Source organism: Seriola aureovittata, chromosome 16 (genome assembly GCF_021018895.1).
Source record: "Seriola aureovittata isolate HTS-2021-v1 ecotype China chromosome 16, ASM2101889v1, whole genome shotgun sequence".
In the NCBI taxonomy this organism is placed as follows: domain Eukaryota; kingdom Metazoa; phylum Chordata; class Actinopteri; order Carangiformes; family Carangidae; genus Seriola; species Seriola aureovittata.
The window spans coordinates 23,027,636-23,099,724 of NC_079379.1; the positions used below are offsets into that span (position 1 = coordinate 23,027,636).

The 72,089-nt window shown below is 38.9% G+C and overlaps 1 protein-coding gene across 6 annotated transcripts; it reads right to left on the bottom strand.

The window, feature by feature from the left end:
• Positions 1-27,015: 27,015 nt before the first annotated feature.
• phactr4a (phosphatase and actin regulator 4a) lies at positions 27,016-59,213 on the bottom strand. Of its 6 annotated transcripts, XM_056399438.1 has the most exons (17): positions 58,892-59,213; positions 57,914-58,007; positions 54,800-54,920; positions 52,582-52,626; positions 43,210-43,374; positions 43,041-43,121; positions 41,828-42,952; positions 39,268-39,639; positions 36,533-36,664; positions 35,414-35,990; positions 33,150-33,385; positions 31,394-31,556; positions 31,094-31,149; positions 29,268-29,329; positions 29,021-29,158; positions 28,446-28,522; positions 27,016-28,257 (listed from the first exon to the last, which is right to left on the bottom strand). In XM_056399438.1, exons 4-17 carry the CDS (start codon positions 52,592-52,594, stop codon positions 28,242-28,244), a joined length of 3,213 nt encoding a protein of 1,070 aa, XP_056255413.1. In that variant the 5' UTR covers positions 52,595-52,626; positions 54,800-54,920; positions 57,914-58,007; positions 58,892-59,213; the 3' UTR covers positions 27,016-28,241. The 6 variants fall into 6 exon arrangements, with proteins under 6 accessions (XP_056255413.1, XP_056255412.1, XP_056255414.1 ...); XM_056399437.1 differs by lacking the exon at positions 54,800-54,920; XM_056399439.1 differs by lacking the exons at positions 54,800-54,920; positions 57,914-58,007.
• Between the last annotated feature and the right edge of the window lie 12,876 nt (positions 59,214-72,089).

A 72,089-nucleotide genomic window follows, 5' to 3' on the forward strand; every position in this document is an offset into this window, starting at 1 on the left:
TAACCTCTTAATTTAAAGTCGTTTAAATTGCTATAATAATGAAGGATTATGAGAAAAAGATGAAACTGACTCTGAACCTTTCTGGATCTTTTCCATGTGCAGTTTTCAAACACGTCCCAAACAGGACTGCACAGTATGAATTCTCTGATATCGTAGTGTAACTGTTCATCACCGTAAGTCCAGTTGTACCTGGACCATTCGATCAAGGGGCCGAAGAAAAACCACAAGGATATGTTCTAGAAAACGGCAGAAACTGAAACCTTGAGTTCGGAACATTCGGTCAGAGAAAAATAACTTTTATTCTGCAACGAAACCTCGGGACAAACCTGCAGAGGAACTGAAACCTTGGTGTTTGAAGGTACACCAAGGCTGTTTGACGCAGCGGGGAAAGCATCTGGCTGCTAAAGCATCCACCCATCCCAGTTTGACAAAGGTCAAAGGTCAGTGTGGCCTCACAAATGACATATTTCTGGCCATAAGTCGAGAATGAATCCACTAATTATGACACATTTTAACACGAAAGTCTAATCGGATAAAATGATGAGGTGATGACATTTCATACTGAAAAGGTCAAAGGTCATAATGTTCTGCAAAAACACTTCATTCAACTTGACCAGGTTGGACATACAGTACAAGCACAAGGTGGTAATTCAGTAGATTCTTATGCATTCGATGTTGTTTGTTCATTTTAAGACATATTTTGTTCATTCTTTTGTTGGCTCTGCACGACTGTGTGGATTTGTGTTTGGTGAGTTTTGAGGAAATGGTGGTTAATTCCCAGCAGGTTATTGATATTGGTACCATTTTGACAGTAAAGCATTTATTAATAATCATTTTAATTAGCTAATTCAACCCTTGCAACTCCTGCCTAAGGTGTTGTCGTCTGTGCCAGTGCGTTTGTGTGTTTGCATTTCAGTTCCTGATTAAGGATGTCGTTCCTCTGTGGGTGTGCATGAGGTTGTTAGTTCTTTTTAATGATCACATTTGGATTTCTTTAACTCTTCTTTTCTTTTCCTTTCTTTTCTTTACACAAGCCTCAGTCAAATCCCCTCATTCTTGTTCACAGCGCAGTGGTGAGGATTTTGCAGGATGAGCAAATCAATTCTTCACCCTAACTGCCGATGTTGAGAATTAATTCTGACACTTTACCTTTCACTTCTGAGTCTGTTCACCTCATGTTTATTCATGCAGCATTAAGAGAGGAAGGAAAATACAGGTGGCCTAACACAAAGATGTTAATAAGCTTTTTACAAAAACAAGGGGAAATTTATTAAGACCACTTCATTCTGCAGAAAGCGGAGTGAAGTGGTCTTAATTAGGAGTAGTGGATTAAAATGAACAAAGTGGTGGCTGTGCACATTCATATCATCAGTGCCAGTGAATACCCTACAGATTTTTTAAAGTGGACTTATTATGCTCATTTCAAGCTCTATGTTTTTTTTATCCCAGGACTCCACCAGAGCAACTTTGTATGATTCACAGCTCTATAAAAGAAATTCTATATTTATGTCAAACTGCCTGTTAGACAGCCCCTCGGTTCAGCCTCTGACTGAAATGAGCAGTTGTAGCTCAAGCCTCCTTAAAGGCCCTCTTTCTTCTGATTGGCAGAACATAATTGACTGGAAATACCGACTTCTCAAATCCATCTGATCGTGTTTGAGTCTGAATCTGATCTGGAACGTGAGAGTGAGCGGCGCAAACATCCACAGCAGGACGTCTCTGTTGAGTAAATATTCCACCTCTTACCTGCTCATCGTGTGACAGTGGATTTAATCTTTCAATCACAATCTGAATATAATATTTTTTCTTTATATGTCCCTGTTAATAGGTGAACATGTGGGAAATGAGCTTAAATGGCAACTGCAGTGGAAAACATCTGCTGTCAGGAAATAGCAAAGCTAACGTTGCCAGTAAAATGTTATTCTGCTGTCACCAAATGACTGTGGAATAAACCTGCACCGACAGTTATTTATATGCTGGAGGACACTAAATACTTATGATACTAGTCAAGTAAACTGTTTTGGGAGAACGAGCTGCTCGTGGAGCAAATGACCGTATAAAGAAATCTGCTCAGAGCAGCCTGATTCCTGAGCTTTCGTCTCACACTGATTACTTTCACACACATTTACCTCTTTATTTGAAACTTTGGCCACGTTTAATATGGACATTCAACATTATAACATTATGTCATTGTTGTCTTGTTTGTCTCTGCAGTAACTTTATTAAAAACTAATGTCATCACTCGCTCGGTGACTCATCCCCTATTATCTGCATAATAAACACTCAGTAGTTGACTAGTGAGCAGCTAATTGAGATTTCCGACACTTATGAATCCTCATCATTTTGTGTCGGCACCAAAGTTTCGCTGCGTGGGAGTTTGTTTGCGGTAGTTTAATTAATTGTAGCTTTGTTTGGGAACATGGGAATAATATGCTCCACTAGATCATAATATCAATCGGCATGATAAGAGCCATGAAGTAGATCTGGCAGCAGATATTCTGAATTTAATTATATAAACTAATTTAAAAACAAACAAAACAAAAAAAACAATAATTAATATTTGATTGTGGAAAATCAAATATTAAACGTTACAACTTCTCATGTGAACTCGGGTCACTGCACCGGACACACTGCATGACGGACCGCAGTCACACACAACGTCTTAATTCAACAACTGTGTGTTAATACTGGCAGAGTGTTTACAACCCGGCTCGGCTGCAGAGACTGTGACTTGCACGCAGAGCAAGCTAAGTGAGCTGCAGTTAGCTTAGCATACCAGCATACCTGATCCTCAGGTTATTGTAAATATTTTTAAATTTTCACTTGCTCCACTGAAAAGATCAAAACTAACTGTTCACTAACATTCAATACTTTCAGACTCTCTTCTCCAGCGCCACCGCTTCCTGCTGAAGACACAAACATTTAAAAACGGATCATAAACATTTACTTTTATTTCATCTTTTTACTTCAAATTCTACGGCAGCAAGACGACGTGTGTGGGACTGAGTCAAAATAAACAGACGGTGTGTGTGTGTTCATGGTAATGAAGCAACATGTCACCAGGTAAAACAGAACGACTCGCCCGTGTGTTTCTGGACAACAATGGAGCTCTATGGCACAAGGGAATAAGATACGACGGCCTGTGGTGCTTGTTTGTAAGAGCAGGGGTTAAGGCGCCAGAATGACCTTTGATTAATATGTAAATAAATCTGAGAGTCTAAACACAGAGCGACACACACACACACACACAGACGTGCAGGCAGGAAAGAGGCCCATTACATTTTGGGCCAGATGCGGATCATTTACCAGGAATTAGATTCTCTTCTGTGTGTGTGTTTGAGATTCATGTCAGACGAAGTCTAGACACTCAGACTGCTCTTCTGGTTTGTAATGAAAACAAAGACTATCACAAACATTTTCACACACAAACACTCAAAGAAGAGTTTGTGCGTTTGTCACAAGGATTATGCAAAAAGTACTGAACCGATCTGCATCAAACTTTATTGAGAAATGGGGCATGAGAAGAGGAAAAACCTGTTACATTTTGTTGCTGAGATCAGGTGAGATAGAACGAATTATACTCTTACGGTAAGTGTTTAGAATATTCTGCACACTGCCATTTGAATACATTTGTAAGTAAAATATTTGGAACCTCTTTGCATATGATACAAGCTTATCGGGACAGAGAGCTGACACCTGCCCTGCTGGGTATTTTAATACAGTACACAGATAGATACAGTTGCAAATAGATTATGTTTAAGGAAGTTGAGGAAGTTACTTTGAAAGCCTTGATTTGCAAGTTACCAACGACTGGAGGACTGACGACAGCAAAGCTGCATCAGGGAGAACTCTAGTTTGTTTAAAACGACAAAAAAAGATCAAAATTTTAACAAAATATGTAAAAAGTGCCGACTTGTTCACAGGTCATAACATAAACCAAAAATATAAAATACCACACTATTAATGGGAGAGTGCAAAGAAAATCAGCTTTGGTTTGTAAACAATAACTGTTTAAGTATGGCCAATCAGAAGAGAGACTCAGAGCCTTCTCTCTCCTGATTGGCTCACCGACCTCTTGTTACTAGAGAAGCCTGAGAGAAGAGATATAAAACTACATCAGATGGTTTTTGTTACTTAAAACCACAGATACGTCTTCTTATGGATCGACACTTCAAATAAAACCCTAGAAAAGTGTCAGATATGGATCTTTAAACTCCAGGCCGTTGACCAATAAACTGTATTTTGTCCCAAATTTTTTATAATGAAATGAACACTGCAAAGAGCAGCTTACAAGAGCAGAGCAAGATCTCATGATTCCATTAAGATCACGTATGTGACAGCGGCGCTGATTACTGCTAACAGCCCCATAGCCCCTGATGAAAAGGTGTGTCGCCGTTAGCAACAAATGCAGACGGTTGTCACGTTAGCGAAGACGTCTGGTTTATGTAATCAGAGCAGAGCAGTGAGTTCTTGTGTGTAATATTCACGGTTCTGCCCTCAGAGGCTTTTCACGAACCCTCCAGGTTTGATGGAGGGTCTCATTAGAGATGCTGATTTAAGTCGCAGAACGACACATCAGTCAGTACGTATGGATGTTCTCACCTACACACTGTGTCCCGTATATACTTTATTTATACCTGTACCGTGCATATTGATGTACGGCTGCCTGGTGAGTTAATGTGATTCATCACTGTCACACATATTCATCCGTTAACTGCTCCGAGATCGACAGCACAATTCAAGTTCATCTGTCAAGTGTCAGGCTGAAGAGGCCTGAAGCACCATGGGAAAAAAAAAGAAAAGAAAAACGTATCGGTACAGTATTTAAAACAGTTGGTGGATTCAGTTCATATTCAAATATAATGTAACACAGCTTTACTGCAGGAGAGTGGAGAATTAAAATGCACGATGGAGGAGAGCAGTGACAGGTTACACACCGGTTAATGTGAAGCTCCTGCAGCTGCTGCTCTTCTTCAGGCACATTTGACTTTTCTGTTGTGTGGAAACAACCTGAGTGAGTGGGATTAGGAGGATCTCTGCAAAAAACTTCAGCAGCAACTTCAACTTTAATTCAATTTTGCCCCAAAAAAGGAAACACAAGCACAAGAACATGAACGTAAAATGCCGCTGCATTATCACTCTGTGATCATTAACTGCAAATGATTACAGAGACATTTGCCAAAAGAGAGAAACCCTCTGCAGCTAAGTGCAGTTCAGTTAGAAGAGATAAACTTTTATTGCCGTGCAGAAACAGAAAACGTGAGAGACGTGAGTCTTCGGCGATAAGACCTCATCGTGATGTCGTCTTATCAGAGAGGAGGAAGATGCTGGAGATGCTTCAGGGGAAAGAGGAGGAGGAGGAGCGTCGCAGCATTACGCTCTAAGAACCGGTCAATGGAGAAAGCTCAATCTCCTCCCTGAGAGGGGATTCACACCTTCAGTTAGACTTTACTTTTCAGCTGTTAAAGGGACACGATGATCTCTCCGTTCATACTTCTCGGCCTGCGACATCATCAGGGTGATCTCGGGCTCTCAGGAAATTCTGAGAACAAATCCCACAGCAACGTCTATCCATGTGTGTTTTTACAAATATTATATTATATTGATAATAGAAGTTCTTGTAGAGACACATCACTGATTTTTTGTATTTTTGATAGAGACGGGAAATATTTGTCATCATGTGTTACTTATCTTTTGAGTATTTATGTTTTGTTTTTTTATTTTATCAAATATATAAAATGATCGTGTGTGAATATTTTTTTTTTTGCCACTTTTGATTAAAAGTATAATCATTTATTTGTTATCGTGCGAGAACTCGGCCGAGACATGATGAGGTGTGCAGTCAGATGACACAGCTCATTGTTTGTGGCCTTGGATCTTCAGCTGCAGCTGATAATCAACGTTTTAATTAACAACTGAGTAACATGAGATAGTAGAGACCTGGTATAGAATCAGGACCCTGGAACTACACCTGCGACAGGAGGGGTGAGAGGTGATATAACAGTTTACACTGTTTAGTTCACTCCCGGGACTAATCTCAGTTTTGTTGCAGTGTTCTGAGTTTTGTTTTTACAGACTGCCGGTGTTTTAACTGAGTCTACAAATGTTGACGTGGAGGATCTGAACTCCTCTGGCCCAGAAGAAGGTTGTTTCTCTCCCACATGAGATGAGGGGGACTTCTTCAAAACATTATACGTACTACAATATGTGTCTTCCACACTGGCTTCTGCACTTTGTTTACCTGTCTCAGAAGGGGCAGGAACGCCACAGAAATGAGCTCTTAGCAACTAAAAACAGGACAAAATAAACTAAAAGGAGAAGTAACACAAAAATATCCGTTATTGGAAAATGAATTAGCGCTCTAATGTCAAAGGCTAAAAAGTCTGGTTTGTTCAAGCTGAAGATGCTGGAACATCGTGATCCTCCATGAATTAGCAGACTTACTTTCAGCCGGCAGGAGCAGACAAGACAACATCGTTATACAATTGATTCAAGTGTGAACCGAGGTTGCTTCGTATTGAGCAGCTGCATCTCTTTTAATGAAGCGGCAATGAGGAGCCGCGGCGCGAAGACAGAACTCTGAGCATATGTGAAGCTGATGATCACAGAGAATCAATCCACTGACTCTCTCCCGTCTGTCGCGCTCCACCTTGTTTATGTTCAATTAACACATCATATAATACACACACACACAACACCAAGGACTTAATAGATGCTTGTTTACTTCAAGGCTCTCCACCTGAAAGCTCTTCATTCCTGAAATCCATTCAGCCTCAGCCCCCTTGCTCCCAAAAAGACAACTTAATGGATCCCTTCAAAGAACATCCTACTAAAGACCGAGATTAATTAAATGCAGAGTCCAATTTGCATCATGTTGCTGTTTTGCAAAAGGTTTTTTTTTTTGTGTGTTGTTTTGTTTTTTGGATGAGGGGGACTTTTTAGTTATTCAAAATGGCAGCCGCACCAAACCTAACAGCAAATCATCAGAGTTTTTAAATGTGCATCAGGAAAACAGCCAAACTATCCATTATGTAACAGTCATGTCCGTCAATAAAAACACAAAACAAGAGATACTAAGAAAAACACTGAAAAATAGTGTGTTCCTCTGAGTGTTCCTCAGAGCTAGAAGAACTGTGCTGCTTATCACTGATTACACTACATTTCTCACAATAAGGATGATTTTTAAAAAAAAAAAAAAGAAAACTTTTTGGGGAAAAGGCTCATTTGCTTTCTTGCAGTAAGTTAGTTGACACTGATTTGTATTATTACTTTAAAGAGCAAAACTTTACTGCATTGCTGTTTTACTCTCTGCATAATAAAAAATGTATATACAGTTGAATTATATTTGCGTTTGTTCTGCTTTATGACCAGGACAAAAATTAGTTCCACCCATCCACATGCATTCACTTTCAAATACCCTTAATGTACAGTGAGCACTTGCATGGCAGCTCCATTGTACAGTATTTTGCCGAGAGCTCCGGCTACCAACTCGTCCCCCCTCACTGAAACACTATGCCCCTTGTCAAATTAGTCTGTAGCAATTTGAGTTAACTTAATTTCACACATGACAATGACCGGAGCCGCCCTTTCACACATGCAGCACACAACAGGAAATTAAGGAGAACACGTTCACTCCCGCTGGTAGAGGTGATGGGTGGCGCCAGGATAACTTCAGGGTTGTTTTTTGTACCAGACTGTAAACATGTTTATTTCTGTAGTGAAGTTTTGCATTTTAACATGGGAGGTCTGTGCTTTTGGAGCCAGCCTCAACTGGCCATTTGAGGAACTGCAATGCTTTGGCACTTCAGTGTTGGCTTCATTTTTCAGCTCCCTGAGGATGGTGCTTGCAAATAACATGACCTTTGCCCGCCAAAATCCAATCAGTTCATCTTTGAGTCCAAGTAAATGTTTGTACCAAATCTGAAAACTTTCCTCAAGGCGTAAACCGAGGTATCGTGTTCACGAGGAAAGGACAGACGGACGGTCAACTCGTAAACATAATGCGTCTGGCCCCGGCTGTCGCCAGAGCGGGGGCATGAAGTTCCAACAAATCCCCTCAAACCAGCTGACTGTGGGGCATTCAGGGCCTGTTGAAGTCTGGGAATTAAGGGCCTTGCCTGTTTATCATAACTTAGGAAACCAGCTCCCATCCATCCAGATCCTCAGCTGTAGCATCATGATCCTCAGATTTTCACTACACTCCATCAGAGCGTGTTGTAGTTCTATGCAGCTAATGGCAGCTCACTGCCCTCATCAAAAATAACTATTTCATGATGAGGTCCAATTACGAAAGGCTCTTTCCATCTGTTCAGCTTTCCCTATATTACGCTGCACATACATTATATTCATTTCCTTAATAACTCTCTAAGCCCCTTTTCCAATTACTCTGTGCTGATTGAAACATGACTGTAAAACTGAAACCTCTGATTGTCACTACTTTGTACTGTTATATACAGTAACAAATTTAATGCTGGACAAGGTTTCAGAAAAAAGGGATTTTTGCTCCAGCAGGTTGCCATGGAGTTTTTATGCCTTACTATACTGTGATGTTTTTATGCTTTACTATGAAGTTTTGTTTTTTTTCTTTTTGCCTTTCTATACTATGACATTTTTTGGACTTTTTATGCCTTACAATACGTTGATCTTTTGAGACCTTACTCATTCTTAACACGGGTCTCATGATGGTGCAGGGGTTTAAAGTGTTAGTAGTTTCATTAAGTTTTGGGTTCGAGAACAGGTGTGGAACATTGTGTTTGGATTTTGAATTTTTTCTTCTTTACGATACAATGACATTTAATTCCTCACTACAATATGATGTTTTATGCCTTAATATACTGTAACATTTTTTGATGTTTTTATGCCTTAGTATATTATGACGTTTTGTGCCTTACTATGCAATGACGTTTTTTTATGTTTTTTTGCCTTATCATACTATGACGTTTTTTTGCCATTTTTATGCTTAAGTATATTATGACATTTTATGCCTTACTATAGTATGACGTTTTTATGACGTTATATGCCATACTATACTATGATGTTTTTGTGACTTTTTATGACTTACTATACTATGTAATTTTTATGACTTTTTATGCTTTACTGTTCTATGTCGTTTATATGCCTTACTAAACTATGATATTTTTATGACTTTTTATGCCTTACTATTTTGTCATTTTTGTGCCTTACTATACTATGTCGTTTATATGTCTGACTATACTATGACGTTTTTATGACTTTTTATGACTTACTGTACTATGACGTTCTTATGACATTTTATGCCTTATTATACTATGTCGTTTTTTATGACTTACTATATTAATATGTTTATATGACATTTTATGCCTTACTATACTATTTCGTTTTTATGACTTTTTATGACTTACTATACTATGACGTTTTTATGACATTTTATGACTTACTATACTATGACGTTTTTATGACATTTTATGACTTACTATACTATGACGTTTTTATGACATTTTATGCCTTATTATAATATGTAGTTTTTAGGACTTACTATACTAAGATGTTTTTATGACATTTTTTGCCTCAGTGTACTATGTCGTTTTTATGACTTCTTATGACTTATTATACTATGATGTTCTTATGACATTTTATTCCTTATTATACTATGTCGTTTTTTATGACTTACTATATTAATATGTTTATATGACATTTTATGCCTTACTATACTATTTCGTTTTTATGACTTTTTATGACTTACTATGCTATGACATTTTTATGACTTTTTAAAACTTACTGTACTCTCACATTTTTATGACATTTTATGATTCACTATTCTATTTCGTTTATATGCCTTACTAAACTATGACATTTTTATGACTTTTTATGCATTATTATACTATGTCGTTTATATGTCTGACTATACTATGACATTTTTATGACGATTTTTACCTTAGTATACTATGATGTTTTTATGACGTTTTTTGCCTTAGTATACTATGTCATTTTTATGACTTATTATACTATGACGTTTTTTGACAATTTATGCCTTACTATACTATGACATTTTTATGCCTTACTATACTATGTAATTTTAATGACTTTTTATGACTCAATATACTATGACATTTTTATGACGTTTTTTTGCCTTACTATTCTATGTCGTTTATATGAGTTTTTATGACTTATTATACTCTCACATTTTTATGACTTTTTATGCTTTACTATTCTATGTCGTTTATATGCCTTACTAAACTATGACATTTTTATGACTTTTTATGCCTTATTATACTATGTCGTTTATATGTCTGACTATACTATGACATTTTTATGACATTTTTTTCCTTACTATACTATGACGTTTTTATTACATTTTATGGCTTACTATACTATGTCGTTTTTATGACATTTTATACCTTACTATACTATGACATTTTTATGACTGTGTATGACATACTATACTATGTCGTTGTTATGACGTTTTTATGACATTTCATGCCTTACTATACCATTTCGTTTTTATGACATTTTATGTCTGGCTATACTATGACATTTTTATGACATTTTATGCCTTACTATACTATCACATTTTTATTACATTTTATGGCTTACTATACTATGTCATTTATATGTCTGACTATACTATGACATTTTTATGACATTTTTTTTCCTTACTATACTATGTCGTTTTTATGACTTTTTATGCCTTACTATACTATGATATTTTTATGACTTTGTATGACTTACTATACTATGACATTTTTATGCCTTACTATACTATGTAATTTTAATAACTTTTTATGACTCAATATACTATGACATTTTTATGACCTTTTTTTGCCTTAGTATACTATGTTGTTTTTATGACTTTTTATGACTTATTATACTCTCACATTTTTATGACTTTTTATGCTTTACTATTGTATGTCGTTTATATGCCTTACTAAACTATGACAATTTTATTACATTTTATGGCTTACTATACTATGACGTTTTTATTACATTTTATGGCTTACTATACTATGTCGTTTTTATGACATTTTATAGCTTACTATACTATGACGTTTTTATGACTTTTTTTGCCTTAGTATACTATGACGTTTTTTGACATTTTATGCCTTACTATACTATGACATTTTTATGCCTTACTATGCTATGATGTTTTTATGACTTTTTATGACTTACTATACTACGTCGTTCTTATAACATTTTATGCCTTACTATACTATGATGTTTTTATGACTTTTTTTGCCTTAGTATACTATGACGTTTTTTGACATTTTATGCCTTACTATACTATGACATTTTTATGCCTTACTATGCTATGATGGTTTTATGACGTTTTTTGGTTTAGTATACTATGTCGTTTTTATGACTTTTTATGCCTTACTATTCTATGTCGTTTATATGCCTTACTAAACTATGACATTTTTATGACTTTTTATGCCTTACTATTTTGTCATTTTTATGCCTTACTATACTATGTCGTTAATATGTCTGACTATACTATGACATTTTTATGATGTTTTTTGCCTTACTATACTATGACGTTTTTATGACATTTTATGCCTTACTATAAAATGACATTCCTGACATTTTATGCCTTACTATACTATGTCGTTTTTATGACTTTTTATGACTTACTATACTATGACGTTTTTACGACATTTTATGCCTTACTATAATATGACGTTTTTATGACTTTTTTTGCCTTAGTATACTATGACGTTTTTATGCCTTACTATACTATGTAATTTTTATAACTTTTTATGACTCAATAGTATACTATGTCGTTTTTATGACTTTTTATGACTTATTATACTATGATGTTTTTATGACGTTTTTTGCCTTAGTATACTATGTCTTTTTTATGACTTTTTATGCTTTACTATACTATGACATTTTTATGCTTTACTATACTATGATATTTTTATGACTTTTTTTGCCTTAGTATACTATGACATTTTTATGCCTTACTATACTATGTAATTTTAATAACTTTTTATGACTCAATATACTATGACATTTTTATGACGTTTTTTTGCCTTAGTATACTATGTTGTTTTTATGACTTTTTATGACTTATTATACTCTCACATTTTTATGAGTTTTTATGCTTTACTATTCTATGTCGTTTATATGCCTTAATAAACTATGACATTTTTATGACTTTTTATGCCTCACTATTTTGTCATTTTTGTGCCTTATTATACTATGTCGTTTATATGTCTGACTATACTATGACATTTTTATGATGTTTTTTGCCTTACTATACTATGACGTTTTTATGACATTTTATGCCTTACTATACTATGACGTTTTTATGACATTTTATACCTTACTATACTATGACGTTTTTATGACTTTGTATGACTTACTATACTATGTCGTTGTTATGACGTTTTTATGACATTTCATGCCTTACTATACCATTTCGTTTTTATGACATTTTATGTCTGGCTATACTATGTCGTTCTTATAACATTTTATGCCTTACTATACTATGATGTTTTTATGACTTTTTTTGCCTTACTATACTATGACGTTTTTTGACATTTTATGCCTTACTATACTATGACATTTTCATGACTTTTTATGACTTACTATACTATGACATTTTTATGCCTTACTATGCTATGATGTTTTTATGACGTTTTTTTGGATTAGTATACTATGTCGTTTTTATGACTTTTTATGACTTATTATACTATGTCGTTTTTATGACTTTTTATGCCTTACTATTCCTTCGTTTATATGCCTTACTAAACTATGACATTTTTATGACTTTTTATGCCTTACTATTTTGTCATTTTTATGCCTTACTATACTATGTCGTTTATATGTCTGACTATACTATGACATTTTTATGATGTTTTTTGCCTTACTATACTATGATGTTTTTATGACATTTTATGCCTTACTATAAAATGACATTCCTATGACATTTTATGCCTTACTATACTATGTCGTTTATATGTCTGACTATACTATGTCGTTTTTGTGACTTTTTATGACTTACTATACTATGACGTTTTTATGACTTTTTTTTCCTTAGTATACTATGACGTTTTTATGCCTTACTATACTATGTAATTTTTATGACTTTTTATGACTCAATAGTATACTATGTAATTTTTATGACTTTTTATGACTCAATAGTATACTATGTCGTTTTTATGACTTTTTATGACTTATTATACTATGATGTTTTTATGACTTTTTTTGCCTTAGTATACTATGACGTTTCTTGACATTTTATGCCTTACTATACTATGACATTTTTATGACTTTGTATGCCTTACTGTACTATGACATTTTTATGCCTTACTATACTATGTAATTTTTATGACTTTGTATGCCTTACTATACTATGACATTTTCAGGACTTTTTATGACTTACTATACTATGACATTTTTATGTCTTACTTTACTATGTAATTTTTATAACTTTTTATGACTCAATATACTATCACATTTTTATGACGTTTTTTGCCTTAGTATACTATGTCATTTTTATGACTTTTTATGACTTATTATACTATGATGTTTTTTTGACATTTTATGTCTTACTATACTATGACATTTTTATGCCTTACTATACTATATTCTTTTTATGACTTTTTATGACTTACTATACTATCACATTTTTATGCCTTACTATACTATGTAATTTTTATGACTTTTTATTACTTACTTTACTATGTCGTTCTTATAACATTTTATGCCTTACTATACTATGATGTTTTTATGACTTTTTTTGCTTTAGTATACTATGACGTTTCTTGACATTTTATGCCTTACTATACTATGACATTTTTATGCCTTACTATACTATGTAATTTTTATGACTTTGTATGCCTTACTATACTATGACATTTTCAGGACTTTTTATGACTTACTATACTATGACATTTTTATGTCTTACTTTACTATGTAATTTTTATAACTTTTTATGACTCAATATACTATCACATTTTTATGACGCTTTTTGCCTTAGTATACTATGTCGTTTTTATGACTTTTTATGACTTATTATACTATGATGTTTTTTTGACATTTTATGTCTTACTATACTATGACATTTTTATGCCTTACTATACTATATTCTTTTTATGACTTTTTATGACTTACTATACTATCACATTTTTATGCCTTACTATACTATGTAATTTTTATGACTTTTTATGACTTACTATACTATGACATGTTTATGCCTTACTATATTATGTAATTTTTATGACTTTGTATGCCTTACTATACTATGACATTTTCAGGACTTTTTATGACTTACTATACTATAACATTTTTATGTCTTACTTTACTATGTAATTTTTATAACTTTTTATGACTCAATATACTATCACATTTTTATGACGTTTTTTGCCTTAGTATACTATGTCGTTTTTATGACTTTTTTTGCCTTAGTATACTATGACGTTTTTTGACATTTTATGCCTTACTATACTATGACATTTTTATGCCTTACTATACTATATTGTTTTTATGACTTTTTATGACTTACTATACTATCACATTTTTATGCCCTACTATACTATCTCATTTTTATGACTTTTTATGACTTACTTTACTTTCACATTTTTATGACTTTTTATGCTTTACTAATCTATGTCATTTATATGCCTTACTAAACTATGAAATTTTCATGACTTTTTATGCCTTACTATTTTGTCATTTTTGTGCCTTACTATACTATGTCTTTTATTTGTCTGACTATACTATGACATTTTTATGACTTTTTATGACTTACTATACTATCACAGTTTTATGACTTTTTATGACTTACTATACTATCACATTTTCATGCCTTACTATACTATGCAATTTTTATGACTTTTTATGACTTACTGTACTCTCACATTTTTATGACTTTTTGTGCTTTTCTATTCTATGTCGTTTATATGCCTTACTAAACTATGACATTTTTATGACTTTTTATGCCTTACTATTTTGTCATTTTTGTGCCTTATTATACTATGTCGTTTATATGTCTGACTATTCTATGACATTTTCATGACTTTTTATGCCTTACTATTTTGTCATTTTTGTGCCTTATTATACTATGTCGTTTATATGTCTGACTATACTATGACATTTTTATGATGTTTTTTGCCTTACTATACTATGACATTTTTATGACATTTTATGCCTTACTATACTATGACATTTTTATGACATTTTTATGACTTTGTATGACTTACTATACAATGACATTCTTATGACATTTTATGCCTTACTATACTATGTCGTTTTTATGACATTTTTATGACTTTGTATGACTTACTATACAATGACATTCTTATGACATTTTATGCCTTACTATACTATGACGTTTTTATGACATTTTATGCCTTACTATACTATGACATTTTTATTATTTTTTATGACTTACTATACTATGACATTTTTATGCCTTACTATACTATGTAATTTTTAAAACTTTTTATGACTCAATAGTATACTATGTCGTTTTTATGACTTTTTATGACTTATTATACTATGATGTTTTTATGACGTTTTTTGCCTTAGTATACTATGACGTTTCTTGACATTTTATGCCTTACTATACTATGACATTTTTATGACTTTGTATGACTTACTATACTATGACATTTTTATGCCTTACTATACTATGTAATTTTTATGACTTTGTATGCCTTACTATACTATGACATTTTCAGGACTTTTTATGACTTACTATACTATGACATTTTTATGTCTTACTTTACTATGTAATTTTTATAACTTTTTATGACTCAATATACTATCACATTTTTATGACGTTTTTTGCCTTAGTATACTATGTCGTTTTTATGACTTTTTATGACTTATTATACTATGATGTTTTTTTGACATTTTATGTCTTACTATACTATGACATTTTTATGCCTTACTATACTATATTGTTTTTATGACTTTTTATGACTTACTATACTATCACATTTTTATGCCTTACTATACTATGTAATTTTTATGACTTTTTATGACTTACTTTACTTTCACATTTTTATGACTTTTTATGCTTTACTAATCTATGTCGTTTATATGCCTTACTAAACTATGACATTTTCATGACTTTATGCCTTACTATTTTGTCATTTTTGTGCCTTACTATACTATGTCTTTTATTTGTCTGACTATACTATCACATTTTTATGACTTTTTATGACTTACTATACTATCACATTTTCATGCCTTACTATACTATGTCATTTTTATGACTTTTTATGACTTACTGTACTCTCACATTTTATGACTTTTTATGCTTTTCTATTCTATGTCTTTTATATGCCTTACTAAACTATGACATTTTTATGACTTTTTATGCCTTATTATACTATGTTGTTTATATGTCTGACTATTCTATGACATTTTCATGACTTTTTATGCCTTACTATACTATGTAATTTTTATGAGTTTTTATGACTTAATATACTATGACATTTTTATGACTTTTTATGCTTTACTATTCTATGTCGTTTATATGCCTTACTAAACTATGACATTTTTATGACTTTTTATGCCTTATTATACTATGTCGTTTATATGTCTGACTATTCTATGACATTTTCATGACTTTTTATGCCTTACTATTTTGTCATTTTTGTGCCCTATTATACTATGTCGTTTATATGTCTGACTATACTATGACATTTTTATGACGTTTTATGACTTACTATATTATCACATTTTTATGACTTTTTATGACTTACTATAGTATCACATTTTCATGCCTTACTATACTATGCAATTTTTATGACTTTTTATGACTTACTGTACTCTCACATTTTTATGACTTTTTATGCTTTTCTATTCTATGTCGTTTATATGCCTTACTAAACTATGACATTTTTATGACTTTTTATGCCTTGTTATACTATGTTGTTTATATGTCTGACTATTCTATGACATTTTCATGACTTTTTATGCCTTACTATTTTGTCATTTTTGTGCCTTATTATACTATGTCGTTTATATGTCTGACTATACTATGACATTTTTATGACGTTTTTTGGCTTAGTATACTGTCGTTTTTATGATGTTTTTTTGACATTTTATGTCTTTCTATACTATCACATTTTTATGCCTTACTATACTATGTAATTTTTATGACTTTTTATGACTTACTATACTCTCACATTTTTATGACTTTTTATGCTTTACTATTCTATGTTGTTTATATGCCTTACTAAACTATGACATTTTCATGACTTTTTATGCCTTACTATTTTGTCATTTTTGTGCCTTACTATACTATGTCCTTTATATGTCTGACTATACTATGACATTTTTATGACTTTTTATGACCTACTATATTATCACATTTTTATGACTTTTTATGTCTTACTATGCTTTCACATTTTTATGACTTTTTATGCTTTACTATTCTATGTCGTTTATATGTCTGACTATACTATGACATTTTTATGACTTTTTATGACTTATTATAATCTCACATTTTTATGACTTTTTATGCTTTACTATTCTATGTCGTTTATATGCCTTACTAAACTATGACATTTTTATGACTTTTTTATGCCTTACTATTTTGTCATTTTTATGCCTTACTATACTATAAAGTTTTTATGACTTTTTATGACTTACTATACTATGATGTTTTTTTGACATTTTATCCCTTATTATACTATGTCTTTTTTATGACTTTTTATGACTTATTATACTATGACGTTTTTTTTTACATTTTATGCCTCACTATACTATGACATTTTTATGACTTTGTATGACTTACTATACAATGAGATTCTCATGACATTTTATGCCTTACTATACTATAAAGTTTTTATGACTTTTTATGACTTACTATACTATGATGTTTTTATGACATTTTATCCCTTATTATACTGTCGTTTTTATGACTTACTATACTGAGATGTTTTTATTACGTTTTTTGCCTTACTATACAATGTCGTTTTTATGACTTTTTATGACTTAGAATACTATGACGTTTTTATGACATTTCATGACTTACTATACCATGTCGTTTTTATGACTTTGTATGACTTACTATACAATGAGATTTTCATGACATTTTATGCCTTACTATATTATGTCGTTTTTTCTCATTTTTATGCCTCACTATTTTATGTCATTCATATGCCTTACCTATACTATCTTGTTATTATAACATTTCTGCCTTACTATACTATGACACAAGATCAGCATCAATGAGGTCCAACTCTGATGTTGGCTGATTAGACCCGACTCCTTCCTGGTGGTCCAGTTCATCCCCTACTGTTGGATTTAACATTAAGGTGAAGTCCTTCCACAACAACCTATTTGATTATGGAAATCATTGTGCTGCAGCACTAAGAACCAAACCATAATAAACATCCCCAGATCAACAGCAGACTTAAGTATCTGTAATGTTTTTAGCACGTAGTTTAAAACCCCGTTTAATGTTTAATGTTTAATGTTAAATGTTTAATGTTAGGGTGAAAAACCTTTATTCTCACATTTTTGTAGTATTTAAGTATTTTAGGAGGACCTGTTCGTTCTCCAGTGAGTTTAAGCTTAATTTACAGCCCTGTAAAAACTGTAGATAGTAATACCAATTTAAAATCCACTCTGTCAAAACACCACATACAGTAAACTGGTCTTCAGTTGTACATAGTTGTGTACACATTCTTAGAGACTCCAACTGTGAATTTATTTAATTTCCTGCTGACTGAAATGAAAGAAAATAGACTGGAAGTAAAAGCATTGAAGAACCAGCTTCTCTGCTTCTCCACAGAGTTACAAAACATACCCTGAATGCAGCACTGTGAGGGCTTTCATATTTAGGAGCTGAGTGCAACACATTAATCACTGGGTAGCAAGGCATGGGTATTTTTCAAGGGAGCTTTTCAACAAGGTAATTGGTAAAACTGCAAGCCTCTTTCTCTTAATGCCTTAGTGCTCCTAAATGGTGATTTTCTTTTTCCCAACTTGCTGCTATTTTACATAAAACACTCATTTCCACTCACATTTTAGCAAAGAACTAATGGGGAAGATAGAAAGCACACAACTCAAGATACATGAAATAGAGCAGGTGCTGTCACTTGAATTTGAAATATTATAGTGGTAAGTTTTATATGTTACTTGATTGATTTCAAATGTTATGTTTCTGAAGCTGTAAAATTGAGATCATACAGTGGCTGACAAGGACCAATGCACTGCAACAACTCAAAACACTTCCATTAAGAAAAACTAGCAGCCATTTCTGAAATGATACAGATTGAAAAACACATATGAAAATACAAAACAAATACAACAACAGAAACGTGCTGCAAATGAAAAAAACAAGTTGCAGGAAGACAAAACAAAACATGAACATTAACAGTAAACTTTCTGCAAATACAGAAATGATGCAACAACAAAAACATATGAAGATTTTTTTATTATTAAATAACAGCTACTTGTCAGTACATGGTGATACAGTACAAATATCACATACTGTAAATAGAAGAGATATGAATTGAAAACCACATTTTAACTCATTTTATTAATGGAAGATTTAATAAAAAATAAATGATTCATAAATGATTTGATTGGCTGGGCCAAGGCTAGAAGTGGGTGGGACTCGGCCCTGCCAGGCACCTCTATAGTTATGCCACTGTGACATAACAAGTCAAAATTATAAGATAAAAAGTCAAAATTATAACATAGTAAATTAAATTTGCTCCCATAAATAAAAATATGTTTTATGCAAAATAAATAGTTGGTATTTTGTTTATTTCCCATTTCAAAAGAGAAATGCAGCAATGAAACTGAACTGCGAAAGAAAAATATGTTCCTACTCTAGATAAAAATACATTCCTCAATACCTGTAATTTTTATATTGTATCTCTCACTTACACAAACAGTGTTGATACTAAATTCCACCTCCACTTTGCTCTGTGCTAATCAGTGAGGCTCATACATATGCTTTTAAATTTTAAAAGATTTCAGGGGAAGTGTGCAAGGCAGCTGAAAGTGAACGGGCACTTTGAAGAAGACTTCATTGATAACTTGGCATGCTGCTTTAAAGGTGAGGGTGAATGCAGGGTGAAAGCAATAAAGCAGCTAATGGTATAAATTACAACATAACCTCCTAAGTGAAAGACGTGCTCAAGGAGTTTTATCTGCATAGACTGGACTGGAGGAAGAGGCAGCCATCTGAAAGTTTCATGGACACATTCTGCTGACCCTGTATGATCTATTCTACACTTTTCTATGACTTCACTGGACAACATCAAGACCTGTAAGAAAGTCGTGAAGCAGAATTTATTTGATGTTAGGAAAAATGCAGCTAAATGCTTTGAGCTAAATGCTTTGAGCTAAATGCTAACGACAGTACGCCGATTGTGGCAGAATAGGTTTTTGTGATTTTTGCTCACCAAGCTGGTTTCAATGGTCCATCAATGTCCTAATGACTGGGTGGCACCATTTAGCGCTATATCTAACTGCTGCTCTGATGTACGTTTCTTCTTTATCTTCCTGAAAACTGGCTCTGGACCGACTTGTGTGTCCGTATGTCCGCTCATTTTGCTGGGTGGGGAAACTGTGCCTCTGCTCTCTGGTACTTGTAGACCAGGCAATATTTGTTGATGTGTTTCGGACCAACTGACCAACGTTGCCATCCAATAGAATGTGACTGAAGCCACGTAGACTGTGTTATCATGCAACATCAGTCACTTTCCATTGTCTTTTAAGTTCTGTATCAAGGAAATATAAAATAGCAATATCCTTTTTCTTTACCGAAAAGGATTTAATGTGTCTCTGTGACACTTAAAGCACTCCACCCGTTCTTAAAACACAAAAGCACTTATATTTTTGGTGGGTTAAAAAAAGGAAGCTGCCCAAGGAGTCACAAATCCTCCAGAGGACATGATCATGGAGTGTAGGATTCATAAAGTGGACCGCCAGAGCGTGAACGTCAGGGATCAAGATGTGAAAGTAAAAACAGCGGCTCATCCTAAAAAGGCCATACATCGGCGTGTGAGAAATCGCAGCAGACATGTTCTCGCCTCAGGAAATTGTCCTTTTGCATCTTCGCAAACACACGATGACTCCTCCTTGTCCTGCTTTTATCATCATTTGTATCAACCATGTACTTTTCTGTAATATCACAGTTTGGAAACCTGTGGAAACCAGACAGTGTGTGCACCTCAGTGATAACATAGCTACACAGGCAGGACGCTACAGCAAGTTTGTGATTAAAGAAAAATGAGCTCTGACCAATTTACAAACTTCCAAAAAAATCCCCCCAAAAACCGAGAGAACTAAGGAGTAATATATTTAAACACACAGTAGGTAACTTCTGCCACTAGGGGTCTCCCAATCAAAACAATTACAGAGGACGATGTTTGGTGACATTGTGAAGTAGCGTGGGATCATGGGAGTTGTTGTCTTCAACACCACTGTTATCAGCTTCTCCCGGTTTGGATTCCTTCAGTGTCAGTCGTTCAGGAGGTTTTTACCAGAAGCTGAATTATCCACAGAGGTGTCCTCCTCTCTACAACAAACGGACCAGGTGATTGAAATCAGTAGAAACACAGAATGAAGCAATTTCACTTTGTGTTTGCAGACACAAGACATCTGTGAGAGGCTGAGAGCGGAGCTGCCTAACATTTACTCAGCTTTTTTTCTTTGATAACTAAAGATCCAGACGTCTGATTTCTAAAAACCTCCATCTGGTTGAAATATATAGTTATTAAAAATGTGGCTTAAAACTAAACAAAAAGTACATTTTGAGCTTCTGGCAGGCAACCACCACGCCGACCTATGCACATAGGGGATATAATGTCATTGACAGGCGCCCAAATGAAATGGAGCTTTACCATAATTAAAATCACAGATTTCTCAAGGTTTGAAAACAGCTGGAAATGTTTTGGATAATGTAAGAACACAATATTTTTAATATTATACAAAACCAGTAATGATTAGGCCAAGAAAAATGTCAGCATAAAAGCATGGCATTAACACTTTAACTGTAACTGTTGATCCTCTGTCATCCATATTGTATTAGGTCGCTGTGGATGTTTTGCTTTGCTTATGTTGAGTAACGTGTTGCAGTATGTATTGGCAGACAAATTCTCCTTCGGTGTACAGTGCCGAGTTATTTCAGCCTCCAGCTCTCCAAAGGAAACTTCAAATCTCTGTCAAAAGACATAGTGAATCAACAATATTTACACATCTGTTTGCCCCTCAGTGAGCTTAGCATATTTTTTGTTTGTTTCATGTAGGGCTCTTGTGGATTGAGAACGCAGCAAAGCTTTGCTAATTAGTCTAGATTGCAAGGTATGCAGTGGCATTCCTCTAATTACACCACAGTTACCATCACGCCTGTTGGAGCAGAGCTCAGCTTCTTACTTCAGCTCCTGGGTATTTTAAAGCAGGGACTGGGGGGGGGGCGGCCCATCAAAAATGCTAAACTGCAGGTGTTTAGCACATACAGTGGCTCATGGATAAAGATTTTTGAAGGGAAAGGTAATCAAAAAAAAAGAAAGAAAAAGATGAGCAGAAAATTGGAGGCTGCATAGTGAAAAGGCTTGGCTGGAAAGAAGCAGATGAAATGAATCGCTCTTTGCATTTCTGTGAATGTATTCAATTTGCGCTGCAGGGAAACAAAGAGTTCCCTGCCAAACAGCAGAGCTGATAAGTTGTCACTGGAGATCAATTTTGTTTCGATGTAGCGCAGTCCTTATGGAGAAAGAGTCTATATAAACACATAAGCCTTCAGTGCTTCAGCCCACATTTCACTACTTCATTTCTGACTTCCCTGTGCTGTATTCCCTCCTTCTGACCCCCATTGCTTTTTCTTTCACTGTGCAGCTTCCATTCCTTTTTGTGAAACAGTCATTTTTCATGAGGGCTTTCAGTGCAAAGGGCTCTGATTCAGCCTGATGGAGAATGGGCGAAAAGTTTCCAGCAGCCAGATGAAAGCCGAGGCAAATGGAAACTCCACAATGGAAACGCGACGCATGATAGAAGGTATAGTGTCAGACCGGGAGCGCAGAGAGAGAGAGAGAGAATTACTGCCTCTCGGTTATATGACTGTCATACAAGTAGCAGCAAATATGGTCTCAATCTCTCCCTCTGTTCCTGAGTAATGCCCATAAAAGTGTTTTTGCAGAACATTATGATGCCATATTGACATTGACTTGTTGGATATAAAATGTCACTTCATCATTTTAAATCTACGGAAGCCCTGAAAGGCGAGTGAACAAAAACTCAAGATTTTTCTGTTCGTTTTTGTATACTGTTTTCTTTATTTTTATTTTAAACCTTCCTGCCAGAAAGCCTTGAAGGCAAACTTCTCCTGTGCGGTCATGTGCACCCTGACTAACAGGCACACAGAGGTGAAGAGGGAAGTTAAACACAGTAACATTTGGCAGGTGAAAAAAAACTGACTTATGGGAAATGGTGTTTGTTACCTCAACTAGCTATAGTATTAAAGTTCTGTTGTCATCAATTATAAAACATACAATATAACACTGACAGATTACTTTAATTGTGATACTTAAATTACATTTTGCTATTAACACTTTTGTACATTTATTTAAGTAATTCTAATAAAGTAAGTGATATCATTACTTAGATTTATTAAAGTAAAGTAAAAGTGCTAAGCCCTCGCAGAGTTACTAGCATAATGGTCTCTTCTGTTTTTTTTTACCATATGAAAATTAGTGTAAATTATTCAGGAAATATAAATATGCAATATGCAAATTTAAGCATCAAGTGCTATACACTCTAGTACATTATATACTACTCTGAATTGAATATTTAGAAAACATCAATTTAGTTGACACTGTACATATACAGCATGTGTAGTACATACAGCTCCCGCTCAGAGTAACCATCTGCCAGAGGTGTCCTTAGCAACACTGTAGGAGTGAGTTATGTATGATGAGCTTTAAAAGCCTTATATTAGCTCCTCACTCCAGTAGCGTGAGTGGTGAGTGGGCGCTGTGTGGTAATGTACAAATCAGAAACAGTTCAGGATGTTCTGTATCTATACATTAAGTCCAGAGACTCACCAGCAATGGCGGCACATTATCTTTTCACCTTCCATCACTCCAGAATGGGACACTTAAGTCGGTGCACTCATATTGTGTTTCCTGATTTCTGGGAAGTTAATTCATTTGGCCTTTCAAAAACAGATAACAATAACATCTGCTATCACTGAACTCTCCACTGGAAATAAAGGACAACGCTGTCAGACACCACAGATCACAGTTCGGGTCATTTGGGCTTTGAAACCTGGTTAATTGAAGTAAAATCAGTGCAGTTAATCAGAGAGGAAGTTTTTGACGGTGCCATTGAAATCCGTTCTGCAGATTGCATTCCAGGCAGGACACACAGCCTGCATGGGAAACCCCCATCCTGTTTTAAATTGATGTTTGAAGTTTGCTCCACTCCCTGTCTTACTCCATCTGCCTCCACCTCAAAGCGCCTCGTCATCTAGCACAACACATTCTCTTGATCCAAGGCCACGCATCACCCACATTCCACATCCACAGGCATCACAAGCCCCAATCACCACAGGAAGCAAGGCGTCCCTGGCTCGCGGCAGCGGCGGCGGCGGGAGAGTGGCAGCAGGCTTTGTTATATTCACAAAATGTAATTACAGTCTCGCATCAACGACCCCGGGGTTCTCTAATGATTCCGTGATGCCCCCCCTCACCCACCCACCCCCCACCCCACCAGCCTCTTCTACAATCCATCTCATGCTGCTTCAAAACCAGCTTTCCTCCAGGCTACTGTCTTTAAAGCGAAGTCTTCATTTGTGCTTCATCAGCAGCAGCAGCAGAAGGTGGTCAGGGTGGAGCATTATAATCCTTAAACTGGGACAAGAATATCACACGAAAGATAATTCTCCCACGTTTAAAATCCCAAATCTTGCGTAGTGATATAATCATGACAAGATGATGGTGAAGTGTTATTAGATTATGAATTGGTTTGTTATCCAATTCTGGCTGCTCGCCACAAAAACTCAATGCATTGATTAGTCTCCAGGAAGACAAATTGAACATAAAATTTTCATTGCTCCAATGCAGTCATAAATATTAAATGCTCATATCCAAGATGAAGTCGAGTTCAGCTCATTTTTTTTTCTCTTTTTCCTGGAAGAAGAAGAATATAATATCTCACTAGTAAACATAGTTGCTTTCAACAGTCAGGATTTATTGCTAATCGGACATTCATGCAGAGTCGGTGCCCGAGAACAGAAAGCTGATTTTTTTTTTTCGCGCTTTACTGGTGCAGATAGAAGTAAAAATGATTCTGCTTTTATTTTGTGACACATTAGCTTGATACTTCGTGAATATAATGTCCCATATTTTAAGGTTGACTTATCTTCATGATGTTAAAAATAAGGATACAAGTCATTTTCCTCTCAAAAGCAATGCTACTCATTTACAACACTTCCTATAAGATCACCAAAGTTCATCCTCTGGGGACCGTGAATATTTACCAAGTTTTAATATTAAAAACCACTTGATGAATTACTGACGTCTCAGTCTGGATTAGAGTGTCGGAGCAACCCACTCATGTTGCCATCCCATGCTGCTCGCATGGTTAGAATCAAGTTAAAGAAGTATCCAAGCGCCGCTGTTCCCCCTCTGTGGCTACGTTTAGGCCACCGGCCAGGATGTCAGCAGCTCTAATTAGTTCCACATATGTTCCACCGCACAAACGGCTTGACAGCATGATAACTAGCTAACCAATTTAGAGATGAGAAGTCAGTTTGTGTAATTATAGGATTCATTTAAAGCAGCCTACGAAGGGCCCTATGCACCTTATGAAACCCACAGGTTGACCTGGTCCGGCTCGCTCTAAATCAGGGCACGTGGAGACACATAGTTACAAATTTTAAACATTAAAAAGTTTTTGTTTTTGCTTGTACTATTCCTGCTGAAAGGTCCGTTTCTAAAATCCCTCCCACGAAAGTTAAAATGAGGCGTCTGTCGCCTAAATTAATCAAATTAAGTAGGTTTCTTTCAAATGTAGTCTTTTCAGTCAGGGTTTCCTGTAGCTATGTGTTTCGTGGTAAATTCAATAATAGATATGACAAGTGACAACTGATATATACAGCACGTGTCTATCAGTGTATATTCATCAATTTACACAAAGGAGGGAACGAAGAGAGAAAAAAAAACTATTCAAATCAGCATCTTGTGCGTCTCCTGTTTCCTCATGTGGTCCCACACTGACTCCATGATGTTGAGATCCGGACTCTGTGGAGGCCGGACCATCTGCTGCAGGACTCCTGGTTCATCGTCCTGCTGCACAATTTCGTTTCATTCATGGCCGAACCAACGTCCCTCTGATGGTGTTGCATGATGAATGATCAAATCTAACCCACGAATTTAAGGGTTAAAATATCATGAAATTAGAGGATGTGTTGTTTTCAGTGCTGGTGTGTGTTACAGGCTTTTGATATTTCTCTGAACTAAAAGCACATTCACTGCTTAACGGTCATTATAAACTGATTAATTAACACACTTTCTGTGCCTCAGAACTTGCCGTTGTTTCAGCAGGATGCGATGATACTGAAACTATTGTCCAAATGAAAATCCCTCTCATCACTGCGGCTTTAATAATCATTTGACATTCAGTTACTATCTGAAGGATAAGTGGAGGACAGCTGCGTCCCCGTTGACTGACTCCATGTCGATATGCTGCTAATTAGCGTCACGGGGGGAGGCTGAAGGGACAAACACTGTGTTTGTTCAAAGAAATGTCAGTCGCACTTATCTGAAGCCAATGACTCTTCAATTAAGGACAGTAAACCACACAGGTCCAGGACTCTGTGAGGGAAGAAATGATTTTTTAATCAGGAGTTTCTTTGTCTGAGACCACATTATTGGATTAAAAGCACTGAGATGGTGGCGACTGGTTTTGTGAATTTGTACAACACTGCCCTCGTGTGGTCGTTTTAAGAGGCCATATATACTTCATGTGTCACTCACTCATAATCACCGTGACAATCTCGTTCCCCGGGAGACAGATGTGTTAAAATGATGAAGAGTCAGACACTGGAATAATCACACCATGTTGAAATGAATATCACAGATTATTGTAATTTCTGAGTGGATTGTTCATTTATACAGTGTGGTTGCAAAAAAAGGTCAAAGATCTCTGTATCAAAAAAGAAAAAAAAAAGATAGATATTTTGTACCATTTCTACTTGGAAATAACATTTGAGAAATACTTTACAATTAAAACATGTCAGCATTACTTGTAGATATACAATATAAAGTTAATCAAATCTACATATTGATCTATACAATTGCAGCCATCTACTGACTTGCGTATATAAAGTACCGTAAAACAGCCAGGAAAATAAAAATATGTACATTTTCCGGCTTCAATAATTCAATTATAAACAAAGAATTTGAGGCTCGAAAACCTTTAAATTGTCTATACACCCAATTAAGGAACATAAGGTGCCTTATTAGAAGATAATTTAATGATATGTGCTCCATGAGAATCATTTAAATGATCGAGAAAATACAGTAAAAATGCACAGATATTAGGGTATTAGTCTGGGATCGGCGCTCTGAGGTTCTACACACAGAGCTCGACTGTTGATTCAGAAGAAGCTACGACTGAGGTTTAAATAAACGCACCAACATCGTTCACATTTTGTCTACATTTTAAAATTACGTGTGTTAGATCACGTGAGGAGTAAGGCTGGTGCATCGTGTGTAGTACCAAACATGCACATATAAAACAGTGTTTAAACAGACTCCAGATTCACTCAGTGGTAACGTCATCAGTGCTACAATTATCTCTCTATGTGCACAGACTTCCTGTTCTGCAAGGAAGCGAGAAGCCGTGTCACGAAGGCAGGTGAAGGCATGGTGAGAGTGGTTTCCTCTGCGAGATAACCCCTTCGAGAGTTACCCTTTTCTGTTCAATCAAACTCAGTCTGAGTCTCCAGCAGTGGGAGGGAGGAGGGATTCCTCGCTCTTTAGTGATGGCGCCCGGTGCCAAACAAACCCCCCCCCCACCCTTTGTCTTTGTCCTGAATTCCACAGTGTAAGAACCGGAGCATGTGTGAGAACCAGCCGTGGTTGAACTGATTTGCGGCTTCTTTCGCTTTGGTTCCAGTTTAGTGGAGTTTAGCGACAGTGAGGTGTCTTCAGCTGACGCGTGTGATCAGGCAATCAGCCACACAACAAGAAAAAAAGAAAAGAAAAATGAACCAAGTGGGCCACACGGTCAGTTTATAGTGGGGATACTCCCGGTGCGAGCGCTTCACTGGTCAGAACCAACAACTAAGGCCGATGGAACCTGGAGGAGAGAGAGAGGGGGGGGGGAAGGTCAAGAGGGTACAACAACAACAACAACAACAACAACAAGGAAAAACAGCAAATCTTCGAATGAGAAAAGACAACTTTATAAATATTGACGAGTCTGCTGACTACACTTAGGAAACAGTTGAGGTGAATTATTGATGCGGTGCGGTTTACGAGCCTGACCGGGTATAGATCCTGCTTTCTTCGTGAACCTCCATCTCTGAACTCTTGAATTCGTTGAGCTCCTTGCGGATGGCAGCCTGAGAGAGGAGATATGAAAGACACAGCTCTTCAGCGAGGGGAAGGGGGGGGGGGGCGGCTTTATCCGTTTATGGCAAGGCACAAAGGAAGAAAGGAAGCGTGTGATCAAAGCTCTCTATATTTAGATTTATTTTTTTCCCCTGTTGGTATCCTACACAAACTCAGAGAGACTCGAAATCGAAGTCATGTCACTTCCATCTTTAACATACATATCATTCCTGTTCCGACATATTTTCACTGGACCGGGTTGATTCACTTGGTAAAACTCAACTCGGTCATTAAGCAGCATCTCTGTTGAATTCCTGGGATTGTTCCTCGATAATGAATCTGCTTGGAATGCAAATCCTCTCAGAGTTGACCCAAGTAAAAAAAACGCAACAGGGCTCTAAGTTGCAAGAGCACTGTTAGTATAAAGAGAGGTGTGTGTGTGTGTGTGTGTGTGTGTGTGTGTGTGTGTGTGTGTGTGTGTGTGTAGGTGAGGATGTGTTGAGTCTCACCTTGTCAGCAGGAGTGAGTTTGGTCCACGGTTTATCTGCTCGCCGGTCGTAGTCGTGGGCGTGGGTGCACTCGACGTACTCGTGGAAACGCAGGATCTTCCTCGCCTGGAGCTCGGCCACCGTGGGTCTCTGGGACAGCTGACGGCAGAGCGAACAGGGGTATTCAATCCAGGTGTTCATAACAGTGACGATGACAACCCAGATATACTGTCAAATGTACGATACAGTTACTGCGTTGCATCCTGACCTTTCTGGTGAGCCTCCGTTTGATCTCGCATCTCTCTAATCGCCGATCCGCTTCGTTCTTGGCTGCGGGAGGAAAACACATTCCATGAGCGAGGGGGAAAACACTGAAGCCAGTCAGTTAGATTTCATCTGAGCTGCTGTCGGCGCGCTGCAGCAACAGGAATCTGTAATCACTGCCTCGCTGTGTACAAGGCGCTGCATTGTTGTAGCGCGGGTGCGAAGCGTCGTCTCGGCCCAGTCATTTGAGGACAGGCGAGACACAGTGTGGAGGTATGAATCCTGGATCAAAACGTGTTGACAGACTCCCAGAGGTATTATGTTCAGACCTGGTTCTGGGATCCAAATTGCTCAACGTGTTCTGTGGATATTATTGCCTTTCAGTTACAATATTGTCGAATCGATTTTCACACTGGTTTCTAACTATAACACTTTGTTTACTTTATATCCCTAATCTAAGCTGATATATTAGGAAATACAGGTGGAACAAGTGATTTATGCACCTGTTGTGCTGTTGTTGTGGCAACGTAACGTTCCACCTGGTGTCATATAATGTTAATCTGTTTCCTTCAACGGCTGTGCATGAAAGAGAAAATGGCTTCAACTAACGCTTCAGAAATTCAATCTACACTCACATGCCAATTTGTTAGGTACACCTACATAAAACTAATGCTGTATAATACAATATGATAATCCTCATGGTGGAGATTTATTGCCTGTTGCATTACTGCATTGCTTTTATCTAGATGTACCTAATAAACTGGAATCTGAGTGTATGTGTCACAGAAATCCTTTGGAATCTGTGATCCAGTACAAATGAACCAAGAGGAGTAAATAAGTTTTCTATCAAAACTAAATAACATTAAATAAACGTAACCAAGCAGCGCTGTTGGTGTTATTAAACCTCGTGTTATAAATAACGACAAACAACTGGAGACGCGTAGAAAAAGAGTGTCATACAGAAACATCACGGGACGTATCATCACTGTATAATCTCCCTGTCACACACTCTGTAACGGACTTCATACCACGCTGCAGCTTTAACAGCTTTTGACTGTCTGATCAAGGAAAGATCCATGCGCTCGCGTGGAGGCCCGTTACCACGGTTACCAAATAATTTGCAAGTTGACCGAGTCTGATTGGGCCGCGTCCTTCCGTCCTGCTGCGGTTCGTACAGCACACGTTGCGCCAGTGACTCATGACTTTATCTCAATTATCGTCATCAATGTCAGGGAGTAATCAATAGTTTAGTTTATAGCACTAATATCAAAGGAGACTAACCGCATTAGTTGCATTAGCGTTTGGGTCTAACTGCGCAGGGATGGAAATGAGCTGCAGCTAAATCTGGTCCGATGCTTCTTTCCTCTTTGTATTTGATTCATGCGCCTCATAACAAAACGCAGTGATGAAACGATGGGACACATCAAAGGCATGATAAATAAAAAGAATAATAAATGTTGGCACGCGAGAGTCATTAAAATAAGATTACAATGTGTATTTGTTGACCATAATTTAAACTGTCAGGTCAAAAAAATCTTTACACACTGTGAAACAGCTTCAAAGAATATTTGTTTCAGTTTCTCACATTATTTTTCATTATATCACATGAACTCCATGAAATACATGAGGTACCTACATCTTCCTACTATAGACATATCACACACACACACACACACACAAGAAAAACAAACATTAGCCAGTGGACGAGTGACGGCTGCAGAGTCCTGAGTTCAGCAAAGATGAGGAAGATAATAAGTTTGACTTTGTGCTGTTGAGGAATGGAAAGCGCATAAACACCTGAGTGAAGAATGGAGGGAGAGTCTCACTCACCTTGAAGAATGTTCCTCTGCTCCAGCTCCTCCGCCGTCGGTCTCTGACTCAGCCGCCTGAAGATGGACAACACTGCTCATTAAGCATTTTAACGGCTGGTATAGATCAGGGATCATGGATCACATCAGGAGAAGGTTCGGCTGACAAACTGAAGGTATGAGTGTTGCGCACGCTATAAATCACGGACGTGATCCGTCAAACAGACGGATGACACTGACTCGCCGCATCCAATTTTACAACGGGGCGCTATAAATCATGATCGTGTGCATCAGTCAGCTGATGGTGTTGAGAGTCCTTTACCGTGTCAGCGTGGTGCCGATCTTGTTCCTCAGCGCCACCCACTGCTCCCTGTTGTGCCAACTCATGCTGTCCTGGTTCTCCTGAGCGTCCCGCTCCTCCCGCTCCTGTCTCTCCAGCTTCAGCGCCAACGTGTCCTTCCTCTTCACGCGGCTCGCCAGCCCACCTGTTACACAAACACACACACATATACTTGTTCATACAGGGCACCAGTGCGTTGCTATTAGAGTACTCATGTATATCGTTTTACTCTTTATATGATGTTAAAGCAGATCCTGTGTGATCTTTGAAGTGTTACGAAAAACTTCAAGCCGAGAAGTTTTCTGTTAGAGCTTCTGTGAATGCTGTTCCCAGAGCAGCTGTTAGCTTTAGCTGTCCGTGGTGCTGAAGATGATGCTCAATACGGTTTGAAGTAACTGGGCATATTTAATAAATCGGTAAGATATTACAAATACATACTCCTGTGAGTTGTTTACAACGTCTTCTGAAAACAAAGCGTTTTATTGTTCAGTAACCAGTGCTCAGATTTCAGCAGGCTGCCCTCAGTTTAAGGAAGTAAACTTTATTGATGTAGCTGCCGCTCGAGGCAGATGTTGCTCTGCAGCTCATAATAAACCTAAAATCTAGCAGTGACCGCTCTTACGGGTTTCACACATATCTGCTGTGAATATCAGTCATCATTTCTCTATTAGACTCACACCAGTGGTGACGAATTCAGATCTTTTTACTGAAGTAAAAACAAGTCAAACCACAGTTACTGCATTCAAAACCTCACTTATGTAAAAGTACAGCATCATTATCAGCAGAATATATATATACATATTTATACACTATTAGATTCTCATTAATATTAATGCATGTACAGTACATGTAAACAGCAATTAAACACTGTAGCTGACGTGGTAAAGCTCATTTTAAACATTCTGTTTAGGGGTGGTTTAATTTATTGTATAATATTGCTCAATATGTTACAGGCTCATTATAGGTTTTTAAAATTCTCATGTTCAAAGTGTGAGCACTAGTTTTATTTTCTTCTTCTGTAATTCAAACATTCACATCCTTCATTTGAAATCAAATGGCACTTCACAAAGAACATCAGTGTCCGTGATAAAAGGAATAGTGGAGCTTCTTGACATGCTCTTAACCTCCTAGCAGAGGGCTGGAGATAATATCTAATCTAATCTAATCTATCATCCTTCGTGACAGTGTCTTCAGTTACAAACCTTTAACACCTTTTAGGTTTCAGAAGGTTTGTAAAGTGGATTTTATGATCATCTTAGCCTTAAGATGCTTTTCAGAAATGAAGGCTGCAACTAACAATTATTATATGAAAAAAAAAAAATATGCATCACAAATTCCCAGAGCCCAAACCTCAATCTCATTAGTCCACAACCCCAAAGTTTAACACCAAATTTACTTTCATGGTGACAAAGAAAAGAAGAGATTCCTCTGGAATGAGGATGTTTTCGGTTAATTACTGTCAAGCAAAAAAGCCAATTATTAAAAATAGTTGCCTTCCAACGTTTTGCACTCTGAAGACATTTTTCTTACATAACGTGTGAAGTATAACCAGAGTAAGAGATACGGTATATTAAAAGACTTTATTCATTATCTAACTATGGAAAAGGTCTTGAAATATATATTATATATGATGTATTTCTGAGTATCTTGAAGAAGCGATAATATGATGATGATGATGATGATGATGGTTGTGATGATGGTAACACTAACGTTGCAGTACAAGAAAATCAAAACTTACTCGGAGGGCCTTCCTCATCGTCCTCATCGTCGTCGTCGTCTCTGTACAGGATGGGGCCGTCAGAGTCGGACTCCTCCTCGCTGTCCCCGGGGCCTCCGCCCTCGGGGATGACGCTGACTCTGGGGTCTCCGACCAAACCCCTGCGGCTGCGGGGCTCCAGCTCAGGCTGACGAGGAAGCCTCTGAGGCTGGAGCTTCCTCATCTCCTCCTCCATGTCAAAGTCATCGTCTTCTGGCCTGAACACAAACACAGCAGCGGTCAGATTCTGTTGTTTCAACAAAATGTAACACGTTTCTTGTAAAACAATCTCTGCCCTGATGCTCTAACCTGGTGCTCAGCCAAGTACCTTTAGGCAATTTTTCATCCCCTTTGGCTTCTGGGGAAATAAAGCTGAAGTGTTTACTGAAGAGATTAACAACATACAGTTCTACAGAGTCTGACTGGACTGCATTGTGCTGCCCTGCTGCTCGTAGCCTTGGAGCAAGTTGGTACTCCAGCCAGTCAGTATTGAGACGGATAAAAGTTGAGGCAGCAGAGACCAGAGTTTCATGACTTTTAGTGCTTGGTAGTTTGTAAAAAAAAGCTGGACCAACCTTGAGGACACTGAAAACTTTACCAGCTAGTCTAGTCTCCTGGTGGTTGAAGCGTCACCAGTTAACAATAAACACAATCCTAGTTTTCTTTTTGGCTCTGTATGGCTCATGATTTCTTCTGGTTCTGCAGTAAAATAGATGAGCTTAGACGGAAAATGTGTTCCTCATCTGCAGCTTCTGCAGAATCAGCTGAGCATTATGTTAAATCCCATATCTCTAAGCTGGCGCTGGCTTCTAAACCTATGACCTTCCTCCTCGACACTTCAACAGATCAATTTTTCCATAGATCTCTGGGACCTACGCTCCTATATATTGCTCATTTATCACTTACAACTCGCACCGTCCCCTTCAGCTTTAAAACTGCTGTGGTGAAACCTTTACTTAAGAAATCACACCTTGATCCAGGGCATCTTATAAATAATGGAGCAGTCTCTGACCTTCCATCTTTCTGAACGGTACCAGAGAGAGCCGAGTCTCAGCAGCTTTAGGCCCACATATCGAACAGTAATCCTCTTGAACCTTTTCAATCTGCTTTCAGGGCCAGACACTCCACTGAAACTGCACCAACTGGAGTGGGTGAATGATCTTCAGCTTACTATGGATTCAGAGTCCAGCTTTATGCTTCTAGTACTCGACCTCAGTGAGTCGTATACTGCTGGAAGGATTGTGCTGCGTCTCTCGCCTGGCTCTCTCGTGGTTAAAGTTTAACTTATCTGAAAGAGCACAATGCGTTTCCTCTAATATCACTACATTTAATATTCTCTGATGTGAAATATGAAGTACCCGAGGGCTCTGCTCTCTTCATATTTCACCTCTTGGCTGAATTATCACTGATGACACTCAGCTGTGTGTACATGTAAAAACGGATGAACCTTCTCGAATCATTAAATCAGTCGTCCGCTTGTCTGCTGTGAAAAGCTGGATGTCGCATCATTTCCTGCTTTTAAATTCTGATTAAACTGAGACACTGGTCATCAACACAGAAACCAGTCTGAAAAAAGATCAACAAAACTCAACAGTAACTCTCAACTAATGATTGTTTATTTGGGAGGATAAAGTTTGTGGTGATATCAAACTGTATTGCAGGTGTTCCTATTATTTTGTCCACCTCTGTTTATCAGTGAGTGTAGGCTAAATAAGTATTAGAACTAATATGAACCACAGTGGATAACTTAGACAAGCCCAAAGTGCTTGGCTGTCAGGCAATAATAAAACAATATTTTTTATTATGGATGAATCTGTAATTGAATTTCTTGATTAACTGATTCTTTTATGGCCGATAAAAGCTCAGGAAATGCTGAAAAATGTCCTATTTTCCAGAACACGAGGGAAACATCTTCAAATGTCTTGTTTTTTTCAGATCAACAAAAAAATAATCTTCAGTTTTCTATCAGCAAACGTTCACATTTAAGAGGATGCAACCGGTGAAACTAATCAAAACGGCTGCTGGTTAATCTCTAGACTTATGTTCAATCTCACTTCCTGCAAAAACTCTAACCCAAAGATATGTCATGTTACTAGGTGATTACAAGTGGTGAGCCCAGTGTTAACTCTCAGTAAGGCTACAGGAAGTTAACCAAATTTAAATTACTGCTCCCTTTAATTCTCAACTTTCAAAGCAATGATGTTTTGTTGAATAAGCATGTAATGTAAAATATATGGAACACTTACAGCCTGAGAGGTTCGATGGTGATCGGGAGAGAATGCCGTGAGTTGGCCCCGACCTCGGTGAGGAAATCTGGAGGCGACTCAAACAGTAGTGAGTGGGCTCTCTGGGAGCCGTCCGGGTTGGGCTGAGCCGGGCCGGGGCTGGCGAGGGCTCTCTGGATGAGGATGTGCAGGGGGATGGCTGGAGGCTGGCTGGGAGGCTCGGTGGTCGGGCTCGGGGGATCCGCTTGCACGGCGGACGCAGGACCGGAGGAGGTGTTGCTGGGCGGCTGGAGCGACTGAACCCTGGGAGGAGACGGAGGTATGTGGGACGGCGGTGCCGGCAGAGGGTCGGTGGAGGTCTGAGGGGCTGCTGCGTTCGTTCTGTCCTCGCTGTTATCTCCTTTCAGGACAGCAGGGTGCGCCGGTGCAGGGGCAGCAGCTGGATCAGTGGGAGCGGAGTCTGGGATCTGACTGGGAGGGGAAGGATCCACGGAGAAGCGCTTGGTGACGGGGGTCATCCTCTTCGGCGGGGTCGGTGGAGAACGCTTAGCGGGCGCCGGGACTACGATGACGCCGCTGCCGGACTGCGAAAGCTCCGCTGTGAATAAACCAGCCAACAATAATAATCAGTACTGGTCATATGGAGAGAAGCTCGCAAACATAACCTGCAGTGAGAATGGGAAGACGCACATTCACTCTGTAGACGGGTGACGTTAGTTTCATCAACAAAAATAAGCATAAAAGCAATAATAGTTTTAGTCGGGGAGGAAAACAGATGGTCTTGTTACAGCTGAGCTCTTTGCCGAGTCAGTGATGGTGACACACACACACACACACACACACACACATACATACATCAACAGTCTTTAATGAACATTCCCTGGTATCAACAAACGCATTCAATGCACTCCAGCACACTAGATATCCATCCAGTTTCCATGCAATGTTTTCCTGGCAGTGTTAAGAGTAAGTTAGTCGAGCTGAAAACATCTCCAACGGCTGCGATACACATGCGATGAGGTACTGGTGTTAAAAAAAATGGAGGTGAGGTACTCCAGATGCTTTGAAGCTGGTGGATCTATACCACCCGTCTGCAGGCTTTTACTAGGATGGACTGATGTCCGGCGCCCAGCTGGGTACCTGAGCGGGTCCCTCCAGCCCTGTGCTGCAGGTACACGGGCAGAGAGAGGTAGAGGCCGAGCTCGCTCTGGCGTCTCCAGCTGGTCCAGTAACAAGGCTGCCTGGCCTTAGAGCCCCTGTTCAATGAGCAAGCTGGCAAAAATGAGTGGAGATGTCAGGGATGGGGCTGGGTTTACATTCCAAGCTGGGGGAGAATACAAGAAGGGAGGGAGGGAGGGTTTCGGATAATGTTTGTCTTGGCTTTACACTGTCCAGGAGCAGAGTATACATCCATCCTGAGATGATTAACAACTTCTGTGGAGAAATGACTAAGCACAAGATAAAAAACAAACTCCTAATTACACAAAGTACCACAGTTTCATTATGATGGTTCTTGCATTTCTGCTTGTTCAAGATGATAAAACTAGTCTTTGTCAGGGGATTCATCACAGGGAAACCCCACTTTAACTTTTTCCAGCTTATTCAGCATATTATCAGACTATTGCAGATATATTAGTACTGGTGTATAAGCCTGCTGATGAGTAACAAGAGACTGTAGTACAGAAATGTCAAACTAGGTTCGACTGAAAAAAAGTGTCACTTTTACACAGTTTCTCCACCAGAGAGCACCGACAAGTCGATTTTACACTATAAAATGTCCTATACAGTAAATGTCTTGGCCATTTTTTAAATAAATCTTATTCATATCAAGATCATGTGTGTATTTATGTTAATAGACATTACTATCTGTCAATATATATCATCTGATTTCTTAATTTCCAAAATATCATTGGCAGTAACAGCCTCAAAAAATCCTGTATCAGTCAGACTAAAATCTCTGATGTGTTCAACGTAGCCTTAAAACCTTCTCCTGTGAGAAAGCATAACTGACAATATCGAGCACATTGGAAACAAAGGGGGGAAAAAAGTCTTAACAGTCTATAATAAACTGGAACAAACGAAGTGAGCTAAGGAAAAACACCTGGAGACTGTGGATGTTAACAGCGTGACAGTGTGAAACTTCACCTAACAAATGGTAGTGGAATGTGTCACTGCCGCAGACAGTAAGGGGATGGGCTGTAAACAAGAGCAGCTGTGGCATGCTGGGACAAAGGATATGAAATACTAAAAGCCAATCAGTTTCTATCTGCCCTCCAGAGAAGTGCTGGTATTGCATAAATGGTGCAAAGACAAGCCGGTGCATGTCCCCTCCCCAGAGACCGCCGGCTGTACAACACCGAGAGAACACACCAGCATCATGTTGGAAAAACACCTACACAGCAACGAGCCACAGAGAATCACCTCGCACTTTAGATCAGGGGAAGGACTCAAGGTAATTACAGACAATTCCTAAAAACCTTGAAAATGCACCATGTGGATTTTATTTCAGAAATACAAATACAACTACCAGCAGCGCAGTGCCAACTTTTATCCCACTATTTAATTTTTTATCAGTAACTGTTTCATTCTTCATGATCAGTTTTCAAACTCCTACTCTGAAACAAGTTGTGTAATATAAACATCTAAAAAGCAATCTCAACATTTCTGGGAGAATCTGAAACACACACACACACACACACACACACACACACAACACACACACAACACACACACACACACACACACACACACAACACACACACAACACACACACACACACACACACACACACACACACACACACACACACACACAACACACACACACACAACACACACACACACGATGAATAAGTCTTTCCAAAAAAAAAAAAAAAAAAAAAAAAAAATCACTACAGCTACGCCACAACAAACAAAAAGCTTCATCTGTATCTTTGAAACAGGTGTGGGCACCACCCAACATACCATGTTAATCCCAACCTGAACTGACGCCTCACAACAGCAGTTTCGTTCGAAGAAAAAGAGCCTTTTCTCTACAAGAATATTTCAGGATGGATAAAATTAAATCTCTAATCAGAAGCGAGGCCTTTTATTTATATATATATATATATATATATATATATATAGACACACATATACACACACACACACTTAAATACACCAGCCCAACCTAAGTTTGATCTTGTGCTCAATGGCAAAGTAAACACATTATCTATGGGTCTAAAAGTAATATATAATGTAAATAATGTAAAATATATAAGAAGGAAAATAAATGTTTTTCCTTATGTGTATTTGTTTGTTTGTGATTTGTGATCTTGGTATTATATTTGAATAAATTAAGTGTGAGATATATAACATACTGTATGATAAATTGTATGTTTGTCCATCACTTCTTTGACAGTTCAATAATAATCTATAAATAAATAAATATACATGGTCATAAATAATAAGAGAGATGATACAGATTCTGGTCTTAAAGGGATATGAACTGTGCAGATACTGAGCGTGCATGTCAGTGTCATCATCAATATAAAGCAGCCTGTGTCCATCATGAGTCTCTTCCATCTAATAGTGTCAACAGTCAATAAGGAATGACTTCAGCCTGTTTCAGGGATGGCGTACATTTTTACAGCTGAGGGGACAAAGTGTAGCCGCAGTTTTGCATTATGCCAGAATTCGTTGAAGCCCAGTGTTGAACTTGCAATTTGAGACCATCGTTTCTCAAAAAGGTTCAGGTGAATTTCTTCGGCCCTTATTCGAGTTCTACAGCTTGTTTGACTAACAGCACAAAGACAGATACACAAAGACCAAAGCAGCTGTTTATAGAGAGAGGGACTAATTTTATGTGTGCAATAAAACAGACATGGACAAACTCACCGAGCAGTGCAGGGTTGCTGTGGCGGTTGCTGGGTTTGGGTGGAGGGACGGGAGGCTGCTTGGCGTGGGGAGGGACAGGGGGCGGCGTGACAGGGTCTGCTGAGGAAGAAGCAGCAAGGGAGGGTCGAGAGGAGTCATCGGCTATTAGGGAGACAGTCCTTGGCGGCTTGGCCGCAGCCACAGGAACAGAGGACGAGGAGGAGGATGAGGAGGATGAGGATGAAGAGGAAGAGGGGGTTGGACTCCTGGCAGACTCGGTGGAGGAAGCAGTGAGGAATTTTGGGGGAAGCAGAGCTTGTTTGGGCGGGGGAGGATCCTGCTGCGAGTCTTGTGTTGGATGAGGGTCAGGGGTGGAGCGTACAACAGCAGACTCTACAGAGGGGTAAACACACACACACACACACACACACACACACACACACACACACACACACACAAACAAACATTAAAGGGGAGGTCACAACAAGGGTTCTACTTAAAACTCAAGAGGTGTTTGAAAACCTTGGAAAATAAGCAGATCCTTCAGAGCTCGAGGGCGACTCTGATCGAGGCTCTACAGTCAGCAGAGGATGATGGGTAAAATGAATCAGACCATCTTTAAGACACACACACCAGACATGGAGGCAGATCAAAGAATCGCAGCGATTTGCTTTTCATATTAAATCCCACGTATCAAGAGCCTGATGTTTACCGTTTCAGTTTCATCGCCCCACGTTTAGAGTTACAGTTCAATCATTCACCCGACATGCCTTCACAGCACCATCAGGGGACTTTGGTTTCCACGTGTCGGCGTTTCAAGATCACAAAACACTCAGTGACTAACTATTCACTCTGAAAATGGTTTGCAGAACTGAAGAGCCTGAACCTGCCACTGCTAACGTGAGAACAACCAGCACAAGTGTTTCATCTACAGGTGATTAATGCAGCGTACAATAAAAGACATCAAATCTGAACCTCGCGGAGAAGGACAGCAGTAGTGTTTTTATTTAAACGGAAAAGTGGCACAAGACGGAAACTGCGACAAAAACAAATGTCAGAGTTTCATCTCTATTAGTCAAGTATAAACGTTTCATCTCCTCTGTACGATACATTTTACTGACTCAAACTCGGTCAAATCGCTGCTCATCATCTAAACATTAACACACTGCACTTAGTAATCGCTGTAAACATCAAAGTTGCGGCCACAGTCAGACAGGCTAAGCGTGTAGCACAGGAATCCAGATCTGATTCACTGTGAGATCGACGCAGCATCGTCACCATATCACTAAAGGGTTGAGTCAAACATGAGAATACCACCATGTTTATTTATCTAAACCCCAGTAACTGTGATCTCAGCAGTGAAGCCAAGTAAACATTCAACAAAGTGAATGAAGGAATGTGACATTAAAGTACAACTTCATCAGGCTCCTGGAGGGGAAACAATGGGTGCGCAGGGAAAAAGAACAATTTTACCTGAATTAATCTGGTTTGCATTATCTTACCGAGCAGGATTTTTTCTGAAAATGGCTTCGCTATCTAATGTGTCACAATCAGAGAGAGGTGAAGAAAGTTTTCGTTGCAATCAACAATTTCCACCAGCAATCGGATATGAGAGAAGACATGATTTCTATTTAACCTCCATATCCCTGTATGCACATTTTTGTGGACGTGTTAGGGCTGTTGCTTTTTATTCAAAATTCAAACAGTCGTTTGGACGTCAGGGAGGGAAACAGTTTGAGGAAAATTCGAGTTGTAAACGACCTGTTCAGTTTATAGGTTTGCACTCCTCATAACGGCTCAACTTTTAACAACTGAGCAGGACTTTATGGTCAAATTTTATTGGGGGAAAATAACTTCAGATCTCTCATGAAAAGACTTTAAACAGTTCATAAACTTCAGGACAAACAGAAACACTGGAGCCAGAGGAAATCTATGCCTCTGTACTTCCCTCTGCATGATGAGAGCTGGAAATTAAATAGCGCCTGATATGTGTGGCTCATCCAGTTTTCATCATGTTGCGAAACATCAGAGTCAAAAATGTGTGACAAGATAATGTGATAACAAATTTTTTCCTGATTTCCTTTCAGTCAGATTCTGAGAAACCATCAACTTTCCTACTAGTAGTTTCTCAATTATCACCGCACCGTTGAATGTCCCAAACTGGCAGTTTTAACAAGTGGAAAAAATACAGCCTAGATTAGTGAGGTTTGCTGACTCATTGGGTTCATTTTTTACACATCAGCGGTAGAGCCAACGTCTTATCATGCAGTGAGAGCAGAGTTAGGTTAGAGAATTTGACGTCAAAGTGAAAAGCAAAAGCATCAAATTTAAACCCAATGCCAAAAAGGAACCAGATAGAATCAATGAATAAGATCTGCAAACTCTGTCTGACGCAGGTGGCGGCATCTGGGAGGTAACGCTTCTAATCTACAGATACTGAGCCCAGAAGTCTTTTCTCATCATATTTCCAGCGGTCTCTGTAACGCCGGTGTTGTCGCGAGTTTATTACCCGGTGGGAAAAGTTCCACTGTGGCATCCCTGTGAGTTGGTGTAATAATGAAACTTAAAGATGAGCTCTTACCTGAGCGTTCTCTGAACTCTGTGACTGGGCTGTATCTGGGCAGCGTACTCCTCCGGTCAGACTCCGAGGCAGGGCGAGTCTTCTTGACGTCCTCTGAGGAGCTCTTCTGCAGAGGAGGCCTCAGGTTTATCTCAGAGACAGGTCTGACTATAGGCCGCGACTCGTCCGGCTTTTCTCTCCTCTCCTTCTCCTCCCTCTTTTCCCGCTCATCTCGTCGCTCCCTTTCATTTCTCTTGGCCCAGTCCCTGTCCTCTCTCCTCTCTCTGTCGTCCCGCCTGTCTCTGTCGTCTTTTCTATCTCTGTCATCTCGCTCTTCTCTGTCATCTCGGTTGTCTCTTCTGTCCCTCTCAAGCCGCCGATCCCTGTCATCTCTCTTGTCTCGGTGGTCCCTCCTTTCCCTCTCGTCCCGATCCCTCCTTTCTTTCTCATCGCGATCTCTTCGTTCCCTCTCGTCGCGATCCCGCCGTTCTCTCTCGTCGCGATCCCGCCGTTCTCTCTCGTCGCGATCTCGCCGTTCTCTCTCGTCACGATCTCTTCGTTCCCTCTCATCGCGATCCCGGCGTTCTCTCTCGTCGCGATCTCGCCGTTCTCTCTCGTCACGATCTCTCCTGTCTGTCCTTTCATCTCTCCTCTCTCGGTCATCTCTCCATTCTCGCCTTTCTCTGATGTCTCTGTCTTCCCTCCGGTCAACTCCCCCATCCCGTTCCCTTTCCTCTCGCCAGTCCCTTCTTTCCATGTCTTCCCTGTCTTTCCTTCCTCTGTCTTCCCTGTCATCTTTTCCTTCTCTCCTCTCCTCTCTGCGGTATCTATCATCTTGAGGAGGCCCTCGGGGTAAAGATCCTCCTCTCTTATCAACATCTGACGGGAGGCGGCTTCGTCTGTCCACGTCCACAGTAAGCCGCGCGTGAGAGTCCACATCCAGAGGTGCCCGGTTACTTCGGGAGGCGTCAGACGCCGCTCTGTTTCGACGTTCATCTCCCTGGGGCAGCCTGAGGGCGTTCGCCTTCATGTCAGACTCCCCCCGAGAAACCCGCACCCCGGCTTCCGACACCCTGTCCACGTCCATTGGCATGGGGTGCCCATTTTTCACTGGAGGAGCTTTAGAGTGGTTCACATCATTGCTCTCTGTAGATGAAGACACAAGCAGTGAAATAATAGTTAAAAATGAAGCTGATACATCCACAGAATATTCTTTAACGAAGTCTAAGCTCACCATTCTCCTGGATGTCCTTTAGAACCCCTCTCGCAATCAGCTCTTGCCGACTTTTTCTAACAGAAATCTTTCTTTCCAAAGCTGAAACAAAACAAAAACACATAACTAACTGAAGCAAAGAGTAATGAACACAAAAGATGGAGATATTGAGCCCTTGTACTCAGCATACCTATAGATGTTTCAGCGAACTTCTCACTTGGCTTCTTCTTTCTCCATTTCCAGGGCTTGAAGATCCTTCCCATCTTGGAGAACTTGCCTTTGCGTTTGGTTGGAGGTGTTCCCCCACCAGAGTTTCCGTCTTCACCACCGCCTGTTGTGCTGTCGACCTCATCATCTGCATGAACAGGAGGGAGGCAAACAAGAGGTCACTCATTGCAGTGATATTGCAGATAATCAAACAACTTGTTTTAACAGTAATAAGAACAATGACTTTCATGTTGGATTTCAATCTCTGCAAAATATTACTTACAGAAATTATTTTAAGCCTTATTTTGCCAAGCAAAATTTTAAATCTCCAACAATTTGACAAAAAATGTTCCGAACAGTCACGTATTGGACACACGATCTTGTTTCTCGCTGCAGTACAGTTTGTTGTGTTCACGTGAATGTGACTGATAAGTTACTAACTGGGCACAATGCAATGTGATCTACAGTCTTACATCCAGATGACAACTGCGACTGGCCTGTGACTCAATCCAACACTACAGCTGAGGAATCTGCCATTTCAGTGCAGGAATAGTGACAAGGTCTAAACACAAAATAATCCCATCTTTTCAAATGGGTCCGATTACTGATCCGGTGAGTTATGTCCACACATAGGGCAGGGCTTCAACTCCAGGCTGCTGCTTCATTAATGTGTGATAATAAAAAAGGACCAAACCTCTAAACAAGGCTGGTCCAAATTCCTCTCTTTCTGTCTGCTCAGCTGTCTCAACTGTCACATGAGAGCCAGACAATAAAATATGGGCACAGTCCCTTCTGGTATTATTTACAAGGTGGTGTGAATTAAATGTGATCTTTGTCATGGTTGTGACAGTTATAGGATCATGTAACATCCTTCTGTATTTGTCGCATTCACCATCTATATCTGATATTCTTCTTTTAAACCAGAGTAACGTTAAAAAATTGTAAGAAAAAGATTAAACTGACAAATAAAAAATAATAAAATAAAAAAAGCACAACTAAGCAACAGCTCTAACAGAAACCATGAGTCAAAGACGGCAATAACTAGGTGTGAAACCACCATCGTAATTCTTGGGCGATGAGTCGCATGGCAGCAGTTACTCAACATTGTGCAACATGGCAGCCGGCCTGTGATTTAAGTGCAGGGAGAAGGGAGGTGGACTGAACCACTAGTTTCACAAATGTAGAGGAAGACAGGTGAGTTTATTCTCTCATTGGTGCAGGTATTCTGAGCATTATATGACAGGGAAGACTGACATTCAATTATGTCCTTTACCTCCCACATAAAACAAGTCTGTAGGTCGGCCTTCTTCCACCTGCATAATATTGTGTAAATAAGAAACCATACTGTCCCACAAGGATGGTGAAAACTAGTCCATGCATCTGTTACCTCCGGACTGAACTACAGTAATTCCTTATTATCAGGATGTCTCAATATCTCAATGAAAAGCCTCGAGCTGATTCAAAATTCATGCAGCGCAAGTACTGACAGGAAGTAGAAAAAGAGATCATATCTCTCCTGTGTAGCTTCTCTGTAAAGTGCAGAATAATATTCAAAATCTTCTTACCTACAATCCCTTAACAACTAAACTAATATTACCCCAATAAAAACACTCCAGTCTCTAAGTGCAGGCCTAATGAGAGTAGAAGTGGGGGCAGAAACTTCAGCTGTCAGGCTCCTCTCCTGTGAAAACCAGCTGCCAGTTTGGATCCAGGAGGCAGACACCTCCTCTACATTTAAGATTAAGCTTAAAACTTTCCTCTTTAATAAAGCTTATCATTAAATCTGACTCAGGTGAGCTACTTACTCCTTCTCTCTCATTTCTCTCCTCTCAACCCGACTGGTTGAGGCAGACGGCCACCCACCCAGGAGTCTGGCTCTGTCTGAGATTTCTCCTCTCCACTGTCGTGAAGCGTTTTCTCATTTCTCAATTTATATTATGTAAATATTGGAGAAATTGCCTAAAGATAATGTATGTTATTTTTTGATTTGGTGCTACATAATTAAATTGAACTGAAAATTGAAGCTGTAATTATCTCACGTAGATTTGAATCTAACTGAATTATTTCATTTGCAGACACTGACGTCCATATTCGCTTACCCAAGATTGTGTAACACAACCCTGTTCATCTTCAAAAATTGGGGGCAAACGCACTCACACCCACACATTCTGCATAAGTGGCAGCTATATATTTTTATTCTTGATAGATATGACGATCTGGAGTTCTGCACCGTCATTACTGACTAGTGATGCTTTTATAGTGGAAACACAAGCTGTTATTACTGAGGTATAACTTCCTTTAAAATACAAATTATATAATCAAATTTAAAACCACATTCGAAGCGCATAATTACAGCGTCAAACCCATGTTACATTACTACATTGCTCACAGTCAGACACGGTATAAGTTGTGGTCGATGGGTTGTAAAACAGGGTGAAATGAAATGAAAGAATGAGGAAAACCAACATAAACAGTGGAGGGAAACCACTAACACCTTTTCAAGGTCACAGATAAATGTAACCAACATGAAGAGTCAGACACGAAAGCTCAGGACATCAGGCTGCATTGGGAAAAAAAAAAAAAGTTGTATATTGGAGGTGTTAATGATTAATGCATGACCTATTAATCACGTACTTGAATGTGATCAATCATGAATATAAGAGCTGACAGTGCAGATCTCCACACATTGAATGTGTCCATGCGGCTGCCATCCAATTTCCATACAGCCGAGACAAACGTGCGGCGTGTGCAGCGGACAACAACAATCACGATACAGTGCCGCAGACACAATACGAGTCGTTTTTCCATATGCATATAAATCACAATTCAGTTCCAACTCACGCCTCAACAGCACGATACGCTTATCTTCTTCATAATAAAAATAGTAAGACTTCAGTCTGGTGTTAAAAGAACGGGGCAGTCCGTTTTGGTTTCTGCTAAAATTAAAATGAGCTGCTACTTGTGATCATTTTTAGGCTACAGCCCTTTTCATCGACCCATGTTTGGGTTCAGCTCTTTTTAAGTGCTCCTCGTGTTTAGTCCCTTCTAATTTAAGTCCTCAGCTCAAGGCCAGTGTCTGTCTACAGAACGCCAAATTAATCGGAGAGCTAATCACGCTGGTTGAACTTTCCTAACACCTCTGGTCCAGCCTGTCTTTGTGCCTCCTCAGGATTAGGATTGGATTGAGGGAGCAAACAGCGGGGTTAAAGAATTAATATGAACGTGATCCCCTTTGCACGAGCAGTTTATGCTAACTAGCAGCTATGCTAACCCTCCTCTCTGAGGGGAAGAGCCGCCAACGATCCTTCCTCCTGTGCACGATCATGTTTTGATCCGGAGTGTGCACAGAGGGGAGGGGCTACTCGCAGACGGGTGTGTTGTCAATGTGTTTGTGTGAAAGAGAGACAGAGAGAGGGAGAGAGAGGGAGAGAGAGGGAGAGAGGGAGAGAGGGAGAGAGAGAGAGAGCAGTTGTGTCAGTCTCTCCACCACATTAACTGCTAATGGACATAATTGTTAGTTGCAGCCCTGATATCGATTTTCAAAGCCAAAACATCATTCTGCAACTGACTATTTTCATCACTGATTATTCTGCTGATCATTTTTTTGTCTATAAAAGTCAGAAAATTCATCCTTTATCAGACGATTAATGCAAAACCTGAAAATATTCTATTTTATTACTATCATATATGAAAGACAACAAATCTTCACATTTAAGAAGCTTAAAACAGAGAATCTTCTTTGCTTGAAAAGTGACTGAATCAATCGATCAACTAATCGTAATCAACTTGTTGTTGCAGCCCTAAACTGAGATTTTGAGAGTGAGAAACTTCCTGATTCATATAGAAAATATTCCATATGTCAGAGTGAGTCACATCTGACCATGATTATCCCAAACCTCTGTATTCTCACGGTCACTGTGAACATGCTCAGCTCGTCTCTGTGTCGCTACAGCGCACAACACATGAATCAACCGGTGGATTAATTACAACTTTCACAAACTATTGTGATGCGACACAGTGTGTTATGTATCACATGACAGGACAGAAAGATGCGTTCTCTTCAGCCTTGACCTTTAAAAGTTTCTCTTTGTCTTCACACTTGGTTTCATTTATCACTACAGGGAGCAGACAAAAACTCTTTACAAAAGGCAGGTCAGGATGAAAGGCTTCTGTGTCGATGAGCAATAGTTTGTCTTTACTCTTTATGTATTCATGTTGATCATACTTAATGTGCTATTACCGTGTCTCCGTTTGTTTGTTTGTTTGTTTGTTTGTTTGGCATGCATTTATGTTACAATGAGTTGAGCCTGTTGAGCAACGCAAGTATAACTTTGGAAGTCTTTATCCGCAACTATTTTGATGATCTCTGAATTTATGTTTTAGTCGTTTTGGTAAGAAAAAGCACCAAAGATTTTCTGTTTCTATTTTCTCAAATGTGATAATTTGACATTTGAAAATGTCACTTTACCATTAATTTATCTAGAAAATAATTGGCACATTAATCATTACTGAAAACAATTGTTAGTTGCAGCTCAAACATTGATTAATTTGACAAAACACACATATTTAAGAGCTGGTTAATTGGCATTCGACCTAAGATGACCGTCAAACTCTGTTCATTAAAAAGACTCTCCATCAAATGTTCATATGATCCTGTCTGTCCACCGTGTGAAGTGAAGCAGGCTGTTGGATGTATGTGTGAACTCCCATGCTGAAATGTGGGCGTACACAGGTCAGTGAACTCTGTGCAGTGCACTGGCCCTCACAGCTATTCCTGACACATATCCCAGACACCAGTGCAGCGTTAAACTGGGAGGGCTGGGGCGGCAGTGAACTGGGATAACACTGATGTGGCTTGGCTGTGTGTGATGTGGTGACTTTGTGTTACAGTAAAGCACGACAATCCGAGATGTATGCTTTAAAGATGAGGTGAAAGACTCTAGTAACAACGACACAGACTTCTGTAAATGTAGAACTCAAAGTGCTAATAAAAGCATGAAAGCTGCACTAACCAGCTGGCAACTGATGCAACACCCTGAACCCCTCTGGTTTAAAGCTGTCCATATGACTCACGCCAATCACATGACATGTTGACACCAGCTACGCAAAATAGCTCACCGGGGGCAAAAATACATGTTGCATAGAAAGAAGAACACACAACAAAGAAGATGTTCCTATGTTGCTTGTTTCGAGTAGGAGTGTTGTGACGTGTCTGAACAGAAACCCTGCGGTTAAAAAACAAAGCAAATATTGATTCAACCAATTGTGAGTGAGCAGGCCGTCGTTTCTGTTGAACAAATAGAAGGTCGTGACTAAATTAGAGTCGGTGGCCTGCATTGCACAGATGCTGGATTCCAATAGCTGACAGCTGTATTATTAAGAGGAGCTGTAGGTGCGCAAATACAACTTGAGAGCGGATCCAGCAAAAACTGGTTTTCAGTGTTTGAACTGTTATTAGCTCGTGGGTCAGTGTACACCCGCGACATGAGAAGTGAAGTCATTCAAGTTAAAACTGAGATGCACATGTGGAGAGCTGGTGGTGTCAGTTGGTGCCTTGTACCCTCAAATCTTTTGTTTTCTTTCCCCCCCTTCAGGAAGGCTTCCTCGGGGGAGATGGAGCGCAGCGTGCAGACAGAGAGAAGTTTGTGTGGTTTGTGTATTTCACAATCACCACATTCCATCTGCAGGCATTCTTCTACACCTGCCTGTGCCTGCCGCCTTACAGTTTTCTCTCTCTGCTTTAAAAAAAAAAAAAAAAAAAACACCTGCCCCCCCTCTTCCTCTACACAAAGCCAAACATGCTCGCCAATGTCGTTTTCCACATCTAAAGAAATCAGTCAAAGTCAAAGTTATGTTCACGGGAAGCATTTCGTGCCGAGCCTCTGGCGCCCTGGACTCACCCGTGTTGTGTTGGGCTGGTTGCTGGGCCACTGTCTCACTGCTAGCACTGTGTCCCATGCTACGGCTCCTGTCCCCACTGGCCTGCCGGGCCCTGCCTCTCCCGAGGCCCGCGGCAGGAGAGGAAAACCTAAAGCCACCTCGCTGTTCTCCACCCAGACATGGAGCTCCTGTAACTCAAGACTGTCTTGACTGCTCACTTGCGTCGTTTAGTCTCTCTCTCGTGTCTATAGTTTTTCCCTCCCCCTCCCTTCAGCCTGTGTTATTTGGTCTCCCCCTCCTTTCCTCCCTCCTTCGTTCGCTTTAAAACACCAGCACACTCACTCACTCCTTAGGTCCCTCCCTTCTTGGAGCTCTGACTTCATAAATAAGGTACGCCAATAAGGTAATCCTGCAGTCTTAGATGCCTTTCATTCCTGAGAGCAGATTTTTCAGGGGCAAAGTTCACAGTAGGCGAGCTTTGAGGTTTGGCCGGTCCAGCCATCAAGCCTTGAGGGATTTGCAATGCAGTGGGGGCCCCCTGCTAGCACCATTTCTCAGACTGACAAAACACTACTCCCCGAAGCGCGAGGGGCGGGCTCTGCTGCGTGAGGTAACTTGAGAAGTGGAAGGTGAGCCGGGCAAAGGTGGCGCTCAGCACCAGAGAAGAGGAAGTGACACAGTAGAGGTGTCTGGTGACGGGGGGGGGGGGGGGGGCACGACGACGACGACTGTCCATTTAAACTACAAAATGCACGTGGAAGATGTGGATGTTAGCCACTTTGTTTTACAGCTATGATTGACACAATTCCTGGACCACACCTCCCTCAGGTGTGGGGGCAAATTAGGTACGAGTGCCGAAACACGGTACTGAAGAACAGACTCCAGTACTAAATTATTAAATCCAAGTGTAAGATAGATAAGCTCGTACTCTATCAGTTCTGCTCTCAGTACTGGAGAAATTGAGAAAATAAACTTCCTAATTATTATTGCTACATAAAAGTTATCTCACATTTTATCGCACCAGCTCAGTTTCTGATTAAGACATTTGTCTCTGATGCATTTTTCACTGTTAGAAATTCGCTGTGTGTGTGAAGGGTGGGGGCAGCTCCGTCTCACACACTGCAACACACACACACACACACACACACACACACACACACACACACACACACAATGCTATTAGCGACAATGGTGGAGAGAAGTAAACATTCAAAAGTGTGGTTACACGAGTTGCCACATGTATGTGTCATGTCTTTGGCATGTGGGGGCGGAAACACGAGCAATCTGTCAAAACATCTAGCGAAATAGATTAAAAGTTGCAATTAGTGATTTGACAGTTGCAGCTCAAGAATATTAATTTATAAACTGCACATATAAGAAAATCAAGCAACGTTAATGCTGTTCTCAATTTCTTTCTTTCTTTATCTTAGAAAAAATAGTAAAAAAGTAAATGATAAGAGTACCATTTAAGTATCAGATCGATAAAAAGTATTGATAACAGTCATAGTACCATCATATTGCGATTGTTTGGACAGATATTGCAATATGAAATGATGATTATAGGGGAAAAATAACTTTTGCATTTCACTTTAACTGAAAAAATAATATATATATATATATATATATATATATATATATATATAAATAAATAAATGATGATGATGTGCTGATGTGTTTAGTTTTACTTCATCTTCCTAAACCGTGTCGTAACACACAGTGTCAAACGCACAACACACACGTGAGCAGTCACTGGGTCAAAACCTTAATCTCAGAAACATCCATGTCCATGCTGGACAGAAACAAGGCAGCCAGGCTGTCTGTCCCTGGACATTTCTATCAGAGCACTGTGTGATTTCATTATATGTAATCAGTGTGTGGGAGTTAGATAAGCTCCTACATCCATGTTAGAGATAAAATTGGAAAGTAGGAGAAAAGATGTTTCCACAGTTAGTCACACAGAATTTGGTTTATAGAAAGTTAAAAAGGAGAAGAGAGTGTAATGACATGTTCATGATGGATTTTCTCCACAGATGAGATAAAAATGAATAGCTTTCCATAAAATCTAGTCAAAAATAGCATGCTATTGCTAATATATAATATATTAAGTTATGCTGAATTGCAACTTCAACTTTAGTTTAAAAAAAGAAGAAGTTTTAAAAAAAGAAAAAAAAAGGTCAAAATAAGAAGAAGTTTGGGAAGCAGACAGAGAGAGAGGCCAAACAAACCACATAACTGTTGCTCCCTCTACAGTCTAATTAAAGCTACAACATAGAGGAACAACTGACACAGGAATGTATGGAACGCAAGACCACAAGCCCACCTCTTGGCACAAGGATCATAATTAGGATCACAACAATCCTTGAAATTATTGAATGTAAATAAAAAAGCGATGACAAGCGATGACATCCTCTGACTTGTGAGTCATCGTGCCACTGAAACCTTTTGTCACTCTTTCCATAGAGAAGCAGCAGATGGAGACAAAGAAATGTTTTCAGGCTTTTAAACAAAACCTGAGAAACACGAAGCCCCGGCTGAACAAAAACAACAAACAAGTTGATGACTCAGAAAAATACTATAATACTATCTCATAATGACAACTCCAAAACATATGATATAATGTGACATTAGCCAACATGCTGGATGGCTTTCAAAATATAAAGGACATGTGAAGCGTTGCAGCTGCTCAACAGAAGCAAATCATTTTCAGAATAGAGCCGAGGAGGAAGTCCAGTTTATTTTTACTGCTTGGACACAGGGCCAGGCAGGGATGAGTACATCAAGCTTCCTTAATCTGTTCCTGCCATGGCACAGATCTATGAAGTTCTCATAAGGCCACGTCCTGTTCTATCTTTACATTGACTAAAGCAATAACTGATCGATTTACTTTCAATACCGTCTCACATTTCAACAAAAGGGACATACTGCAAGCCGAGAGAGCGGACTACACTTTAAAGAAAAAAGGTCAAATGTAAATTCAAATCTAACTTAAATCTTCAAAAATGTGAACATCCGCCAACAGACAGAAAGCAGGTTTACTCACAAATACATTCAGCCTGGACAGCCATCCCAGGTATTTCCCACAGATGTCACAAATGCACGAACAACGGCTCAGCCCAGGAACAAAGATCCTCCGAGCGTGTACTTGATACGTCGAGGTTGTCAAACGAACAAGGTCAGTGGTGAAACAGACACAAGGCCATGCGTGGCAGTGAGAAAAAACCGGCAGCTCTGTTCACCTACAGGTGTGTCCTCTGGGCAAGGGCCAATCAGATACCAGCAGTGTCAACAGCACAATGCATCACAGGGCCACCCCCTTAATGGACAACTTCATAACATGGCACTATGCTTGTTGACTCACCGCTTTCTGTCATCACGATACTACGGTTCAGATAACGTCAGTCTCACTACAGTCAGCATATACAGTAAAATAAAACCTTTACAACTGGAGTAATAATAAAAAGAGAGTTTCTCTTACCAGGATTTTCCATCACAATGTCCAAAACTCAGCAGTCAGCAGCTCCTGAAAACAGATGAATGCATTGAATCATTATGAAATGTATGAACTTAGAGGAATTTCAATAGTACACCACAACACAACAGATTCATTCATTCATTCATTATAAGATGCAAATGTGTCTAATTACAAGTGAAAGGATAAACAAATAATTTACTTTGAAAATAATGAGTAAAACAAAACATAATCTCATGGAGGGGTTGGGAAACTGCAGAATCCCAAAGCAGCCGATATTAAAATTAAACTTTAGAGCAACTAGCCGAAGTTATTCCAGTCACTTCAGGCTCCAGTTTCCCATTATTTCTCAGTAAATCAATGAATGACTCTCAGGGCATTTCAATAGATTGGATGTTCTCTGCAGCTAATGGGGGACAGACTGAAGCTGAACAAAAGCTCTGTTGTGTTAACTAAGACTAAACAGTGCATTAATTAGCTTTCAAACGCACGCACGTACGCACACACACTAGAAATCCACTCCTGCTCGACTTAAAAGGCGGAACGGTCTCATTCAGTTTTCCTTTTTTAAGTTATCAGCCAGTAGCAGTGTCCAGGAGAACAGGGATACATCATTTCCCACGGCACTAAAGAATGAAATACATACTCTTAAATAATAGACTCTTCAAAAATTAAAGTCCTTTGGTTTGAACAAAACACGCACTCGATGGGGTGGTAAATATGAGTGTGCTGTGTGCAGTTTGGTTTTATAAACCATCTTACGTGACGTGACGTGTAAAGCTCAAAGATGGGACAAAAAGCTTAACTGTGGTTGAGCTATACCTGAGAGAGTGAAAAACACACAATCAAACATGTATACAAACAAATAACAATATGGAAACATGGTAGTTAGTAATAACTGCAACTGTGTGATACAATGAGACATCAAGTAATGGAGTACTTTTCCTCTGAGATCTTGTTTGGCTCTTTCAAATCACTCTCATTTAGCAGTTTATTGGGTAAACCTCGCAGCTGAACTGTACTGCACTTATACCGACAGGTGTAACATATAATATACAAGTGTAAGCAGAGACTTATCTACAAATTTTGTGACTAAGTTAGATATGAGTAGTTAACAAGGACCCGTGCTAATTGACAATTAATGTAAAACACTCATCTCAGAGGCGTTACCAGATGAGCACGACTTATTTTCAGTTTTCATAACGGAGGCCTACATAAGTCTGATCCAAGTTACCGTGGCAACAAGACTGCATGCTTGATGTCTCAGGGCCGTGTTTCGAAGTCATTAACGAGCGCTTCTTAAAGCACACTTGACTTTGTTTGACCTCATTAGCTCTTTAAAAACAGTTCAATCCTGGTTTACTTTGTTAGTTTAATTCAAGACAGACTTTGCGCAATAAGCTCTGCCTGTCTGAGCTACCTTTACGAAACACGCCGCTGGTACGGAGCTCCACAAAGCACCAACAATGGAGATACCACTTGCTATAAAATCTGTTGATGAAGCCCAGCTAAAAGTCGCAATGCATGCATCTATCTATCTATATATCTATCTATATATATATATTTGTTTTTTAATTTAAAAAAGTAAACCAGTCAGGTTTCTTCTGCATTAGTGACAGCACTGTTCAGCAGTAGTCAATAAGTCATAACATGGCATGGTTTCCGCTATATACGTTTTGTAGCGGCAGCCTGTCTGTAAAGGGGCGGATACAGCAAGTGAAGACACGTCGTGACACCTGGAAGAGCAAAAAAACGAGAAGACAGAGAAAGGTAGATAGATATAGCTAGTCGCCATGTTTCAGGACAGAGCTCACTTCAACGAAACAATCTGTGTCATTTCTCCTACAGACCTTCACACCAACTATTCAAATGATAACCCTGCCTGTAATTGGTCAAAGTCGGTAGGTGCGGCTACATCCTGACGCTTGGCAGGGGAGGTTGCACACATCAGTATCAGGCTGCACTTTGGAATGTCAAAAGTCCCTCGACAACAATCTGGTTAAACCCAACCTTTGTGAATAAATAGTCTGCACAATGTGTACACTGCAGAATAAATAGGAGAGTGTAGCCTGACAGGCAAAGACATCACCTTCGTATTAGATGGACTAGACCGGATTCTTATGATGATTTGATGAAGCACAACAGGTTCTCTATGAATTCAGCTTTCAAATGAAGTCGTGATCAAAGAAAAATACTATAGGCTCATTTATTCAGCTTAACTTACTTCTACTGAAGGATCTCCCCAGTGCCGTCCTTGCGGTTTAGCTGTGACTTCTTGTTCCAGCAGGACAACTTAGCAGCAAAGTGATTACGGCGCTCCGTTTGCCAGGACACAGTCATCACCACTGACAAAAATACCAAGAAGTTGTCATAAGACTTAAACTAGTCCATTAAATCTCAAACTACAAAACCAACTCTGCCTTGAACTTTTAAAATCAGGTAGTAATAGCTTTTTTCCTTTTGTTTTTTTGAACAGTGGACAACCCTCTGCCTAATCAGCTTTGGTTCAGTCCCAACCTGTTTGACAAGTGTTGGTATATGATGTACACACAGCACATGTGAAACAGCTGCATGGAGGATTACATGTCTGGACTGTACCACACTTCAAATGATCCACTGAAAACACTAATGTCCACTTCTCTAGTGTGCAAGCTACTGCTGCATATCTGCCTCGGGTTATCAAAGTAACATTTATAAACAACCCATCATGTACAGCGCAGACGGTTCAGAGAAATGCACACAAGGCTTAGAAAAATTAATTAACGCAGTTAAATCAGGAGACTGAGCTCCTGGAATAATAAAAAAAATTTGCTAACACTGTATGTAACAAAAAGCAAAAAAACAAAAACAAAGTATGAACGCTCTAATCGGCCTGCAATCGTATTATTACTGGTTTCACCTGGAAATAAATAGGTAAATAGGATGACTGTGTAAATTACTGACTTTGCATTTATTTCCAATAAATATCACCACTTATAGTCAACAGTAACAGACTATATCACAGTTACTGCATGCCCAGCACAGTCATTGTTGACAATGTATTTCTCCCTTGATATCAAAGTCATAAAAGACTCATTACTAAACACACAAAACAACTATTAAATCTGAGCTATTAACAATCATAGCCCCATTTGATTTGGTTTATGGTCTTGTCAGTTAAGAGAAGGCTTAATCCATTTATTATTCACCGTTTCCAACCTGCCCATAAGAGAGAGAAGTCGATACACACTTGAACTCACAAATAATTTACTAGATCAAGTTCAGCACCACTGCAACTCTATTCTGTTCTCGAATATCCTCCCGGGTGCACCGGGCCCAACGCGAGCTTCAGCTCAGAGGGGCAACAATTAGCAGGTGCAGGCTGGCAGCAAAGCAAACACAGAGGTGAGTTAATGTGCACCGCTTTGTGAGCATACAAAATCCCCATATTGAAATGCTTGAAGCCCTCGGGAGACCACAGGAACATGTACAAACACACAGGTTCCCGCCCAGTCCTGCCATTATCTTACAGAGTAGCCAGAGGTCGGAGAGGTTAACAGCCTGGTCTCTGAGTTAACTTACGTCCGGTTTTCACTCATTCTCAGCATTAGAAAGAGAATGACTTAGAGAGCAGTAAGCAAAATGGCAGCTCGATTTTCCGGTTTAGTAACAGGATCCAGCAGCGGTATTTCATCACTTTCACACGGGAGTGAGTGTACACCTTTATATTTCTTATGGAGGTGAGGCTTCAGACCTGTTTACACAATAAGGTTGCAATACCTTGAGTAATGTGTGAACTATTTAGGACATCTTATGACTGACATTTCAGTGTGAATACATTCTGAAAAATGTCAATTCATTCTGTAATGTTAGATGTTCATGTTCGTAGCAGAACAAATACAAAGAGACTACTGAATAATTACATTGCAAAGGTTTTCTAATCGCATAAATGTACATATTCCTTAATCATGCAACAACTGAGCCAATCACAATCAGAGAAGATGGCGTTATATTATTATGTATATTATTATTATTTATGCATCTGATTTCCACAATAATGATTGATCTAGATTTTCAAAGATGAGTGCATATTGAACCAACTACTGCATTAAAAATCAGATAACTAGTAACAGAGCCGTGGTAACCAGAGTATAATTCACTCTCATAAATCAAAGCTCACTTTGGAAAGCCACAGAAAAGATTTCACCACTGTCAACTGCTAATTGGATAAGCTTACTGCCAAGCATGCTGCTTGTCATTAAAATAAAACATAGGAAAATGCATCTCATATAAGACTGCAACCACAGACTACAAATTAAGTGTTTCTTCACACAAATATATCCAAGACCTTCGTAGCAGTGTTAGCGATCCATATTGTGAACAAACCTTGTTAATGTACATTTTACTCAGTTCTAATGGAATGGATGTGCGGTTTTATGATAACTTATTATGTTGCCTTAGCAAAGAAAAAAAACAACTCCTGAGAATGCTGCATGATGAAAGACACTGTCAGAGCTACTTCATACTCTCACTCCATTCAAAAGTCAATGTTTAAAACTCAGCTGGGCCCTTTATGCACTACGAGGTAATGCATAAATTTTACACAATCCTGTTTGTTCAGTGTAAGCTCCCAATTAGCTCATTAAGAACTCCCAGTTCATCGGATAAAGGGCCAGAGTTCTGCAAAGCTGAGAGGAGTACAATCAGCCATTGTGCCAAGTTTCATTCTGCAGACTTAGCAATCACTAAATAAAGAGCCAAGATGGAGTTTGTTTGGGAGCGAGCTGCATGGATCTCAATGAGCCACTGTCAACAGCTTGCTGATAATGGCACACACACATCTGATTATGTAAGACACACACAGACCCCCAAGATTCAAATGCTCAAACAACTTCATCTGAATACATCTCTGTTCTCTATTTATTTCTATACTAACAACGAGAGCAGCTTGTTTTTTTATCAGATTCTGCCACTTGTACAGTTTGTTTCCAAAATCAAAACTGACTCTAGCGCCTAAGGACTCTGCAAAATGCAGTTTTAGAAATATTTAATCTGCATCTAGATTGAGATAATATGTGCCTAACTTCCTACCAAATGCTAAATGTTAAATGTTTTGAGACATACTCCTTACCATCAGCCAAACTGAACCGCAAACATTCCCTCTCTGGGTACAAAATTACCTCCAGACAAACAATTGGTTATCTGCCAAAGAAGGCACTTCTGTAAACAAGATTACAGTTACATGCCACAGTCTGTGTTCATTTCCCACCATTTGAATGCTCTGAAAAATCAATGCCAGTCCCCTGCAACATGCCCCACCACCATCAAACCCTCAACTTCATTCCACATTGCAACCCACCTTTATGTATTCAGATTGAGCTGATATTTGCCACCATCTCTTCTGCTTGACACGCGAGGCGAAATCCTTGTGAGATGCAACAATCCACGACTATCTGCACACAAAGCACAATAAAAATGAATGACCCGATTACAATGCCGCCTATCTGGAACAAATACAATAAGCTGCAGCTCCTTTTGTTTTCTCTCCTCTAACAGTCTGTGTTGTCACTATAGGGCGTAATACTGCTTTGAGGCAGCACTAAAAGCACTGGGTGCCTGTTGGAACAAGTAGACGGGCCTGTGAATGGAATGCAGAGGAACGTTTCACAGAGAGTTAAGTTGCTTCAAATAATTTACACCTGAAGCCTCCCTTCAGTCACTGTAATATAATGCTACAGCTGCCATGCAAAAGTCCCAGGGCTCAGTAAAACCTCATAGGCAAATATACTGAATTGAAGAATTTCAAATATACAACACAAATATATATATATATATATATATATATATATAAAGTCATAGGTTTTAACATTCTCACAGTGGTTAAGAATAACACTGAGATAGCCAAAACAGTCATAATAAGTCATAAATAAGGCTCTGTTCTTCAGGATTGCCCTTTTGCTACTAGCAATACACGGGCTGTAACAAGCCAACATCAGACAGGTACATAACAGAGGACAACCCGAGGCTAACTGTATAAAGTTAGACATACTGTAACACAGTCTGAGCACCGTCTGTTACTCTGTTCTTTTCGGTCTTCCTGTTCATTCCGCCTTTCTAATTTGACCAACTAATTTGTAAGCTAAAGATAGAAACGCATTACAAACAGTGCTGGCATAATGCTAATCCTTGGCTGATGCTAGCTAAAAGCAGAGTCGGCAACAGGTGGCTACTGTCCCTGTACTGTAGCATTAGCTTTGTTAGCAACCGTAAATTAGCTCGCACTTGTCGCTCTAGCTCAAACAGACGGATGTATTAAAAGTGCAAAAAGGCGACTCACCTGTACTTGTAACCGCTCAACTTGTGAGATAGTGTATCCAAAAGGAAGGAGACGTTTTTCCCCCGTATTTCGTTGACCCCTGATTACTTTTGACACTTGTCGCTGCTGTCCATCACTGGGAGAAAGCAAGGCGGAACTAGCTTCACTAACTACCTTTTGACCCAAATAAAGTCATAAAAGTAACTTTCTGACGTAAGCGGAAGAAACAAAGCGCACGAGCATCGCCTCACTTTTACACCAAACGCCAGGAGAGAAGTTAAAATCTTCTATTTGAAACTTCTTTCCTGACACTTTAGTTTCAAAAAGGTGTTTGCACATTAACTCGCTTGGGAAGATTAAATACTCTCACGCATGCGCACTTTTCCTGCGAGGTTGCTCCCCCAACAGCAAAAATCTGAACACACGCAAACCGCAGGTACCACGTGACCACGTGAGCTGACATGCATGAAGCTGAAGCGTTTCATGGTTACGGTTGGGCAGAGTTTGTTGACGGTGGTTAGAGGTAAGGAAAGGGTGGTTACATGATTTACAGTCGGGCAGTGCCATGGTATCACTGTTTGAAATGATTGGTTGACGTTTTCCAATGCAAAATTATACAAAATATGTCATTTAGAAATATATATATTTATGATAAATAGATTTTTTAAGTTAGTTGTCTTATTAGATAGATAGATAGATAGATAGATAGATAGATAGATAGATAGATTCAAAAAATTAATTGACGATAAATAAATAACCATAACTAGAATATACTATATGCTGAATATAGACTGCACAATGATACATAAACTCTAATTCACTGTACATCAGTGCATCAAAAAGCTGTACAGTAAGGTGCACGATTGCACATGGATGTGACACAGAATTAACTGTGCATTGTATGTATTGTAACAATAAGCACAATGTAAATACACAGGCAACAGTATATACAGACAGTCCTAGATAAATTATCAACAGATGAATCTAAAATGTAACAGATGTGATGGAGAATGTAATCTGGGTGTCTTCCTTCAGGCAGAGAAGAGTCTTTGTAGTGCAACAGCATCATTAATAATCATAAATAAAATATATTTAGGATTATAATATCAATAATATAATATCAACCATCATATTTCCTATTTACACACGAGCACAGCCTTAATGAGAGTGACACACTTTCATTAGACATAATGCTTGTACTGTATGTGTGACAAATAAAACCCTTGTACATGAATATTCTATACGGATACATCCCTTGTAGAAAACATGTCTTGAAAACTATTTGTTGAACAGCTTTTGAATACAGATAGATGGTCATATATTAACATATATTTCTCAACTGCTGTGCGTTTGATCTGTCAGTTCTGGAGGTCCAATTTAATTGCATTTGACTGCAGCAAATCCTGACAGGATGTTGACATTATTAAGGAAGATGCTTGGGTGTATAATATGAATGTACACTAACCCTTCTTCTGTGGGGATGTTGATTGAAAAGGGAGAAATATTGTATTAGTCATAGTAAGAGATGTTCTTTTTTTACTTTTTACATTGCAGTGAAACGTGAACTAGGTAGGTTTAAGGTTCAATATTTTTTGAAAGGCGAAAGACTGAAGATAAATAATAAAAAAATAAACGCTGACATGGACAAAGATTTGTCTTTTTTATAGATTTTTTTATATGCAAATTCACATTTAAAAAAAATAAATGGACTGACTTATTATTATTAATTATTATTGTTATTGCAGGTACACTGCACATTATAAGTTGCACCCATCTGCTCTCTTTGAAATCTGAGCAAGTCACGCATCGTTTGTCTGCTGCAGGTACAAACTTTAAAAGTTTGAAGACTGTGATCTCTTCTGGTCATTTGCTGAACTACACGCCATGAGTGCGGTACATGTTTTTTTTGTGGACTTGTACACCATAAATGAGTGGCATAAATTGGTCTGCCACCTACTGGCCTTTTAAAGACTCTGTCACTGAGCATATATGTGAAGTGGCTGGACAACTAAAACTCAGGAAAGAAAGACAGACAAAAACAAACTTCTCAGATCCTTTTTTTAAACACGCCGAATAATGTTTGCAGTAATCCAAGAACAGGGCATCGATGCCAGAGCTGATAGTGGTGCAGTTCAACTCATGTAACTCTGATAAAAATGTATGTGCCCTTTGTTTGCCTGGTATTATTAAGTAAACACACCATACAGCGCTGCCTGCTGTGAGAATAGCAGACGCAGCCATGCCCAGTCTGGGGCGGTGTTTTTTTTCTTCTTCTTCTGAATACTCTGCTAGAACAGCTCTCCATGTGAGGAGCTGTTGGCTATATGACGGAAAAGTCGGACAAAAGCAGGCCTGCTCCTGACCTTTAGTCTAGTCATACTGCCCCAGACAGGGCCCCCACCCTCTTACTGTATTTAATTATAGTCCTTTTATGATTTGACTCCTAAGTGTTATTTGCTGGGTCACTGTTTAAGGCCTATGGAGGAAAGAAATGGCGATACAGTTCTAACTGATGACAGTGACATAATGATAGAAATGCAACATGTATTATTCAGTATTCCTCCTTTGTTAGATCTGTATACCAGGGGTCTCCAAGCTTTTTAACTCTGAGAGCTACTTTGACAAAATAAAAGGGGTTGTGGGCTCCTTACATTACATTTATGTTAAATTTATTCACATATAATATCAAAACCCTCAAACTGATCTCCAAAACAAATCAGATGAATACGATAATTAATCAAATATCAAAATCCAAAATCACATTTTGTACCATGTCACATAAGAGTAAATTTTTGTGTCCAAAATCAAAATTAACGCAAATAAACCTCCATAAATCTGCTTAGAAACCAGAGAAAAGAAGAAGCTCCTCAGTCAGTGATCAGTGACAGTTGTCAGTACATCCAATGGTACATAACGAACAGGAACTTAAAATAGCTAATTCAGTACACTTCATTTTCCAAAATCTAAACAAACACGTGCTCAAGTTGAAGCCCACAGCTGAACACATTTCATCCATGCCAACAGGTTTCCTGTTAGTTGGAAATGTCGAGTTTATATCTGTGCTGTTATCAGAGGAGTTGCTCTCACTGCATGTGGCCTACAGCAGATCTGGTGTAAACAAACCTGCAGTAACTTGTTTGACTGACAACTGACAACTGACAAGTGACTGTGCATTTGATTTAGTTGCAGATTTACTAAGTGAAGTTGTGTTACTTAAAGTTTGAACTACACACCCACCGTCTGCACAGACTATATTCTCTGAACCTTTGGGCGAGCTGCTCTGAAACAGGGTGTGAGTTACTGGTAGCCGCCTGTTGGAGACCCCTGTTTTATACCCTCATGTTAACAGTTCAAGTAAAACAATACACGACCTTACAGTAAATGCCTTGTAGTTATGGCAGTAACAGAAACATGTTTTTGAACATACTGTACAAGTTTTCCTCCTTCTGGTGATTTTCCACAAGGCGGATTCAGTTTCCTCACATATAACGTCTCATTATGGGTATATTTCCACTTAAAAGAATATTTTGACAATCAGTATTGTGATCTTTCATAGAACACCCTCATATTAAACTTAGAAACAGTGAACAAACAGAGGAAACCTGCGTCTCTGAACCCTGGAAAGGCTAACTATAAATATGCCAGATAGTCCAACCATTTCATGGTGAATAGAATCGGACAATACATGTGCTGTTTGATTAGTCTCGCCCACGTCTTCAAAATCATAATTACTCAGCAGGATCATGTTTCAGCTTTTGTTGTATCTCTTTGTTGGATGTTCATTTCCTGTTACTAATTTGGACGATCTGGCCATAAATTTTGTAGATGAATAAGACGGAGACGGCTGTGATTCATATCTGCTCAACTCACTCAACCTCCTGTCAGATTTCATAGCATTACAGATTATTAGATATCAGATGTCTCCAGACGTGGACCAAACACACAACCCCATTACATGAGTCAAAGTGCTGGAGTACTTACTTTTAAAAATACTAAAGTATTCAAAAGTTCATTTTTTTTATGTGAATGCATTGTTGTATTCATCCACAGCACAGTCACAGAACCTACTGACTGAAACAAGCTACTGAAGCACTGGCTACCTGTAGAAAACTTTGTTTATCACTTCATCTGGTTGCCTTTTCACTACGCATCAATTGTTCTTTTTGTCCAATATTCCAGTTATGGTTACAGACTCTGTCTCCACCTCACTGCACTTGTATTTGAGTCTAATTGTTACCATGAATTCTTTTGGTCACGATAATCGCGTGGTGAAAATCTGATATCACCACAGCCTTAATTACTGCCAAAGTTGCTTTTATTGCTGACACATTACAGAAAACAAAAATAATAATTTGTCTGATGTGCAGTTCACATTCTTGCATGTATAGCAGATCTAGATTGGACATGCTTTCCAGGGGAATTACTTTCCACTCGTAACCATAATATAAAGATGGAAAAAGTGAAACAGCAAAAACACGAATGTAGGTTATATTTGGTTGCAAGGGTGAAACCACTGACCTGATAATAGAGCCGCCTACGTTTCCCTTGTCTCACCCTGCAGGAAACAGACAGGAAAACAATAAGGTCATCGCTGTGGACACAGAGGCTGATTATAAATTGCCCTATCACAGCTTCACTCAAACAGTAGATAAGCCAATGCCAGGCAGGCTATCCTGAAAAACAGATTATGGGTGACTCATGATGTCAATGCTCATTACCGACTTTTATAAACCTGCATGACAACATCATGACAGACTGCTATGACACTAAACACCGTTTCCCCATCAATCAGGCTCATTACGAGCCGGACCGTGCAACGCTTAATTACCAACTGAAATGAACTTATTATAAACATGAGCAAGTGTTGTGACAAGTCAAGTGGAAACTAATAAGATTAGAAAGGTTTTAACTCTCCCTGCAGGATAATTGGGCTGTTAAAGAAGAAAAATAGGAAAATGATGCATCAAAACATTATGTTCACATGGGCACACTGGTGGAAAATACATTTGATCAAGTACTTAAAGGTCCCATACTGTGGAATGTCTTTTTTGATAATAAAGGTCTATGTTCTATATTAAAACTATGAAAGTTTCAAAGTGTACAATCCATGAACAAGATGCAAACAGCCTGTATTCAGAAACTGAGCCTTAAAATGAGCCGTCAGGACTTCTGCAGCTTTGCGATGTCACAACAAAGCAGTCATCGCTCTCAGCCATGCCCCACCACCCAACCTTGCAGGATTTGGTTTTCTGACCTGAAATCTGCTAAAAAAAATTTTATGTGATGACTCAGAAAACAGTCAGCCAATCAGAAGAGAGGCTCAGGCAAGAGAGAGGAGATGTGAAACTATAGAGATGGTTTTTGGTTCCTAAAACCACAAATATATCTTCTTATGGAAAAAAAAAAACTTGAAATAAAACACCAGAAAAGTGTAAAATATGATACCTTTAAGTACAAAATGGATGCACTCGTACTTTTCTTAAAACCACTTTATATTTCTACTCAGCTACAATTCAGTATGCGTCATCGGAACCTGTCTGACTTTCAAGGTCCCATATTTTACACTTTTTTGTTTTATTTGAAGTGTTGATCCATAAGAAGATATATTTGTAGTTTTAAGAACCAAAAACCATCTCAGTGTAGTTTTACATCTCCTCTCTCAGGCTTCTCTCTGCAGCTGTAGTAACAACAGGTCTGTGAGCCAATCAGAAGAGAGGAGGATCTGAGCCTCTCAGTTGACAGAACACAAACAAGGTATTATGTCTGGTTTCACCACGTCACAGTTTACGTTCCGTTGTTGGTGGTATAAGCGCATTAATATGACTTTATCATAGAATAAAGTACAGGGGTGTGGTGTCTTGAGTTTGAGCGCCTGATGTCTGAAGGATAAAAACGCTCCGTCACACCACTGGAAATTATATCGATACTATTGTTGGATAGGGATACTGAAACCACCTCTCCCAAGTCACTCAAAAATAAATAAGCATCAGACACATTAGTTGCTGTTCTGTCTCAGTCAGCTGAGTCAACTGACAAACCACCCGAAGAAAGTGGGAAATGAGCTCAATAAAGATGTGGCTCAGAGATAGGGGGAAACTGAAATTTGAAATGACAGGAAGATTAAAAAGTGTATGAGCTGAAAGCTGATATTACAAATCTTTAAGGGATCAAAAGGATGCTACAAGTCACACATGATGCAATCTCACCCAAACTGTGACTCCTTGAACAGTTTTCTTCTCAGTTTTATCTTTCATCTTGATTTTTGCTGTAAAAAAAAAAAAGATAGGGCGCAGATGTGTTTTATTGTTGTTTTACACCGACTGATAATCTGATGAGCGACAGGATAACATGGAGGCAGAATCGATGTCTGATGGCGCTCTCAGATAGGACCACAGAGCATCAACATCAAGTTAAGTCCTGGAAAAGTCACTTGCGATTAGTTAGAATATGCAACAACGTATTTTAAAAGCAGTCTGATTACAGCCATTATAAAAGCTTGAAACTTTCAGACTTTTTTATTGCAGAACAGCTCAAACAGTGAGTCAATCAGCTCGAGGTGAATAGTACGTTTTTTTAGAAAGATTTCCATAAGTTGTGAAAGGATTTAGGAAAAGTACAAAAGCCTTATCTGACTGAATTTAACACAAAGGTCACAAATTAGCAGATTAGTTTTTCTGCCAAGACTCAACTAAGTCCGTCTGCCGGGGGTGACACATCGTCTGGTCATGGACTCACAGACATAAGACGCAGCAATGTGACTGCAGAGGACAAACAGTTTTATGATGGCCAGACAGGTGGATAGAAGATTTATGCATTACAGCATCAGTCACTGGCAGCATTTCAGTGTCACAATGTCTAGTCATAACACTGAAGCAGTCGTGTTTGCATATTTTTTTATTCTATTTGCCTATCTGAGAGGACAAAGGGACTTTCATGTGATACCATACCCAGTGACCAAAATATTTATTGATTCACCGACTGATTACCTTTCCTCTCCTTGTCCCTGTCTGTGGAGGTCAGGGAGACGTCACTGTGAATACTATTAGTGTCAAAACAGATTTCTGCAGTCTTAAAAAGGTGGGGAAGTTTCATTTACTGTCATGTCTGCTTCTCCCTTCACGTGCGATAACATCTTTAAGCTGTAGACAGTGACCCATTCAGCTCTCAGCTAATCAAGAAAACTTTTTCCTTATACCAGCATGAAAAATGAAAAAAAAAGAAAAAGTGCAGTGTAGTAACACAAACGGTCAAATTTGCTTACCATTCTCCATGGTGCTAGTGCGGTATGGTGGTATGGCCGACAGTGATTTCAGCCAAGATCACCAAACTATGACATCATCATTTTATTTTATAAGATTTGGTCTCTGTTATTATATTGTGTGTCTATTCAAATAATATTTTTCAAGAAGACATTTTGGGAAATAATCTTTATTGTGCTCTTTCCAATCAATGCCACTCATTAAAGTATGAAGCTGGAGCCAGGAGGCAGTTAGCTTATCTCAGATACGTACGCTTTGTCCAAAGTTCAAACATACAGTGCACCATCAAAATACAGTTATTAAGTGACAACAATAAAAAATAAAATATACCTACAATAACATTTTTTGCTTTGGAGGAATCTGAAACAAGCTGTGAACGGTTGCATACTTACACATCCAGCAGAGCAACATTAGCATTGATTTGAGGTCGTGTGTCCACAATATTCAGACGGCTTTTACACTTGTTTTGGTCTCCACCAACTCAGGAGAAAATTATCTCTCTCTTTAGCTGCTAAATGTTGCACTATTTTCAGAATTAGTTGCAGACTTAGTCTATCTATTATTTGGTGCTGGGTAGGTATTGTACAATGGTTTTTTTTAGAGCTCCTTTAGTGAAAATGACACTGATGAGAGCAGCGCCTGAATCTAAACAGTGAAGTCATGGGCAGGAAAACTCTGATTTAAAAGATGTTAGAAAGCCCAGTGAAGCTGAGGGGAACTGGAGAGTTGGGGTTTATCACTACAAGCAGCTCCTGTCACATAAATATAGTCATATTCGCAATTGTTAATATAAGAATATTGATTATAGTGCCTGATTTACACTTTCAAGCGCCAGTTACGTGTGTCATATAATCTCATGGTGCCAGATTGGAAATGTAAAATGTGACTCTGTGGAGCCGCTGTTCGAGATAAGATGTTGGTTCTGTGCCATACGTAAAGAATAAGCATCAGCCTTTAGCTCTGTAGATAGCTGACTGATCAACTAGTCCAAGAAAAACATTATTTTGTCATTAGCTACATAGGTCATATTATTAAGGCCTGTTGACTCTGCGGCCTATATCATCCTCTGTAATACAGTGGCTTCCTTTTGCCGACAACCCTGGCGAGGCAAGATGGATTACCTCATTGTGATAATGAACCTTTTAAGACATCGTCTGCAAATAAAATCCACTCAGCTAATAGGCTTGAGATTTTGAGGTCAAAAAATTCGCCCGAGATTATCAGCATTCAGCTTATTGCTTGGAGAAAGGTAAACATTAAATTCCAAGGGTGTAGGCAACTGGTTAGGGGCGAGGTCGTGGTCAGGTTAAGCATCATAAGACATGATTGGGTTAGGTTCAGGTTAAGGTAACTGGATCGAAGGGGAAACAGACTTCACTTCACTAAAATCTACTCCTGGTTAAATCTTTTAGACTAAAGACCTGATGACGTTGGCTCATACTTGATTTAAAGACAAAATTTGACTCCCCACAGTATCAGTCATAAGGTGATAAGTGGATAAACTTGCAAGAATTTTTTGCATCAGGTTCAACTTTGGTGAATTTTAATCATCAAATTTGCATCATTAATGAACTGCGAGCAGTCTTGACATTAATGACCTTTGGAGAGTCCAAAATGAGGGAAGATATATTAGCTGTGCTGCAAATTCACAATTTTTTTCCTCCTTTGTCAGAGAAACTGTTCCACAAATGAGCAAAGTTGTGACTAGGCTTAACAAACAAGCTAGCAAGTTTACTAACTGACCGTTAGCAAGCTAGTTAGCTCGGAGAGCTTTATTTTCCCTGTTCAGTAACTTGTTAATGAAGAGTGTCCGAGTACAAACTGTTCCACAAAGGATTAATGTTGTGCACACAGACAGATGAAGGAGCCAGTGGTACAAACAAATCTTTTGAAATGTGAACTTAATGTCCTGTTAGCGACCGAACTTAGCAAACAAGCTAACAAGTATACTAACTGACCGTTAGCAAGCTAGTTAGCCTGGAGAGCTTTATTTTCCCTGCTCAGTAACTTGTTATTGAACTAAACTGTGTACAATAGTGAAAAGAAATTCCAGAGTGAGTAGAGAGAATCTATTTTGACAAACTAGTGCTAGCCTGTTCAGCTAACAAGTTAGCTGTTAGCTCACCAGCTACAGCAGTTCAACATCTAGCCCTTTGACTCAATACTTTGCAAACACGTACAGATTAGTTTAGCTGTACTACTTTCAGCCATGACCAGGCCTGTCAAACGCATCAGGATCCACCCGTGCTCCTGCCAACCCCTCTCCTGTCATCAGGAATAATCTTCCTGGGCGTTCCTGCTTGATAAAGCTGAGGATAGGCGCAGGTCCGGAGGAATCTAGCATCATGGAAACTTGATTAAAAAAAAAAAAAGAAGGTTGTTAGGGGCAAGGGTTTTTGTTTTAAGGGGAGATTCCAGAGACTATAATTAGTTACCTAGAGATCTGCAGAGTGTCAGATATATTTAGGCTAGAAAATAAAACAAAGGTGTCTGAAGTTATGGAATTTGTGCGAGTGAAGATTGATAAGATCGAGGTGCAGGCTAGTGTCTGTAATGTTTATAAGGGGATAAACATTCTCAGCAGGGTATTAGCTCAGTTTTCTCCCACATGTACAATAATGACATGATGTTAGTGTCTTGGGCTCAGATGGAATTTACCCATTGGAATTTACATTCCTTTGTGAACAAGGTCATTGTAATGGTTTTATCTCCCACATGTTAAAACAAGAAAAATCCAACTAGAAGAGAGGCTGAGAAAAAAACAAGCAGAAAAACATGGTCACATTAAAACAAGATTAGATAGTAATGTGTGAGACATTAGTTGCACTAATGCTGAGAATCACAGTTATATACCTGAAGGCAGTGTTAATGTCTGAAGATTAGCTGCTTAATTGTGTTTACTGCAGTTTGGGTAGGCGGCACAAATGAAGGGGGTCGTTGCCGTGCTAATCATCCCATCCTCTGATCTTTCATGGGCCGTGGCATGTTAGCTTCGAGATGAGGAGAGGGCCTGAGGCTCAGGTCGGGCTGATGGTTCTGATTAGATGAGCTGAGGTGTGGGTCAGACACGGTGCCTCCTGTTGTCCACTGGTTTAAGGAGAAAGAAGTCCAAGAGGAGAGATTTGTCTACAAGAGAAGAATCCAGTAAAGATAAACTGGATGAATTAATATTTTTATATTTTTTGACAACAAACAGTTTTTCATTCCCTACATCACTTTATTGTTCTTTTTCTTTCTGTTTTTAGGTTTTAAAAAAAAACAGCTACAAAAAACTGAAATAAAAGTAAAACTGAAAACTCAAATTATGCTTCCTGTTTTGTTTCAGCTCATGTCACCTTCCCAGATAAAGTTCATGAAAATTACCAGAAGTTCCTTGAAAATTTCCTTGAAAACTTACTTACTTATTTCCTTTGGAGATTTTAAACATTATTATTTGATGTAGGCTATTTTAGGACTATTGTTAAATGTTTTTGTTAATTCTCTGTGTCTTGCATTGTGCAGTTGTGTTGTCTCTTGTGATTGCTTCTTGTTCTCATGTCTCTCTCTTGAAAAAGAGATTTTAATCTCCATGAGACTGTCTGATTAAATTAAGATTAAATTAAAAAAAACAAACAATTATAGTGATGAGTTGTCTTTCTTCCTCATCAGTGAAAAATTATTATAACAGAATTTGATGTTTAAATTCTTTAAGAAAATCACATCCAATGAAGTTAAAGAGAGAAAAATACATTGTTAACAGAAAATGAAGAGAGAGAGAGAGAAAAAAAATTAATTTAATATCAATAAATATCAGGCTTTATAATTTTCTGTGAGTGATTGTAATAGGCTTATTTCTCAGCAGAAATTTGACTTGTCATAGCAGGAAAAGCACAGGTGCAAGTTACAACATCGACGATGACTACATTCCATTCCTGTGGTGGATGCTGGCTCACCGTGATGGAGCAGAGCCTCCTTCAATCGTCTCCCTCCTTCCTCGCTGATATGACGAGTCAAAAAATGTCCATGTTTTCCTCACGACTATTCAAATATATACATTTATATCGGCCATTATTAATTAAATTAGTGAAATTAAACATTAAATGCATTAAAATGATTCACTAATTAGAATTTTTTTTCATTTTTAAAAATCCCCAAACACAATGATGAATTGAATGAATTGTTCCTATTGTGTGTTTCAAAGCCTGATGCCCTCTGTGCTGCACAGCTCCATTGTTGTACGTGGACTATTAAAAACACATCAGTGCTGCACTGAGTGACACTCACACACACACACACACACACACACATACACACACAGATGCTGTCGGCCATAAATACTCACTACAAGACCAACTGTACATTAATCCGCTGGTGAAAATAGTCCCCAACAAATGCTCTTTTTCCACTGTTTGAGTGACACTGTCCAGCTGTTTTAGGAAATTAAGTTTTATCATAATAAAATAAATATCATAATAAATTTAGAAATGTTTGTGTTTGATAGAAACCAGTGTTCTTGGAGCTGAGTGCCACAGACTCAGAAAGTACTGAGAGATGGAGTAATGGATTATTGTTTTTCTTCTTTAGCAATAAGAAGATTATAGTGTAACATTAATTATTACTGTAAAACAGTGGACTTTCATCTTACTACGTTCACAGAAACTACATCGTCACACTTTGGGCTGTGTCCGAACTCAGGGGCTGAATCCTTCAGAGGACGCAGTCTACGAAGGCACGGCCTGGTATATGGAGGATTTCCAATTCATCCTCGAAAGCACGTTCTCTTTGAAATTAATCTTGGGCTCAACTGGGCCACAAAGGATCCACCGGTTAGATTTCTCGTTTCCCAGGAAACACGACCAGGCCGTCCCGTTTTCTCTGCCCCATTCGGAGCCTTCGACATGGGACGGCATGGTCGCGCTGCTGTGATGCGGTCGGTCTTTGAATGCAGCTTTGAAAGAATGCAACCCCTGCATTGAGACACAGCTTCTGCCTCCACAGTCTAAGCCAGTAGTTAATCGGCAATCCGCTGTGTTATTATTACCATATTAATAAATTTCTCTGCCAAAGGTCGAGTGTCTGCCAAAAATAACACAACCCCGTCGTCACCTTTCAAACAGCATTCCTCAAAGATGGAAAACCCCATCGCTGGGTCACACCTTCAGTGACTCTGCAGTGATGATATGGATCAATATTCCAAACACTTAATCTGAACCTGAAAACAGAATTCCTGTTAAACCATCCGTAAACGTCACGTCTATTTCGGGCATTCGCTTCTATTCAACCTTGTGAAAAAGTGACGTTTGATGCTGTACTTGAGCAGCAGATGATCTTATTTCCTCATGACAAAGGGCACCACAGTTAATCTCCTCCGATGGACAAACAAAGAACTGTTTTGTGAGGTGAGGCTTGAGGTGAGGAAGCAGAGGTCTGCAGAGTATGAGTCTGAGTTTCCTCAGAAAATCAAACAGGCGCTGCGTGCCGGTTTCAGTCTGATTAATGAACAGATACACTGCATTACATCGATCCGGTGCTCACTTACTCCCTTCTCTCTCTCTCTCTCTCTCTCTCTCTCTCTCCCCTTGTGGCTGGAGGTGGTGGGAGGGTGAAGATTTATGGCCCACATAATGGTTAGACTAGGTGAGGAAGCACTTAATAAACAACCTAGTAGATTCCCCCACGTGGAGTGGAATGGAGGTAGGAATTCTTATCGCATGACCTGCATGTGCAGGTGGAAATGCAAAACACTCATTTCCTTTTGTGGAGACTGTCTATGTAGATGACATGAACAATGGCGTGAATCAAGCTTTGTAAAATTGTTTTGAACCCAGGACACACAAACACATGATATCACTGGTGAGGAGTGTTAAACATTAACCCACTTTCTGCACACGTATTCAGGCCGGTAGACTTTCTGTCCCGCGCTCGGAGAGGAGTTACTGCAGGTCTCAGTGTCCGATGTCAAACTCAACTCACTTTTGAGG

Excerpts from the sequence above, each read along its gene's own strand:
- phactr4a (XM_056399435.1), bottom strand. The coding sequence starts at position 49,184 with ATGGGACACAGTGCTAGCAGTGAGACAGTGGCCCAGCAACCAGCCCAA. Across the intron at positions 39,640-41,827 it reads AGAGTTCAGAGAACGCTCAG|AGTCTGCTGTTGTACGCTCC; the intron begins GTAAGAGCTCAT and ends ACCCCTCTGTAG. Across the intron at positions 33,386-35,413 it reads ACCATCGAACCTCTCAGGCT|GCCAGAAGACGATGACTTTG; the intron begins GTAAGTGTTCCA and ends GTTTGTGTTCAG.